At 32.5% G+C, this 70,312-nt stretch overlaps 9 protein-coding genes and 1 non-coding gene across 14 annotated transcripts; 5 read left to right on the top strand and 5 right to left on the bottom strand.

The window, feature by feature from the left end:
• Positions 1–2,307: 2,307 nt before the first annotated feature.
• On the bottom strand, positions 2,308–5,018 carry LOC123916486. The gene is made up of 3 exons (XM_045967955.1): positions 4,406–5,018; positions 3,702–3,933; positions 2,308–3,044 (listed from the first exon to the last, which is right to left on the bottom strand). Exons 1-3 carry the CDS (start codon positions 4,667–4,669, stop codon positions 2,611–2,613), a joined length of 930 nt encoding a protein of 309 aa, XP_045823911.1. The 5' UTR covers positions 4,670–5,018; the 3' UTR covers positions 2,308–2,610.
• A 5,872-nt stretch (positions 5,019–10,890) lies between these two features.
• On the bottom strand, positions 10,891–10,961 carry TRNAG-GCC. Its single transcript has one exon. It is a non-coding gene; the product is annotated as a tRNA-Gly (tRNA).
• Positions 10,962–16,888: 5,927 nt separating this feature from the next.
• On the top strand, positions 16,889–22,365 carry LOC123916266 (probable hexosyltransferase MUCI70). Of its 2 annotated transcripts, XM_045967686.1 has the most exons (9): positions 16,889–17,555; positions 18,609–18,824; positions 19,052–19,265; positions 19,431–19,540; positions 19,619–19,818; positions 20,123–20,226; positions 20,858–21,045; positions 21,132–21,331; positions 21,761–22,365. In XM_045967686.1, exons 1-9 carry the CDS (start codon positions 17,264–17,266, stop codon positions 21,971–21,973), a joined length of 1,737 nt encoding a protein of 578 aa, XP_045823642.1. In that variant the 5' UTR covers positions 16,889–17,263; the 3' UTR covers positions 21,974–22,365. The 2 variants fall into 2 exon arrangements, with proteins under 2 accessions (XP_045823642.1, XP_045823641.1); XM_045967685.1 differs by having other exon boundaries at positions 16,914–17,555; positions 19,431–19,818.
• Positions 22,366–23,478: 1,113 nt separating this feature from the next.
• On the top strand, positions 23,479–25,740 carry LOC123913828 (GTP-binding protein At2g22870). Its single transcript, XM_045964701.1, has 4 exons — positions 23,479–24,038; positions 24,145–24,214; positions 24,804–24,966; positions 25,056–25,740. Exons 1-4 carry the CDS (start codon positions 23,588–23,590, stop codon positions 25,263–25,265), a joined length of 894 nt encoding a protein of 297 aa, XP_045820657.1. The 5' UTR covers positions 23,479–23,587; the 3' UTR covers positions 25,266–25,740.
• Positions 25,741–25,940: 200 nt separating this feature from the next.
• LOC123913827 (linoleate 13S-lipoxygenase 3-1, chloroplastic-like) lies at positions 25,941–33,479 on the bottom strand. 2 transcript variants are annotated; one of them, XM_045964699.1, is made up of 8 exons: positions 32,940–33,479; positions 29,003–29,524; positions 28,562–28,846; positions 28,141–28,226; positions 27,937–28,044; positions 27,374–27,675; positions 26,988–27,254; positions 25,941–26,898 (listed from the first exon to the last, which is right to left on the bottom strand). In XM_045964699.1, the coding sequence occupies exons 1-8, from the start codon at positions 33,304–33,306 to the stop codon at positions 26,142–26,144; spliced, it is 2,694 nt and encodes an 897-aa protein (XP_045820655.1). In that variant the 5' UTR covers positions 33,307–33,479; the 3' UTR covers positions 25,941–26,141. The 2 variants fall into 2 exon arrangements, with proteins under 2 accessions (XP_045820655.1, XP_045820656.1); XM_045964700.1 differs by having other exon boundaries at positions 29,003–29,601; positions 32,940–33,057.
• A 14,470-nt stretch (positions 33,480–47,949) lies between these two features.
• LOC123918683 (probable ubiquitin-conjugating enzyme E2 24) lies at positions 47,950–54,474 on the top strand. Of its 3 annotated transcripts, none has more exons than XM_045970802.1 (10): positions 47,950–48,472; positions 48,879–49,735; positions 49,853–49,927; positions 50,032–51,468; positions 51,607–51,717; positions 52,160–52,591; positions 52,674–52,737; positions 53,326–53,465; positions 53,646–53,957; positions 54,048–54,474. In XM_045970802.1, the coding sequence occupies exons 4-10, from the start codon at positions 50,050–50,052 to the stop codon at positions 54,279–54,281; spliced, it is 2,712 nt and encodes a 903-aa protein (XP_045826758.1). In that variant the 5' UTR covers positions 47,950–48,472; positions 48,879–49,735; positions 49,853–49,927; positions 50,032–50,049; the 3' UTR covers positions 54,282–54,474. The 3 variants fall into 3 exon arrangements, with proteins under 3 accessions (XP_045826758.1, XP_045826756.1, XP_045826757.1); XM_045970801.1 differs by having other exon boundaries at positions 48,137–48,472; positions 49,889–49,927; XM_045970800.1 differs by lacking the exon at positions 49,853–49,927 and having other exon boundaries at positions 48,118–48,472.
• Positions 54,337–56,911, bottom strand: LOC123918684 (pentatricopeptide repeat-containing protein At2g33760). The gene has a single exon (XM_045970803.1). It carries the CDS (start codon positions 56,864–56,866, stop codon positions 55,094–55,096), a length of 1,773 nt encoding a protein of 590 aa, XP_045826759.1. The 5' UTR covers positions 56,867–56,911; the 3' UTR covers positions 54,337–55,093.
• Positions 56,912–59,475: 2,564 nt separating this feature from the next.
• LOC123916310 (protein LOL2) lies at positions 59,476–61,925 on the top strand. Its single transcript, XM_045967745.1, has 4 exons — positions 59,476–59,631; positions 60,430–60,537; positions 61,150–61,259; positions 61,697–61,925. The coding sequence occupies exons 1-4, from the start codon at positions 59,526–59,528 to the stop codon at positions 61,763–61,765; spliced, it is 393 nt and encodes a 130-aa protein (XP_045823701.1). The 5' UTR covers positions 59,476–59,525; the 3' UTR covers positions 61,766–61,925.
• Positions 61,926–62,444: 519 nt separating this feature from the next.
• LOC123916604 (DNA ligase 1) lies at positions 62,445–64,312 on the bottom strand. The gene is made up of 8 exons (XM_045968107.1): positions 64,131–64,312; positions 63,949–64,038; positions 63,667–63,726; positions 63,537–63,576; positions 63,326–63,419; positions 63,043–63,102; positions 62,866–62,957; positions 62,445–62,743 (listed from the first exon to the last, which is right to left on the bottom strand). The coding sequence occupies exons 1-8, from the start codon at positions 64,238–64,240 to the stop codon at positions 62,657–62,659; spliced, it is 633 nt and encodes a 210-aa protein (XP_045824063.1). The 5' UTR covers positions 64,241–64,312; the 3' UTR covers positions 62,445–62,656.
• Positions 64,313–66,209: 1,897 nt separating this feature from the next.
• LOC123919037 (E3 ubiquitin-protein ligase RMA1H1-like) lies at positions 66,210–68,134 on the top strand. The gene is made up of 2 exons (XM_045971260.1): positions 66,210–66,358; positions 67,304–68,134. Exon 2 carries the CDS (start codon positions 67,335–67,337, stop codon positions 68,013–68,015), a length of 681 nt encoding a protein of 226 aa, XP_045827216.1. The 5' UTR covers positions 66,210–66,358; positions 67,304–67,334; the 3' UTR covers positions 68,016–68,134.
• Positions 68,135–70,312: the final 2,178 nt, after the last annotated feature.

Here is a 70,312-nt window from a genome sequence, read left to right as displayed (position 1 = left end):
TCAAAATTCATATAATGCCCTGTATCCGTATCCCTTTTAACTACATCTCATTTTTAATTTCATTTTATTTCACCCATTTCTATCGTCTTCTTCGACCACATTTCTCTAATTTTATGGAATATAAATTACATTTCACAACACTAAAGTAAATGCTAACAAGTGCCTTCGGGACACTTTTTAAGCTTTTAAATAGTAAGTTTTTTATAAAAATAATTTGGGAATGCATAAAGTCAACGCATTGAAAATTGTAGTATTTAACTTTTTGAATCAAAAATTTCTTTAAATGAAATACTTAAAGAGTGTCCGGAGACACTCGTTAGCAAGATCCAAACTAAAATTATAGTTTTATAACCAATTTTATGTATTTATTTTCATTATATAGTGATGAGAATGAGATGACTTTTTGGCACAATGTTTCCTCGTCGTCCTAATATTAGCGTATCTCGTTTATTCTTTGAGGTAATAATACTATTACATATTTGCAAATGGTTGATTCTTCTTTATCCAATAGTTTTTTATATATATATATATATATATATATATATATATATATATATATATATATATAAAATAATTATATAAGAACAAAAGATATAGACAATAAACTGCACCGTTAAACTTTTATTTATAGCAAAATCCAATCTTTGAAAAATTACATTCATAGACCTAGACAACACAACATTACTATGCATGACCTTTTGAACTCTTTTCAAAAGGCTTACAGTCTCTGGTGCTAGAAAGTCAAAGATGTCGAATGCAAACAATATAAAAACGTGTTGATTGTCAGAGCACATTTTATCATGTTTGGCCATTTTACTTGAAACATCTTTGAGGACTGCCCGTCCGACAGTAAAATATGTGACCCCTATTCCCACAAGTGGGGAAACTCCAATCTACACAAGTATGTTTCTCACTTACCCATCCAAACACCAGAACATCTGTCGGGCGAAAGTCAATCTCCCTTCTTGTGGGTCAGTCAAAAAATTCACTAGTGTCTCTTTTTTTCACAGAAATACTCGCATGCCTAAAAATATCAAAAAACACATCTCTCATCAGGTCATGTCTGTATTTGAAGCCTAGAAGTTCCATACAATGAACTGCATGCTCCCCAAAAGTGTTGAGGCACGCTTTACGATAAACAGTGCAAGCCTCATCCTTAGGAAAACATAACCATGAGGTGATACCTAAGGATGATACGATACATGTGTTGGTCTAACCCATCAATGGGATAGTGAGGATAAAGTTTGAGCATGTGCCGCTTTCAAACACCCAAAAACTGCTTTTAGTCTTGACAAAATCAACTTTCATGTCCTGAACAATTTTACTAAAAAGAACACTCGCTAAAACATGTTGGACTTTAGGGGGACGGTGTCCTTGTTAGGAAAATTGCTAAAGTTAAAAGTTGAAATCGTATCCCGAATACCGTCCAAAACATTGTCAAAATTCAATTCCATACCACACACTCTCCTGTCTCTCAAGATATGATCTTGCAAAACTCAAGGTTGAGCCCTGAAAGCCACAAAGACATATGAGGTAGATTCTTCTGCTGAATACAAACCTAACCCCCCAAACTTAATGGGTAAAGAAAGCAAACCTCCAATATATTAAAATATTTCTTATACTCATGATTAACACATTTTAATAAGTCCACGTGAGCTTAGTTCAGTTGGTAGGGACATCAGCATTTTATATGCAAGAGCCGGGGTTCAAACCCTAGACACTCCATTTATCCATCTTTAAAGGTGGAATTTTAAGCCACTAGGCTACCTGACCAAAAAAAAAACACACACACACACACATTTTAATAAAACTGTTCCATTCGTAACACTTTATAAACAAAAATTTACTTTTTAAGTTCACTGTATATTTAATGTATCTGGTCTATATTATGGACCAAATACATTAAATATACAATGAACCTTGAAAGTGCATTTTTTCTTCATTGAAATTTATTTTATATTTTATTTTATTATTAAAAGACAAAACAAAATATGAATTTATAACACAAGAAAAGTAATTTTTTTTTTAATAGACAAAATAATAAGTCATTGAAAACTCACACATATATAAAGTGAAAAAAATAGAGTTCAAATTTCAATTATAACATCCGATCTAACAATTTCGACATTTCTATCGATTGACGAACTTTGTGGACAAAAACAATGTATATTAGTTTCACCTAAAAGGTAAAAATAAATAGAACTGCACAAAATAACACTGCTACATTGTATTATGTTCTCAAGTCAAATGCTTCCTTCTCATTCTCAATCAACAAAAATAGGTATATGTCTTATTTGGCCTTTGAAATTTATAAGTTCCTATATATATTGCTATAAATTTTTTACATGCTCATGAAATGATATTTGATTCACACCTTTCTCACTATAGAAATAAAGAAAAAAAAAACAAAATTCTATATTACAGAAATAATTTAGGAACACCCGACACCGTATTTTCATATGATCGTAACAAGTTTTGCCTTTCTTTTTTCCTCGGCCTTAGTTTCCGCGCTCATCATTCAAGGAGAAAAATACTTTATGTACGGTGTCCCGACCGCGTGTGTTCCAATATCAACTCTCATATCTTAACCAATACACCAAAAATAACAATTCACACAACTTCAAGTGCAGTATAATGCATATTAGGAACCTTCTCTAGTAAATCCACAGTTAACAATGAAGCCTTTGGCTTTTGTTTTGGACTAATCCTCTCAGAATAACCCATTGAAAGTGAATTTATTGAAGTGTTCCTTTTACATGGACCTAACCATTTAGCTTGCATGTATTTTTGTTTTCTCCATGGTCCCATGTGCATTTTATTTTCCTTTAAACATTTTTTAGCTGCCAAACACATAATCTTGATTATGTTAGTTAATCTCTCTGCTTTTCCAACATACACCTCAGGGAGTTTTCTTACAAGACAATTGTAGTTTTCACTTGCTTTTCCAATTTCAAATTGTGCTCTAAAGTTTAGTTCTATGATCACTCTAATATCTGCTTTTTCTTTGCTTGTATTATATACCACATCCAAAAATGTATGCTCCCCTGAAAAAGTGATTATGGTATAATTGTTAGCTTTGATCAGTGTATAATTATTTTGTGTTTGTTTAAAATAATAATAATAAAAAAAATTAACTATTGAATTATTTTTAAGACAGGCTACTCAAAATAAATTTTAAATTTTTATTTGAATCATTTTTAACAAATAAGCTACTCAAAATAAATTTTCATTTGAAACATTTTTAACAAACAAATGAAAATTTTAAAGTCATCATTTAAAAAAAAGTAAAAAAAAAAATAAAATTATAACAAATGGGCTCTAAATGTATTTGCAGGTGCAAAATTTTGATTTCAATAGGCTTGTACCTAACACCTTAATTTTTTAATAAGAGGTCCTATTGCTTTTGAAAAATATATACACCTAACCTAGTGGCTATTTATTATTAAGATTAAGATTAAGATAGCTAATGATGCTGATTAATAAATGAGAAAGGTAACAATGTAACATAGTTTAGTGATATGAAAGGGACTTTAAGGTTAAAATAGTTAATATATGAGACAAATCTGTTAATAGAAAAAAGTGTTGCAATTGGGTCAAAGAGAAAAAAATGCATGCATTTGTTGAAAATATTATTATATTGCTTGATTGTTTAAGCAAAAGTGTAAAAAATTACTCCTACTAACTCAATTAAATTAAATTACCTGATGGAATATTATGTGAACTTTTCCATTTAGTATTGCAAATGGCACTGTTGAAACCTGCATTTTGGAGGTATCTTGAGACTTGACTCATAAAACAATTTGGACATGAGCTGGCTACACCAATTTGTCTACTACAACTGCATTCTATTTTTGATCTATCTATTTCTTCAACACCTTCTTTTGTTGCATTTCTTATGCTTAATTCCATAGAACTTGTTCTGTATATATGAGTCTGCATCAAATAAAAACCAATTTAATTGGTCAACACATCACAAAATATATGATAGTTAATTCTGTGTCGGACGCTAAATATAAACATTTTTTGACTGAAATTCAAACATTGATTTCAGGAGATAGACTAATATTTAGTCTAATGGTCTAATGGCTAAATATACATACTTTAAACATGAAGAAATGAGAAATTTATAATTCAAACTTCGTTCCTTACATAATATCGCTGATAATTACTTATTGAATAAGTCATTATAGATTTCGAATTTTGTATAAATACTTAAAACTTTAATGTTTGATCTGGATTTTAATTTTCTAGATCTCAAGTTTTGAAACTTCAATCGTATATCATTGAGACATACTACATGAGATAAGAATGAAGAAGAAATTGTTGCAACTATATATCAAGATTTATAATTAATTAAGAACACAATTAATACATATACAAATCACATGAATAAATGATTAATTACCTGCAAAAGTTGAAGTTGATTATCCCAAAAATTTCTACTCTCCTCATCATTGAAACCATCATCATTAACCTTATCTTCACAATCATCTTCAAAATCCAATTCCATTTCATTATTTTGAAACTCATCACAATGATCAACTAGAAAATCAAATTCAACATCACCAAGATTTGTTTCACCATATTGTTGTAACTTTTGTCTAGACAATTCCCTTCGAAAACCAGCTGGCAAATACCTAGTAACATGAGCCATAGATGTTGCACCCATGATGATGATGATGATGATGATGATGATGTTACAATTATTAATATTTGACTCAAATGTTTTTGTATGTGGAAAATATAATGAACAATGAATGTGTTTATATAGGAAGAAAATTAAGGATAAGACAACAATCTCTAATCGCCGCGCAAATGTAAATAATAAGAGTTAATTTGGCACACATGTGTTAAGATAGGACCCAATTGTTGATTAAGATTTTAAATATGAGAATATACTCAAAATTTGGGTCATAAAATAGAGACTACAGCATGGATCCACGTCATTTGGTGTACAATTATTTCTTCCAACTAAAACCAACCTAATCTCCTTGTGGATTTGTAAGAAAGAACGTTGCAACCTCATTTTTGGTCTTATCCCGTTTAAATCGGTGGGGCTTATTAGTTTTGTCATTTTGTTATAATCCAGTATTAAAATGAATTAATATCTATAAATAAATTTTTACTAAATGTTTCTTAATATAAAAAAGAAAAGAAAATTTTTGTGTACCTAACACTTCATTCATTTCATCCGGAATATTCGAATATATATACACACTAGTACTAAAAGTGCTGGAATATTAATTAACCAAAATATTTATTTATTTATTTTTTGGTACAAAACCAAGATATTTAATTTGAGAAGGGATCCGTTAACTCCATGAGTAAGTCTCTATTGACTTAATCCGCTTAATAACTCGATATCAGGATTATATTTTTTTAATCCAACCGTTGAATTCAAAGATCTTATTGAGTAGATCAACTCCATAAATTTTTATAAAAATTCAAAAAATGTAGTTATGTATTCAGACTATTGAAATTCAACGTTTTTCTTTTAAAGTTTGTTGTACGTTCAATTGAAGTTATCAGAAAAAATCAAACGGTTCTGAACTCCACTAAAAATTAAATTGTTCGGAAAAATACACACATATTTGTTATGTTATTGATTGATCGATGACAAGGTGAGTCTAAGAATTCTAGTTCAAACTAAGACTAAAAATTTTAAAATTTTGGTTAAAAAAGGTCTCACAAAATTTGGACTTAACAAAACTTAACTTATTTAATTATTTTCTGTAAACTCTATTTGTTTTTTATAAACTCTATTTGTGTCAAAAAAATTATTTTCTGTAAACTCAATGTGTTTTTTATAAAATTTTTATTTTAAAATGCTTTAATATACAAATATTTTAGAGGTCATATGATTATTAACATGGTAGAATAGAGTTAGCTACCAATCAATATCACACTTAAAATTTGAGACATCTTCAACGTAGGTGTTAGTTTTGGTCCACAAAATGGCCACAGTCAACAAAAAAATCCATTAATTCTTTATTAATCAGGATGATCCACTTGTTATAGTCACATTAATTCCAACAACCAAATTCACTAAAAAAACAACCACCAGCGTGTGATAAGTGATAAACTTCTTTATTTATAAATGAAGTAGTAATTATTATTTAAAACTTACTCTCTCCGATTCTAAATTACAAGCAAATTAAAAAGTTATTTGTCAAATTCATTGAATAATGAATGAATCTGATCGTTCCATAAATTTAACTCAATTATGAAAAGTTTTGCGGTAATTAAATGACTTTAAAAAATAGCCACTAGAGGAGGAAGAGGAAGGGGTCAGTTTTTGTTTCTTTTCCTTGAAATAGAGTTAGCGTGTTTGTTCTTTTTTCTTGATCTTTTTCATTAATTTTTTTTTTTACTGGTTCACTGGTTCACTGGTTTTTTCCGGTTCGGCACCGGTTCATACGTTTTTTTTTTCAGTTTGTTTGCTCAGCGGTTTTAAGTGTTAATCGGACCGGATTTAGGTCTGGTTCGACCGGTCAGTCCGGTTTTGACAACCTTGCCTGCAGGTGTTCCAACGCTCAAGTTAGTAAGTGTGGAGCAAAAATTTTAAGTGAGTATAAGGATAATGTATCTGACTCCTCTGCATCAGAGGAATATATATAGCATCCGATCGATGTTGGGCCAAAGTCATTGATGACCACATTAGTGCCATCAACGATTGTCGGAATTTGGACAAGGAACCATGGTGAGAAGTAAATGCTTGTCATTTTGATGTCGGACATTACGATCGTCTGGTTAGGTTATTCGTTGACCTGGACATGTGTTGCTGGGTTGCTCCATAGTTTGACCTTGTTCGATAGTTCAAAAGGAGGATTTCTTCGGTTATTGAGCTTTAGGAAATGCTTAAGACAATCATTTAAAGTACTAAGTTATTTCTATATGGTGTTTTGAATTCAAACTCCTTAATTATTGTGTTTAATTATTGTGTTCGGTTTGGTTGTGAAAAGGAAGAAATTGACAATCATTTATTTTTTGAGTGTGGTTTTTTTATGTGTGAAAAGCTATAATCAAATGGCTTGTGTTACTTGTGTTTTTCTAGATAATACTTGTGATCATGCCGTCTGCTGCTCAAAATCTTAACGAACATCGTTGTAATGATCTCTTTTAGATATTCTTTGTGCTTAAAAAGCTTTTCAATATTATTTTATTGGCTTTTAAAAAAAAATCTGTTAAATAAAATTCATATATCCATTTAGGAGTATAAAAATAAGCATGTATTAAGCACTAGTACTATTTTTTTATGTTTTCTGATGGTAGGTAGAGTTGTAGTCGTAGACTAGACTCTAATTGTAAATAAACTTTGGAGTGAGTAGTATGCAATAATTGGATGGATATATTAGCATTGTTTTACTCATGTTTCATTTTAATTATTCATTCATTTTTAATTTCTTCCCCACCCATGTGGCTATTAATATATTCCTAATAATTCAGTGATGGTTGTCAAATTCAATATTTTTAGTCTTATTCTTAATCCTTTAGTCGTGTTAATTGAAGGTTGTATCGTGGTAGAGTAGAGTAGTACTCTCAAGAATCATCAAGTAGCTACATAGTTTTTGAAAAATGTTATTCAAAACACATTTTTTTAACAAAATTATACTTTTTATTTTTTTAATATTTTTTATACATCTCAATATACGTGCTGTAAGTGGAGAAAAAATAATATTGTATTTTTGTCAACTTTTTTGTGTTTATATAACACTCCTCGTAGTTTTTTGTTATAGGACCAATCTATAGTGAAGTATATGTATTTTGGATTTGATAACTTTTTAAAAATTAAATGATTTTGCATTTGTCTGAAATTTTACATAAATGATTTATATGATATAAACTTTCAATTTAACGGTGAATTTTATAAAATTTATATCGGTTAAAACGTTATTGAGAGGTGTAATATTTGGTGTCAAACTAGTTGGTGTCATTTGATCCTGATATATATATATATATATATATATATATATATATATATATATATATATATATATATATATATATATATATATATATATATATATATATATAGGGAGAGATCAAATTAGACCGGTGTAACATTTTAGTAATATTACACCTCTCAATAACGCTTTAACAAATACAAATTTTACAAAATCTACCGTTGGATTGAAAGTTTATATTGTATATATAACACACTAAAAGAACTATATATATATATATATATATATATAACACTAAAAGAACTCTAAAATACATATAATAGCATTTCCCGTATATTTTTCACCACATCGGTTCTGAACTTTCTATCGTTTGTCATGACTTCTAGTATACTATTCAAATATTTTATTACTGGATCAAATCTAGTGTTAATTAGTTTATAAGAATGAAAATATTATTTACTAAAATATAAATTTATGAACTAAAAATATGACCAATTGTTTGCATGCATGCACCCCCCCCCCCTTTTTTTTTTCTTCTTCTACTAACAATAAGACACTAGGAAGCTAAGAATTATTATGGGGTGTATGGGGAGGACCCCCTTTTCTTTCTGATCTAGAGGGATTAATAAGAAAGTAAAAAAAAAAAAACTTCAGTGGATTTTCAAATATATTTTCTACATAAAATCGCATGTTTTACCAATCGTTAGTTGGTTTAGTGGTGATTGGCGCAACTATGATTGGAATGGGGTTGAAATCACATGATGCCATAACTGACCCCCAAATCAGATTAAACTGGTGGTGAAAGCAAAAAAAAAAAAATCACAGATCTTGCATTATATGTAGAGAATTGGTATTCGAATCTCAAACACCTACTTATTTATTTTATTTTAAGGATAAATTTTTTAGTAATTAAACTATTTGATAATAAAAACCACAAGTTTTGCAAAAATAATAATGTCGTCAAAGCATCCACCACATAATTGAACTAAATAAATCAAAATCATTTTCTTTAGTTAAGATAATTTGTATACCAAAATTGAATTAAATTGCCCTATTCCTAATTCTTACATCATACCAAATCCATGGTGTGTCCATATTTCATTTCATATTTAAATTGTGCAAACAATTACCAGCTTTCATTAATGTTGAATATCCCTATTAATTTTTTAAGTCATTTTTTGCTTTCAAATTGTTTAACTATTTTGAACCTAGTTCTTTTCAGTGTCATTGATTTCCATTGACATGTGTCTCTTATTCAAAGTATCAAGGACCACTGTTTTAGAGGCTGAAAAATGGACAGAGTATTTAGATTAGAGATATGTTAACCCTCAAGTTATTTAAGATAAGATTACAAAATTGCTTTTATGAGGGATTTTGTTCTTTGTTTTTCTTAAAAATTGAACTAATATATAAACACATAATTTTTTATTTTTTTTCTCTTCTTCCATCTATATACCTCATCTGGAGGATTTAGAGAGATTTGAATGAAATATTAAATCCTCCTCACCTGTTTTAAAAATACTCTTTTAAATGATTGTCTTCTTTTTATTTCTCTTCCTCCCATCATCTCCAAAATCTCGCCGATTCATCTCATAACTCTCAAACACAACATTAATAAATATTTAGCAAAATAAATTAATAAATATGTAATGAGACTTAGACCAAGTGCAATGGACATGTTGAATCTCATTTCAACACTAATTTTGCAGTTGAAACCATTGCATCTATTGTGTTGAAACTGATGTGGATGAAAGAGGAGATGAATATATTCAACTGTGTTGAACACTGCCACGGGGGACAGCTGTCACGCAGAAATTGGCCTAGACAGGCGCGTGGGGAACAAGCGCAGACAGCACGCGTGAGTGCTTGTTCAACACGGAGAGAGAAGATTGTTTGGATAAAGCAGGCCACGTGGCTGCTTCTGATTGAGGCGGACGATTTTTTTGATTTTTATTCTTTGAACTCAATTATCTCATTGCAAATTAATTTTTTATTTTTTTATTTTTTTACCAAAATTCGTGATTTTTTTTCTCTACAAATAGAGACTTGGTTCATTTCATTTCGACACAGAAAAAAAAACCAAGTTTTTCACTCTCTTAATCTATTATTATCTTTCTAATTAGTCTTTCTTTTGAAGTTTTAATCTTTTTTTAGTGAAATGGATCCCAACATTATTTGTATCGCATTAATTATGTTGTTTGTGTGTTGTGTTGTATTGCATTTCAAAATATTTGTATCGTACTAATTACGTTACTTGTGTGTTGTATTTTAGATTAAGTTAAGATGATTTGTATCGTATAATTTCATTAAATAAATTTTGTTTTTATTACAAAAAACTAAAAAATAAATCGTTAAGTGTTAATTATTTTAATTTAATTTTAATCGATAATTATAATTTTATTTAATCATAAAAACAAAAATTTAAATTTAAATATGAATATGAAATAGAAAGTGGTGGGGTAGAGAAAGTGGTGGGGTAGGGTGTTGAATAGAAAAACCATTGGAGAGGGTAAAAGTTGAATGTGTGTTGAATGATTAGGTGGAAGAAAGAGAAAATGATGTGGAGTGAAAAAGTGGATGTTGAATGTATTTTGGTGTTGAAACCATTGTACATAATAATTTGGAATCTACTGTTAAATATTAATTTGGATTATGTGGATCTATTTTCCATAGTAATGAAAACAAATTAGGTTTTAGTGTTTTTTTTTACAAAGATTAATAAAATCAAAAGTTAGCAGAATTTTTTTAAAAAAAGATTAATAAATTTTTTTTTTTAAAAAAATACAAGAAGAAAAAACCATGCTAGATTTTAGGTATTTTTATCTTGTCAGCTGAATAATGCCATGCCACTGGGCCAGGCCTAAACTATACAAGCAAAATCTATAAATTTGGACCGGAGGCCCAATTAAAAGTTTAAATGAAATTAAGGGGGTGAAGAATAGCAAAAAGGTGTATAGGAAATTTTGAATGAAAAAATAAAAACAGATGCACCAGCCGGGAATCGAACCCGGGTCTGTACCGTGGCAGGGTACTATTCTACCACTAGACCACTGGTGCTTGTTGTGTAACATTTTGCACTTTATGTTTATTAAATAGTTGTCTGGCTTAATATTAGTTTTATGTTTTTACATTTAAGAACCAATTTTAAATTTACACTTAATTAAAGAAGAAATTACTATTTATTTTTGGAATACATAGGAAAATAAAACAAAAAAAGAATATTAACTTTTCATTTATGGGTAGAGCTGTAAAAAGGGCCTTAAGGGGCCGGCCCTTTAAGGGACGGACCCACTTATTCCTGATTATTAATTTTATTTAAATTTTAAACACAGTTTTTTTAGGGTGCCGATCGTGGACAGTGCTGAATGAAGAAAACGAGAATAAGTTCACGACACTAGAAAAATTGTTTAAAATTTAAATAAAATTAATAATCAGGAATAAGTGGGTCCGCCCCTTAAAGGGCCGGCCCCTTAAGGCCCTTTTTACAGCTCTATTTATGGGTATCAAATTAATCAGACTTTACATCCCATAGTGCTTTATAGAACCATGGATCCATTCATGCATTAATTTTGTTGATAAAAAGACAAAAAAAAGAAATCGAAAGAAAAAAAAATACTGGTCATTAACGAGTTATGATCATTTTCATTTTTTTTAAAAGATGGGGAGTTTAATTTGAAGAAATGAACACAAAAAATAGGTAACTTATTATTATTAAATAATTCAAAAATAATTCAAATTTATTCGTGTCTAATATCTCTCTATGAGAAATAGAGAGGATCATTATTCATTAACCGCATGAATGGATTAAAGGCAAGGTAATTTAAAACAAACCATGCACTTTGATAAAAAAAAAACAAAAAACAAACCATGCACAAATTTAAAGGTCCGTTTAGTTCAAGGTAGATGGATGGGAGAGGAGGGAAGAAGAGGGGAGAAATTTTAATAGAGTTGCTGTTCAACTTTTTTATTTTTCAACTAATAAATTACTATAATCTCAATTTCATTGCTCGACTAATTATAATCTCAACTAAAACTGAGAGAGTTAGCAACTAGTTAATTCATGTGTAACTTATTCTAAATTCATTATCTTTTAAATTTTAAAGATATATTTATCTTAATAATAACAAACTTTAGAAAAGGATAATAACAATTATAATACTGAAAATAAAACAAACTTAAAAAGATAATAACAACTAATCGAGATTCGAGTTCATCTTCTTGTGACGATGCGCAACTTCTTCCATAAGCACTGTCTGCCCTCCTATATCATATATTCACACAAACCGACAAGCTAGCAACATATATAAGGATAAACAAGGGATGAACAACAACATATATTGAAAAAAAGTGGCACACAACAACACATATATTTATATACGTACACACACGCATGAAGATTATAATTTTTTTTTTAGTTCTAACCAATCTGATTAAATTAAATGGAAATGATAAATAAGTGCAAACCATAACACCATTATCAAAATAACATGATTGCAGAGTGAGTTGTCTCGGGTTGCTCTCCAGAGAGTAAACCAACATGATAATTAAGGATAATTTAGGATTTTCACAAAATAATTAAGGATAATTCTGTCCATATAATAAATTATATTTTAGTTCCCCTCCCCTCTCCTCCAAATCCCCTCAATTTGAGAGAATAAAAAATTGCTCTATATTCCCTCCCCTCTCTCATAAAAAATTGAACCAAACACAAAAATTTAAAATATCACTTCATCTCCCCTCCTCTCCAAAACTCCCGAACCAAACGGACCCTAAAAGAATTTAATTGGTTTCATATACTTTTCGGTTTTAATTAATTCAGTAATTTAATTAATGACAATGTTTGCATATTCATATGAGTTTAGTTTAATTGGTAAATATATCGTATTATATAGTATCGTTTGGCCTGACTTTTTTATAACTTATTTTTTTATTTAAGGAGAAGTTTAGCCAAACACAAAATTTATAGAAGCTCTACTTTGTAGTGATTTATACGCTTGATTTTTTCCTGGTACTGCTTTCGAAACCCGACAGCAACACATTTAACAATTTTTTTAATATTTTTACATAAGGCACGCTATCTTTATATATATATATATATATATATATATATATATATATATTTATTTTTTTTTTTTTGACAAAACGCTATCTTTATATCTTTTGAAATTTGAAGTAAAGAAACACTGTGCTCTTTTCACTTTTTATGAATTAAAATTAAAGTACACTCATTTTTTTTGCAAGGAAGACTAGACCAAAGATTTTTTTTAGTTACGACTAAATTAAAATATACTTGTCTAGTGCTATTGTAATTATTTTTGTACAATGCTATTCTAACATACTATTAATTATCATAATTAATTTTGTTTTCTTTTAGGTAATTATAATTAAAATATAGAACACGATAATATAATATTAAAATCATACTAAGAGTAGTGGTAAAACATTTTACTAGATAATAATTATAATTTTATAATTTATATATTACTATTGATTTCTCTTATAAATACTCTTATAAATTTATTAAAAATAAATTCTCAAAATTAGTCATCTTTTATAAAAGATTCTGTATAAAATATTTCATTCATTTATTTTATTTTTTTCCATGATCAATGTTTTCAATAAAAAAATTTAACAAACATTATTAAAAAAGATAGCAAATTATTTAAACATAACTATAATCAAGTTAGAAAAAAAATATAAAATTGCCAAACAACTTTAACTTTAACTTAAAAGTTCTTATATATTATCTTAATCTTAAAGTAGCTTAAAATGTAAAAAAAAGTCGGGCCAAACGTGTTGGAAATTTTGGGTATATTTCAAAAGTTTATATTATATTGTGTCTAATAATTTTTAAATGAGAAAAGTAGAAATATATTTTATCAGGAAATTATTTTATTTGTGGTTATATTCATTTAGTCTTATTTATCTAAATGAAAAAACTTTGAATTAGTCTATACATAGGATACCCAGTTGTTCCTATTATTTCTCTCACGTTTTCCTTTCATATATTAACTCCAAATCAATTTTACTATTTATTTGAGATACACCTTTAGTTAATTGCTAATAAATAGGGACTACGGTTTTGTTTTAGACAAAAAGTTTTGTTGTGTAAAATCATAATGATTACTATTAAGTAACGGTTTTGATATAGATATTATATGAGAAGGTGTATCCAAGTATCATAAGATGCAATTGAGTTTTGTTTAGTTTTTCCATTTTTCTTTGTAATGCCTGAGTTACCTACCTTGTTGATATTCTCGTGTCTTGATAGCCTCGGTATGTTTATCACCGAGAAGAACCGGTTGTATTCTGGGGGAGTTGCGCAATATCTTGCGGATAATTCCTTAGTTCAGTGATTACACGCCTCCGGTTAATTGATTTCCAGCCATCCGCGACAACAAACGGACCCTATATGCAGCAGTTGAATTTTAAATTTTGGACACTCCACGTATTCACTTTTAAGTTTCTATTTAGATTATTTAAAAAAAAATACATTACTTGCAATAATTAGATAAAAGACCAACAAACAATTTAGAAATTTGTACTTTTTAAGCAAATGATTATGGGCTCTATCATTGATTTTTACTTTTATGTGTATAAAAAAAATTAATTAGGAGAAGAAAAATCACCAATCATACATAAATAATAGATTTAGATCCTTTCATGTTTTTTTTATGCTGTCCTCTCTTCTTTTCCTCATTTAAGGGTGATGATTCATAAAAATGGGGAAAATAATAATTTAGAAAAGAGAAAAAATAAATGGTTAAGATTGATGTTGAATGGAAGCATGAGAGAAAGAACATGAGATGAGATGATCCAAATCCATAGATAACGAGTTCCTTATATGTATGCATGGTGAATGAGCACAACCACTTCAAACACATCCTCGAAATATATCTCCGAAAGTTTTAATGGGTGGGTCTTGGGAAGGAAGAGTGAGTAGTATCTCACAAACAAATATGTGAGTCAATATTTTGGTTAATCTAGAATATTTTCAAGAAAGATAAATAATTGTTAATGAGCAGCCTTCGATTTCTTTTGCTAAGACATTACTAAGAAATCGTTTTAGCCATCACCACATCAACAAGTTCTTAAATTTGGTGCTTTTTGCTCAAATTTCTTTTTCCCTTAATTTTTTAATCTCTATTTCGTAAATCTTCATAAAGATCTATGATTGTGTTTCTCTCTCACTTTGTACACCCTCTACTTTAATGCACCTTCCTACCACGGTTAGTGCTTGTCCACTCATTATAATAAGATCTCTTCAAAATATAGTCAAAGATCGAGTATTAATTTCCATACTTTCTTCTTTGTTTCTTTGTCTATTTGGACCCTTCTTAATTGTAGGTTGGAAAAAAGTTGGCATTTCAATATCCTCCATGATTTATGAATTACAGATTAGAGATTTAGAAGAAGAAGAAGAAGATATTTGAGTGGTGAAATTTTTGGATGATTAGTGATTTCAGAAAGAAGATAAATAGAGCAAAAGATGTACTAATTGAATTTCACTTTTTTTATCGTGCCTTTTATACTCACTAAATGCTTGTTGTCATGATGTTACTTAACTTTATAGTCTTTAATTGTCGTACACTTACAATATTTCATCTATGATGTGAATTTTCACATAATTATTGATCATTTATGTTATGCTACTAAGTGCCCTAAAAATATTCTTCAATGAAAATATAAAACATACCATCCATTTTTAATTGGGCATGAACAATTGCGTGCGAGTCTCTAAAATTTCATCTCTTCATAATTAAAACCGACCGAATAACCATTAAGATGCAAATTAATTTTTTTTCCTTCTCTCCATCTCTCCATATACTCTTTGCTTTCTTGTTTTTAATCTTTTTTTTTTTTTTTGAGAAAGTGTTTTTAATCATATTTGATATATGAAAGAAATGTTATATTTTACAAGCTCATAATACGCTAATGAATGAAATGTAAAAGATATTCGAATATATATTTTAGGCTTAATTGCATATTTGGCCCCATATACTTATTTTAGGTTTCAATTTGGTCCCTTATGTTTAAAAATTTTCAAGTTGGACATTTTCGTCAAATTTTTGTTTAAATCGTCGACTTGTCTAACGAATTTGTATACGTGGACCACTTAGAAGAGTACTATGTGAAAGTTTTAGAAGAAATTAACTCAAAATTTTAAAAAAAAGTTAGAAAAAATTAACTCAAAATTCAACGAAAATGACCAACTTATGTTGAGATCAATAACATAAGAGATCAACTTGAAACTTTTTAAATATAAGAGACGAAATTAAAACCTAAAATAAACATAAGAGGCTAAATATGCAATTAAACCTATATTATATATATATATATATATATATATATATATATATATATATATATATTTTTTTTTTTTTTTTTTTTTTTAATTTCTACTTCTCTTCTACTTGATATATCATTGTCTTTATATCTATGGATTTGAAACAAAGTAACTGCATCTCACCCTCTTTGTTTTTTCATTTAGTTCTTCTATCATTTGTAGCATTACATACAAAATATTGAACTATTTCAAAATAAGGACTTTTTGATAATGGAGTTTTAGATGTAAACAAAGTTTCAATCTAACCCGTATTAACCAATCCGTTCTACCCGTCACTTGTACATCTTGACACCCGAAACTAACCGAAGATGTAATAAGTCGGAATTAAGTCCAAATTAAATAGTTGCGGTTTTTACCAATTTGATGATTTTCGGTCCAAAACCAGGCCTAGTTTCTGTTTTAATTTTTCCCTCCTAATAATTTTTCCATACTAAAAGATTTTTTTTTATACTACCTCTGATCTTATCGTAAATTTTCACTTTTCAAATTCATTAGATAACTAATGTATTTGACCTTAATTATAAATCAAATACATTAGTTATTTAATGAATTTAAATAATAAATATTTGTTTATAATTAAAAAGGGAGTAAATATACAATACTATAAATATATTTTTTGATAAAAAATCTAGTATTTATTACGTACAAAAATAAAATAAAATATTCAATGTTTTTTTGTTTCCCTCTCTCTCCAACATCATCATCATCATCATCATCATCATCACCACTTCCGGATCAGCGAAAAAATAAGTAGCAAAAAAAGAAACGAAACCACTTCTGTGATCCCACCCAGACCCAGCATTTCTTCCAATTCTCAGATTCCAGAAAACCCTAGACTATTCATCACCCAATTTAGGATCTTCCAATTCTGTTTCAGTCTAATATAACCGTAAAAAATTTCAGTTGATTTGTGATTCGGTTATGCTCTCTTCAATTTTCGAATACATTGTTGAGTTTGAACTGATAGTGAAATTGAATTGAGGATCGGAATGAGAGAGTTATCATATGTATAATGTCTGGAGGTGGAGGTTCAAAGGGTCTTGGTATTCGTTCTTTAAGTTATGGCTCTTTGGATTATAATTATAATAATAACAACAATAATAATAAACAGCTACAAAACTTTGTTCCTCTTTCTCCTATTCAATTATCATCAGCACGTAAGGGTTTAAAAATGATTAAGGAGAAAGAAAAGGAACAGTTGTTCCTTTGGATCTTCAAGTTTGCTGGTCGCAAGAAGGTTGGGATGCTTTTCCTATGTCTCATCTCTGTTGTCGTTTTCATCTGGGTTTTGTATGTTGGAAAAGGTTCTTCCATTTCTCAACTTCTTTTTCATTTTCAATTATTACCATATTGTATTAGTTTTCTGATTGCAATTTGATTAATTAATTAATTAATACCATTTTAAAGTATACTAGTCTTTGTATGTTGTTGTAACTATCATATTATAATAATCAAGTGATTGAGCTGTCCACAAATTCTAGCTCAACTGGCAGAAATGTTGAAATTGTTAGTGCTAGACGTCATGACTGGGATTCAAACCCGGGTCACTCCACTTTGTGTGTGTGAGTTTTCGATGGCTTTGCCATTTCGTCTATCGAACAAAAAAAAGAAAAATCAACTGGTTGAGCTTAACTAGTTAATCAGCTTCGGTTAATGTCAAATCGATAATATGCATCTGATCAGGAGGTTGTGGCCGGTATGAAACGCCGTGTCCGTTTGATTGTTTGAGGGGTGGGGGATGGTAGGGGGGTGTACCTGCAAGACACTCTGATGCTCAAGTAAGTAAGTGCATGAAGCGAGAAGTTAAGAATGATAGAGTAGATACCTGAGTCCTTTGCATGAAAGGGATATTTATAGGCCCCCGGCACGGAGTCACGACCATAAATGAGGGCAGACAACGTGGCCTCGACATTGATGGCTGTCGGAATTTTGGTCTTAATGCCATGATTGACATTGAAGATCAATCATTCCGATGTCGGCCGTTACAGAAGTGCTGCCTTCTGCGACTATTGAGAAGACAGCCGCGGTTTGGGATGATACGTGCATTGGGCTGAGCAGGCCGGATTGGGCCTTGGCACTGTCCAGAACAATACCTAAGTTCATTTCCTTGGTCAGACTTTACTTGCTCTGGATTACCAGGTCCTTGTACTGAGAATCGGAGGGTTATATATTATTATTGTTGCAATTTTAATTGTTTTGTTTTTCTAGTAGTATACTAATATTGAATGGAAGTAAGCGATTGTTATTTAGTTCAACTGGGATTGTTAGAATATATTGTGATTTGTGTTTGTGCTTGTTATTTGATTTCTGTTTTAATTAGGTGATAATGTGATTCATGTGATATGGTCTGATTTCAGGTGAAGATTCTCAGGAAGCAAACACTGTGCAGAGTATAAGTGTTAACGAAAGCGTGTCTGCAAGTGATTCTCCGTCTGAAATATCTACGGCGAAATTTGCATTAATTCCTTCTCCAACTAGCTACTTTTTGGGCTACCATCTTCCTCCAGAGCATCCGTGTAATAGTTTCACATTACCTCCCCCACCGGCTGATAAAAAGCGTATCGGGCCACGTCGTAAGTTTTTGTTTACTATCTTACTGCCTAAGGTTTCTTGTTGAAATTTAGACTATTTGATTTTTTATACCATGCATTGTTCCAATCATGCCTGCATATACAAATCATTTCTTCAAACTTTTGTGATCTGTGATGATATAGAAGATATAGGATAATTTTAGATTACTTAATGTGCATGGTGTTTCTTCAGTTCTCCTGAATACTCTGTCTTGTGTATTTTATTACAGCATGTCCAGTATGTTACCTTCCTGTGGAAGAAGCCATTGCACGGATGCCAACATTGCCCTCACCTTCTCCGGTTCTTCAGAATTTAAAATACGTCTATGAAGAAAATTTAAGTAGAGGTGCAGAATTTGGTGGTTCAGAGTTTGGTGGATATCCTACTTTGAAGCAGAGAAACGAGTCTTTTGATGTACAAGAGTCAATGAGCGTGTACTGTGGGTATGTTTTGCTTTTTCTAGGATTTCCCCCTTATTATATCTATACTCATTGAGGAAAGTTGTTTATGGAGACAATTGTGTGTGCTTGTAATAAAGCATTGCTGTGTACCTGTTACTGATATGAATCATTCCCCCATCTTCAATTATGCTTGTGTGCATCAATCAGATTCGTAAGAGGAACTAAACCTGGCCACAACACAGGATTTGACATCGATGAAGATGACCTTCTTGAAATGGATCACTGTAATGGCGTGGTTGTTGCATCAGCAGTATTTGGTCTGTATTGTGTGATTTCAGCATTTATTTACTTGTTTTTAAGCCAGTTATTGATGATCAATTATATACACCATTCAGGTAATTTTGACGAGATAAATGAGCCACAGAACATAAGCGATTATTCGAGGAAGACTATATGCTTCCTTATGTTTGTAGATGAAGTAACAGAAAAATATCTGAGGAGTTCTGGCAGGCTGGGAGTCAGCAAGAAGATTGGTTTGTGGAGAATTATAGTTGCTCGCAAACTTCCTTACACAGATGCAAGACGTACAGGAAAGGTTGGAATGACTTATTTGGCAAGACCCATCATGATTGAAATAAAATTATTCTATGGGTTGTTAGCCATTTTTGTTTCATGAAGTTTTAGTAGTCATGCTTTTCTGTATGGCCTGATTGTTGCTGCGTAAAATTGAATAATCATATTGTTGGCTGCATTTTTTTTCTTCTTTTTCTATAATCCATCCTGAAAGAATTGATCTTGTTGTACTGATGTATTTTTTTTAGAAGTACTGATGTATTTTCTAGTTCATAAAGTAGCACTACTATTTATTGCCTTGTAACTTTTACCACTTTTTTTCACAGATTCCAAAGCTTCTGCTGCATAGAATGGTTCCAAATGCTCGCTACTCTATCTGGCTTGATGGAAAGCTTGAGCTTGTTGTTGATCCATATCAAATTCTTGAAAGGTACATCTCAGAGAATCTCTTCGAGGCTATATGCAATTTTGTTCAATATACCTATTTATTTTATATGTGAAAGTGGTGTTAAACTTTTTGTTTCAGACCCTTTACCATTTGATTCATAGTTTGGCTGATTCAAAGTATGGCATGTGATTCACTGTACTGGGGCCCAGGCTCCTGCCTACTGTCAGATTATTTTTGTGAATGCCATATTATAAACATCTAATTTACCATAATGAAATTTACAAGAGTGGTTATTCACGCATTACCATAATTGTTCTATATTATATATGTATTATGTATATGCTATACCGCTTTTGACAATCTAGTATGTAATTAGTCTGCCAAGACATAAGTAGCAGATTTCACACTCATCCACATATTATGTGCTTGGTTAACCATAAATATCCCTGTGATTGTTATGGCCTAACACGGTGAAGTTTTGAAGCCCTAGTGTAGAATTTCTTTTCATCCAACGTGATCCATATAGACCATAAAGTCTCTACGTATTGTTTTATGGACACATATTTACTAGTTTTAAAGAAGACTACCCGATCTTTCCGAAGAGATTCTGCCTTACAGAATTGGCCACAATGCATGTTCTTTTGGCACCTAAACTGCTTGTGTTCACACGTAGGTTTCTGTGGAGGAAGAATGCAACTTTTTCAATATCAAAGCATTATAGACGCTTTGATGTATTTGTTGAGGCCGAAGCCAATAAAGCTGCTGCAAAGTATGATAATGCCTCTATTGACTCACAGATTGAGTTTTACAAGAAGGAGGGATTGACCCCATATACAGAAGCCAAGCTTCCTCTTATAAGTGGTAGGTGATATTTACTCCTATCTATCTGGTATGAGATGCAACAACTGATTTCTTTATTTTTCTCAAACTTAATGGTTGTGTTGCAGATGTTCCCGAAGGATGTGTAATAGTAAGAGAGCATGTTCCTATTAGCAATCTCTTTACATGTCTCTGGTTCAATGAAGTTGACCGATTTACTTCAAGGGACCAGCTAAGTTTTTCAACCGTCAGGGACAAAATTTTGTCACGGGTAGATTTTCATTTCAACATGTTCTTGGATTGTGAAAGGCGCAACTTTGTAGTTCAGGTAAACTGTTTTATCTTATCTGTATATCTGACTATAATAAACTTCTGATAGTATATATTTCCAGACACATTTGTTCTCAACAATTCAAAATTTTGGAGCGCTATAAAGATGCACACATTAACACACCATGCACAAACACTTTAGAAAGCGGAAACTAACTTAACAGTGAAACCAGTTTCCATATTAACAATTCCTGCATTATGTTAGAATTATATTTGTTTTAGTTTACAACTTCAATTGTGTTGTGAAAGTTGCACTGTGACCTATGTTGGTTGAGGTTTTTCTCGAAACTTCTTGTCTTAATGGTTATTGTTTCATTTTTCTGGAGGGATATTATTTATCTAAACCTTCTTCATTGCCATATAATTTCATGGTTACTTCTCTCTCTCATTTGCTCACTGGAGTTCATTTTTTTTGGGGTGTTTACAGAAATACCACAGAGATTTACTACTGCGTCGGGCTCCACCAGCAACCACTGCTCAAACTCCTCCACTATCCCCGCCACCTCCATTGGCTATGCTTGCAACGTCGCCTGAAAATATTGTAACTCCACCTGTTAGAAGAGGCCCTGGAAGGCGTGGAAAAGATAAAAAGCGCCACCGCAAAGTTGTTGCTGGAAGTACCGAGAATGAAGCAGGTTAATAAGTTTTGTTCGGGTGATTATATTGTTTCTTTAAAAAAATACTCCCACCGGCCTTAAATATAAGAAAAAATTAATACAAGTATTTAAGGCCGGATGGAGTATAAATTCCACCTACACAAGTCATTCATTGCAGAGCTGGAGGGAAAATGTGCAAGAAAAGTGTTGTATTATTTCCACATGGATGCTCCCATTCTTTTTTATTTTGTTCAATTGCCCATTTTTTTGCTGTATATAGGATAAAATTTTCAGTAATTACAATATGGGCTGCTGCTAAATTCCTCAAGCAGTAACCCACTTTCATATTCAATTATGATAGTGATAAAGAAAATATACTTCATCTCAATTACACTCCACGAAAGATTTCTTGTTAATAAAGCAACTGAGTTGTCTATTATTCATTGCCCAGTACTATTTCATCTTAATTATATTTGGGTCTAATCTTTCATCTTAATCTTAATTTAAACAATTAAGATGTCAAGGAAAGGCCACCAGCTAGTTTAATTCCCAAGCATTGCAATACAGACAAGTAACAACGTGACAACCTCAAACAATCCCCACCTTCCACAAGCATTAACTAAAGGGAAATAACACATTACACGTTTCAATTTCTCTTTTGCTAGTAATTTTAATGACTAATCTGACCAACAAAAAGAGAACTAATACATTGAGTGAGAGATATTATGGATGTGTTTGCAATTTAAACACATTTAGAGATTAACGTGACAATGAATTACACACCAAAATAGTAATTTGCTTAGTTGACTATTGACAACTTTGTTATGCATACACATCTAACATCAACTATTAATTTAACATATGTTTGAATAATAACTTAATAATGGATTATATTATCTTTAAAAAAAAGCTCTTATTATAAAGTTCACAAAATTAAGTTAGTTTTACAATTGTGTCAAAAAAGTTTAATTTTACGATTGAAGTTCTTATACCTAAATAAAAAACAATTGGTGATTTTATGGGGTAAAATCCATATAGGTTATATAGAAATTAATATTAACATCAAAATAAGAATGCAATAGAAAAATCACTTGCTTCTTGTTTTTCCTTTTACTTTGATGAGAAGCCCTTTTCTTTTCATATATTGCAATGTTTTGAAAATCATATCGTATATCAACTGGTTGAACCGATTAAACCGTGAACTAGGATTCTGTCTAGTCCAGATAGACCTTGAAAGCTGCTGGTCAGGTAAACCACAAAAACCGAAATGAGCCGTCCAAAATCGGACAAACCGTGGAATCAGACCCGGGTTCAGGAAACCACTCGGCCCAAAAAAATTCAAAATTTGTAGTATTTTTTCTAGAACAAAGTCTCTTTATTTTATTTTTATTGTTGTAAATCGGGTATCTTGTGCGTGCAATTGCATAGACTAATCCCTCGAGCCTTGTGGGACCAAAATGAATGGCAAACTCTTTCTAAAAAATTTAACACTTCCGCATGCCCAAACCAGGGATCGAACTGATGAACTTGGCTAAGGTAGACGCATAATGTAATCCGTTTTGTCTGTTTGCCACCACTACCACCGGATAACAACACGAGTACCTTGCTAAAACCCTACTACCATTTCTGTAACTGTACTCACCTAATCCACTATCACAATGGCGCTAAGAAGAGCAACACTAACACTCACCTTCTTCTTCCAAACCCCTCCTCCTTCTCTCTATCTCACTCACACTTCCACTCTCTCCATTCCCAAACCAACAACAACCACCCCTTCTCTTATATCCTTCCGACACTACTCTTCAATTTCCGCTTCCAAAACCCTAACCCCTTCCGAAAAACCCTTCTTATTCATCCCTCCCGGAGTTGAACCAACTGATATCAACGACTCCATGATTCTTCCATTCTCCAACATCGTCATCGGACCCTACGCTGGAGATTCCAAAATTAAGGATGTTGAATTTATTAAGAGTAGTCCTCGTGCTAAAGATTGCCCTAAAGATGATCGACCCGAATTCGCTGTTCTCGGTCGTTCTAATGTTGGCAAATCTTCTCTTATCAATTCACTTGTTCGTAAGAAAGAGCTCGCTCTCACCTCTAAGAAACCAGGTTCTTCTCATTTTTGCAACCTTTTTTTTTTTGAAATTCATTACTAGCTTCTTTGAGTTTGTTTGTTTGTTTGTGTAATGTAATTTGTTTTTGGTACTTGTTGCAGGGAAGACACAGCTTATTAATCACTTCTTGGTAAACAAAAAGTGGTACCTTGTTGACTTGCCTGGTTATGGGTGAGTTACAAACTTCCCAATGTTGTATTAGTGTATCTTTGGTTATGCGCCGAGAACAATTGATTTTGAATGAATTGATTATGTAAAATTGATGACAACTAAAATTGAATTGAATTGAGGTCTTGTATCATTGTATGGATAAACAACTGAATTAAGTGCTTATAGCATAAACACTTATTATGCGCTATAAGCACTAAGATAAAATTAAGTCAATTTGTTTTCATAAGTTATCCTGGAGAGTGGAGAGCTTATGGAAATAAATTGAAAATAGTTTATGCACATTTCATAATCTGTTTTCATGAGCTCTCTTAATCAGTCTTGCAAGTGCTTATGTTAGTCATTTGAATAAGCCAATCAAAACAGACCCATAGGATAAATCAACAATTTTACTAGCTCAGTTACAATGTTGCGTGCTTACATGTATTCCTAATTCGTAGGCCTCATCATTCATCAGTGGTTTCTTTGTTGATGTTATTTCCTGTGTTTTATTTGATTAGAGAGTATTCAAGCCGGTCTTTGGAGGTGTTACTGGTAACTGCTTGTCATGTGTAAAACTGTTTCTTATGTTTTCTTTTGTGCGTTTATGCAGCTTTGCTAAAGCATCTGAAGCTGCTAAAACCGACTGGTCCTCCTTTACGAAAGGTTACTTTTTAAATAGAGATACTCTTGTGTCTGTCTTGCTTCTCATTGATGCAAGTGTTCCACCTCAAAGGATTGACTTTGATTGTGCAAATTGGCTTGGACGCAATAATGTATGATTCTTTTTTTGTGTTTAGTTCGTAATATTATGTTGTTAGGGTACTGAATTAAGTCTGAACTCTTAGAATTTTGTGGATTGCAGATACCAGTTACCTTTGTTTTCACAAAATGTGATAAAATGAAGGTGGCAAAGGGGAAGCGACCTGATGAAAACATAAAGGAGTTTCAAGAGATAATAAAACAAAACTACAAACAACATCCCCCGTGGATTATGACTAGCAGTGTTACTGGATTAGGCAGAGACGATCTTCTCTTGCATGTATCTCAGCTAAGAAACTACTGGGATCAATAGGAGAACTGCTTAAAAGTAAGAAAGATACTATCTATAAGAGCATTCCATGCAGAAGCAAAGTTGAGATTACAAAAGATACAACCACATAGATGAGTCATGTGGAAAGGCTATGGGATGACTCATATTTCAGTTGGATCATTGTTCCCCCTCAAACCACAACGGTATCTATATCTTACATGTGGATTTGAGTTGTTTATGTATACTGGAATTTTATATGCTGTCATGCTATACACATATGGGAGTAACACAGTATAGGAAATATTGTATGCTTTCAATAGTGAAACTTATAATTTCTATCTTTTTTGTTTCCACTTTCCAGAATACATATTTCTGCAAACAATTTCCTTGGCTTTTGTTTGCCGGAGGAGAAGGAAACTTCTGCAGTACTTGAACATTTTGATACTCTGTTGTATTTAATAGATTGCTAACATTATTAATGCAGCCCGCGAGGATCTCATCTCCTTGCTTACCTCTATTGTTGTATGTATAAGTTGGGTATTATGATACTACAAGTCTCACACCTATATTGACAACTTTAATGGGTAGTACTAAAAAAAAAATCAGGCTTTTTTTAATTAGGTACGAAGCATTGTGGTATTTTGACTTAATCTTCTGTTTGTTTAATACACTCATCTTGAATATTTATGACAGTTCAGTAATAAATTTCTGCATGTGTAACACAGAAAGATTTAAACTTGTTAACTTCCAAATCTGCTACATAGTTGCAAATGACTTCAACCCTCTAGTGTTCTTTTATTTTATGTTATTATTAGGTTTTGTGTTTATAGGTGATGGACTTTGTATCCATTTTAATGCACCTAAGATGTGAATAATAATAGAACATATATTCAGTGCCTGGTCTGTCCACAACACATATTAAACTGTTGCACTATTTGGCACCCCTCGTCCGGTAGCCCCACTTCCTGAGCTTGGTATAAGCAGTTCATATGATGAAACTCCATGGCCACATCGATTCCTAAGTTTTGGATCAGCATTTCTTCTTTTAATCTCCTTCTCAATATTTTTCATGTCCGTTGAAAATTGGATGAGTGCATCAATGATCTCAGGTTCTCCCAACCAAGAAGACTTGTCATTTCTATCTCCTATATACTCCTCATCCGGTGAGTGTGCCGAACCTATGTTGATCACAGCCATGAACTTTGTTGCCTGAAATAAACTTGGCAGTGATGATAGAAAGTATCTCTCTGGATCCTTGACGAAATCTGCGTAGTCAGAATCCTCCTCATTTGGAATTAGTTTTCTCATTAATTGTGGCCGGATTGGGACATACCCAGCATAGGGGTATTGACTAAAGTTCAAGACAGCATGCTGCGCTGATACAATCCAGATTATGGTGGTAAGCAAGGATATGAGATCCTCAGGGTTGTGAAGTTGTGGCCACCAGGAAGCGTTTTTATGATCAGGGTGTCCCATGTTGATGAATTCTTTGTACCAGGATTGGAGTTCATAGTCAGAAGAAATGGCATTCAAATCTTTGTAGTAATGGTTCACATAGGTCCTGACCAACTTCTCTATACTGGACCATATGAGGAGTCCATCAGCTGCATAAGGATAATCTTCAATAAGTAGTCTAATACCATGTGGCTGGGTTGCATCTGGAACTGCCAAACCTCTGTATGAAAATAATATTATGAAATGTTTAGATCTTAATATTATTCACTTTGTGCAGGGAATTTTGATGAAGGGAAAAGTGTTGTTTACCTTCTTATAAGATCGGGAGGAAGGCCTTCCATGTCGAACCGCCACCAATCTTTATAGGCAGCACAGGTAATTTGCATACTGTATCTCCCGGGAGTGTAGTTTTTCTCTATGGAACCTTCAGCGTTGATGAGTACCTCACGGGCTGTTGCATTTGTCTTGAGTGTATAGCGCATATGGGGATGCAGAAGCTTGAATACAGGATGCATCACACTTAATTGCCGATGAGCTGCAATTATTAATGGTTCTATGCATGCATGTATTCTTAACCTGTTCGATTATCATAGGCGAAATGTCATCATTTATTTTCAAATGCAGAAGTTTTGGGCAAGTATTCTCTCAAATACTACTACTACTGATAATATTTGCATGGAAATAAAATTTCATACCAGTGGTGCACTAGTGTATGAACACCACCATCATTAGCACAAACATGGGCTTTGGCGAATTGCCAGAGCCATTTGGAGGTTTTATCTACCGAAGGGTTAAGAACCTGCTTGCATGCAGTATTTGGATCCCCTGTTGGCAGAGCAAGCTGAATAGCAATGGGTTTTAAAGTTCCCATTTTGGTGAGGAAGAAAATTGTGGTTGTCGCATAAGCTTTGCGCTCTTCAAGAGCATTAATCCGATCAAGGAATGGCAAGTAAACATCATGATAGTCCAGCACGAATAACTTATTCTCTTCCAATGCCTAAAAGTTGAAAGCAAAAAACATTTTATGGTTTGTCATTCCCATGGAACTTAGCCTAAGAAAAAGGACATGCATTGCATACTGATATCATTTCATGAAGTTGCAATCTCGACGAGATGTTGAAGATATTTTAAGATGTAATATAAATCAGATTTTAGAAGTTAAAACACAAGCCACCCAATCTCCATCTAACGGTTGATGTTCACCGACTGCGGTCAATCTTGATATAAGGAAAGAATGAAAGATGACCAACTTTTGTACCTGTTGGATAGACATCCCTTCAATGTGGTCTATAATGTGTTCTTCTTTCAATGCCGACTCTACTGAACCATATATAGAGGGATCCAGCTTACTTACTGGTGGGAAAACCTATTGGCAAAGAAAAATGACAAAGTGAAAGAACAGAATGCTGCATTAACTATAATACTCAATGGTAACATGATATTTTGTTATTGTTATGTTTACCTTTAGCCTTGCAATACTTAAAGGGTTTAACCCAGCGAGCACTTGACGTCCAAATTCATCATCACTTAAGAAATGTGATTTTCCACCTGAAAATTATTCCCCTTCATTTGAATATTTGTTTCAAAAATGAAACCACACACATACATATGTATGTACTTTGACATGGAAAAAATTCATTTGGTTTTGACAAACACACCCACGTAGATGAACACCAAATACAACACTGATAAGTCGACATCAATAATAATTTAAGGAAATAGAATCATTTTTTCAAAAAATAAATAAAACAGAATAATTGAATGTAATGTGTCGTATTGTATTATTGCCGAATATTGACACATGTCAGACACCAAACACAACTACAATGTGAAATGTTGGTGTTGGTGCTACATAAAGAAACGATATTTACATTTTCACTTACTTGAAAATAGCTTTGGAGGGTCAAATTTAAAAAATTGTCCCATGGCCACTCCTAAATTGAGCAGAGACTTGGGTACAGAGTGCTCTGTAGGCTCTTGAATGAAGCGATCAATGTTTGAAATTACTTCACTGCCCATGATTTTATACCTTAAACCAGGCACAATATTACGAAGCACTGCCTTCAATTTTCCTTGATTAATATATTGTTGCTTAATGTCCTCATATTCTTCATCTCTAGGCACATATATTAACTCTGATTCACTTGGTCGCGATTCTGCCTTCGCATCTGTCCACATTTGCATGTTAATGTGGAAAGTAAAGCGGTATATTGTAGTTCATAATTCACATGCACGTAATCCTAGCTATCACTTCAAAATTTAGGTCTAAGCTTAGATGCAATACATGATGTTTCTAAATTGGTATTTCTAAATTGAAAACTGACCAGACTTGGTAGGAGGACGACCGGTACGACAACGTGTGGGATGAGGGTTGTGTTGGCCACCAAGAGTTGGCCTTGCATAATCATTTCCTTTGTCTGGATCTCCCAAATCATTGTAAACATCATAGTCATAAATCCTGTTCCAAGGTCTCAGTTGTCCTTTCTCACTACCATCATCACCACCTCTCATTTGCTTTAGCTCCCTTCCTCTGAATTCTTTCAGCCCATTTGGTGTTTCACAAGGTAGATACACTTTGTTGATGAAGAAAATTCTCTTGTGTGGATCAAGCTTATTTGGTTGAATCCAAGACTCGCAAGAGAAACAAATATTTCCCTTTTCTTTAATGTTTATAGTTTCCAAGAAAAACTCATTGTCATAGTTGTTAACTGCAGTGACAGCTCCAGGGACACCAAAATCTGAGTCAACTATGAATTCCACTCTGTAGATGCTGCTTGTGCTTCCTTTATGTTCTAATTTGGAAAACTCCAACACTGTTTCATGGCTCAACTTTGGCTCCATACTCCCTTTCATTTTAACATATATACAACCAAAAAAGTTTAGCATCAAACAATAAGTGTGTATTTGCAGCAAAGCTACAAACCTGTCATCAAACATAGACTTAAGTCACAACAATGTCATTTAGCGTGACAATATAACACTCCTATCAGAGCTATTTAAAGAAGGAAATTTGCTATTCCGCAAGGTCCCAAATTGTGCGGCACTCACAATTTCGAGTCTTAATTCGGTAATTTACACATCTATAACAAAAATATTCTTCACCCGTCTTCAACATTTTATTATCTCAAGATCTCTCACAATTTCCTTTCTCATTTCTCCTACACTCATTTTTCTTTGTTAGGGAATGATGCATATGTAGGATAGGATCCTATTTGCTAAAAAATACTCCATCCGTCCCAAAATATAAGACATATTTGACTACTGCATGTATGCTAAATGCTAATGCACAATTTTGATCAATAATATCTTTAATTCTCTATTAGTAAAAATTATAAAAACTTGATATTTTGAAAATACTCATCGAAACAAATCAAACAATATCTTATAGGTTAATATTTACATCTATATTTTATTAAAAAAAAATATTGTCAAAGCAAGATAAATGAATGGTACATTTAGTCAAAGTAATTCTTATAATATGGGATAGATGGAGTATTCAATAATAAAAGGGTCATGTTAACTTGTGTCATAAGGGCACATGTTAAGCTACCCAAAAATATAAAATATAGCATTTTAAGGAAATTCTCATTTATGAATTAGTAATCATAGTTGTGCATCATGACATAGACTAGCTCCTGTATTAGAGGATTGGAACGAACAGATAGAAGAGAAACAAAGTCTCTTTAATTCAAACATTTTCAAGGCCATAGACAATATCAACACACATCTTCCTCGTCACTATTTTTCCCAAATCACTAAGAAAAATTATGTTACGGTGCTTTCCTTTTTTTCCTTTTGTGAGCCGCCACTCTAATGTGTTGTTATATTAATTAATTAGGGTTATTTCTTAAAAGATTTTAATACACCACAAATTCAATAATTTTTTTTCATATTTATCTTATTAACATGTGCCTCTTAGGGCACATGTTAACATTCTCCATGATAAAATACGAATGAGAGAGTGAGTCTTACTATGATCAAGTTATTGGATTTAAGATAAAGAAGAAAGGATAATCTTTATTACAAATTTTGTGCTTACTAGCTGCAGAACAACACAACCTTTGCTATGGTTTTGGGGAATGAAAATACTTAGGAAATTGTTCACAAATGCCGTATCATTATTACGATTTCTCACGGAAACCAGCTCCCTAAAATTGGTGCTAGTAGTAGTAATGTCCCCACTGTTGTTGCTGCGATTGTGGGCATTGCGCTTACCGCAACTTAGTGGTGTGAAATGAATTTAATTTTTTGTGAAAATATTTAAATGCATATGTTTGAGTTCATCCAATGTGGTTCCTGATGCGGTTACGCTGTAGTAATACATGTGATTAAAGATCACACCACAATTGCAGTATGATGCGGTTGTATATGCTACCAAATTAGCAATACTCGAGCCCCAATTACGATGCGGACCTCAATTTAAAACTATGTTTCCACTATCATAATAATGGGTACATGTCTTCCTACTATCTCTATGAATTGACGAAGTATAAAATACTCACTAACTATGAAACTAATAACAAGAGAACAAATCTCACAAAAAAAAAAAAAAAACGAGTATTCTAAACCTGACACAAATATTAGTCAAAACTACTGCAAAAATTATCAAAATAATTAACTCGGCCACAAAAATAGCATACTAAATTTTTAGCCGAAATGTAAAACGTTTGTTGAATACGCTTTTGTCACCGGTGAGTTCTTCTTCTCTTCTCTTTGTTGCCAGCCTCCTTCTCGAGAGACACTTTTCTTTGTTTCTGGATGGCGCTACTATTATGGGCCCATTTGTTTTATTTTTATTTTTTAAAATGATTTTTATAGTGTATTTTTTTATTAAAGCTTTCATTATAAAAGTTTCAAATAAAAAATGGGTTAAGTAGGTTCTCTTAAAATGGCGTTTTAAATATTTGATCACCGTTACAAGTTTTTTGTATCATAAAATTTCAAAAATCTAAAAAATAAATACGAAGCTATTTTAATTTTTTTTTGTTTTCACCATCAGTTTAATCTGGTTCGGGAGTCAGTTCTGACATCAAGTAGGGCCCTTTTTCTAACTTTAAAAGACATAAGTATTTTTTTTTTTGTATTGTTTAAATTAATTTTTATGATAGCTGATAAAAATAGTAAAAATTATTTTAAATTCATCTCTTTATAAATTAAAAGATTAATTTTGATATTTAGTAACTTAAATATTTATATTAGAGATTTTAAATTAATAAAAATCACATTTTTTTAAAAAAATATCTCAAAAACGATTTTCGTTAGTTTTTTTTTTGAACCAGGAATAACCGATTTTCGTTAGTTGACTCATGTTTCCATCATCAAAGAGCATTAATTGCCCGATACTTTTTCGATCGATACACGTATCGGAAAAGTATCCGACAAGTATTGATTATATTTTATTTTAAAAAATAATATTAATTGTCGATACTTCTCCGATACGTGTATCGAAAAGTATCGGACGAGTATCGGTATCGAATACATATCAGACACGATACTTTGTCATTTTTGGAGTATCGGAGCTTCACATACTCCCTCATGTTTCATATTTAAGTAAAATTTAGTTTCTTAGATTTATTGAAAAATTGATATATTTAATTAATAATATAGAGTTAGATACGGGCTAATTTATCACCAAAAAAATACAGAGCTAAATACACTATGTTTTTAATGAATTTTGAAAATCAATTTTTGCTTATATATAAAATCGGAGTAGTATTGTTTCTATTATTAGAATATAGAAATATCTTCTAGTTAATAATGTAGAGTTAGAAAAAGCCACTGGATTTTGTCTAGTGGCGAGGGCTTTGGATAATATGATGTATGAGGTCGGGGTTCGATCATCTACTCTTTCGTAAACCAAAAAATAAAATGTAGAGTTAGAAATACTATTTTTTAAGGGTTAAATATGTTTTTAGTCCTTATAAAATGTGGATCTTCTAAATTTAATTCTTACTTAATTTTTATTATATTTGTAGTCCCTATAAATTTTTTAGGTACTAAAAATATAATAAAAATTAAGTAAGAAATAAATTTAGAAGTTCACCGTTTTATACTGACCAAAAACATATTTAATGAATCTACAACAAATTTTCTCTCCATCCCTCTCCAACATTTTATTATCTCTATAGATCTGCCAAAAAGAATTATCTTTTCTCCTACACTCATTTCTCTTAATTTTTTGTCTTAATTAATTTGTTAAAGAATGATGCATATTGAGAGAGGGAGGGTGAGGGGGAGAGAGAGAGAGAGAGAGAGTCTTACTAGGATCAAGTTTTGTGCTTACTAACTGCAGAACAACACAACCTTTGGTATTGTTTTGAGGCATGAAAATACTTAGGAAATTATTCAGAAATGCCTTATTATTATTACTACTATTTCTCACGGAAACCAGCGCCATAAACTTGGTGCTAGTAATGTTCTCCTCAGTTTCCACTTGTGGTGCTATTTGTTTCCCCTTCTGATTCATTACTCTGAATTTGGTCTTACTCTTACCATTCATACTCCAATAATACACCAATTTTTGCTTCTTAATGGAATGGCTTAGACTAAGAGGTGTGCGTCCTTGAAACCCATGAACTTTGTTTTGTGGCATGCAATTCATGGCCGTGACAATTTTCGTCCCAGCCATTTCTTTGATTTGCCTACTTACCAAAACCAAATGAATGTCCCAATATATAGCCAAAAAATGTTAAATTATTATCGTTAAACACGTTTGGATCTCAACCAAAGTTAGCTCATAGGGTGAGGTTGTCTTGACATATTTATGTGATCAAAAGTTTGGAAACTTAAACAATGTGAGACTTCAAACAAACTCCAACAACACAACTACATATTCAACACTCACCCTTAACCCGACTCTGATACCATATTTGAATTGGATTTTGGACCTAACTCATCCTTACAAAACTAGCTTGTAAGGTGAAGATTGTCTTTACTTTTAATAATACGTAGTGTTTATAAAGTAGAGACAATCATCATCTTACAAGCCGATTTTATAAGGATGAGTTAGGCCCAAAACCGAATTCTAAAAATTATGATTTAATGTGCATACATAGTCAATTGTAACATGTGAAATATGTGTTGTACAAAAAAGCAAAATGTAAAATATGTCACACAGTACAATGGATCACGAGAGCACTCCTGAAATATTTTATGATAGTTCAATATTATTTTGTGGACAAATATTTTTATTAATTATAATTTTAGTTATATATTTGGTCCATGTTTATTTTAGGTTTTAAGTTGATCTCTTATGTTTTAAATGTTCAAAGTGGTCCTTATATTTTAAATGTCTTAAGTTGGTCTCTCAAATTTCTAACATTTGAATTAATTAAGGCTTAAATGAAGTTTTGGTCCTTTAAGTTTCAATTGCTTGATTTTAACCCTAAGGCTTAAAATTAATGTTTTTAAATATAAATAAAAAAGTTTTTAAAAACAACCCAACAACAACATCATGGAAAAGGGAATAAAAACTAGAAGGGGCTAGCAAAGGCAAAAGTTGACATATATTATTAAAAGTAAAAAATTTCTTTAAATTTCAAGACTTGATCGGGTTTTAAAATTTAATTTTTTTGTGAAATGATTTAAACGAATATAATATGTCAGAATTCGTCTTATGTGGTTCATGATGCGGTTACGTTATAGTAGTATATGTAATTAAAGATTACATGAATTATAATACGACGCGGTTGCTGAGACTACTGCATCCGCAATATCACAGCCGCAATCACGACTGCAGACTCTATTGGAATATTTTATGATATTCCAATAATACACTACTAGAAAATTCGCTTTTAGAGACAGATTTAGCGACCGAAATAATTCGGTCGCTATAGAGACCGAATTAAAGACCAAATTTTGAGCATCAAAGTATAATTATATTAGCTATTTATCAATTAGGAGCCTTAATTGATTAAGTGATCAAACAAAGTTAAAAGACTAATTAGATTTCTATTTAGAAATTAATTAATTAATTAATTAGATATGAGCTCAATATGAGTGGATGTCAGGATGAACCATTTCGGAATAATGGGAACCCTAATTGGCCATCACACTATATAAAGGCTATGATCCCCAATATACCGAACACAGAGCATATCGCCTCTTCTTCCCATCTGAAGTGCGCTTAGAGCATAAAGAGTCCTGATTGAGGAATAACCACAAGTCAACAGGTGCTTGTCATCCGATTCTGTTTCAGGTTATTGCATATATGGATTCGTCAATTCAGGTATTCCTATAATCTTGATATAGATCATCTTGTCGATCCTATGACTTTATACATGCTCTTGTGACTATTTGGTTTTCGCATTAAAGTTATGTTACAATATGATAAACATGTATATATATTATTGATTTAATTCCAACAACTAAATTTCAAACCATGCTTCCACACTATCAAAATAATGGATACCACCAATGTTTACCTGTGAGACTTTTCTTTGATGGCTGCTACTATTATATCACAGCACTCACAGTTGTACAATTACACCGATATAGAGAAGAAGACATTTGAAAACAACCCCACATCATGGAAGGAGACATTGTACCTTCTGTTATGCCAAAAATAAGGGTATTATTGTGTCAAAAAAGAAAGAAAGTATCAACATTAATAATCACGGCATCACTCAAATTGACAATGAATAGCTACAAGTTTTTTATAGAACAGTACTTAGCTACCGTAAGTTTTGTCCTTCTTTCAATTCACATGGGCTAAGGCCCAACAAAACATAAAATTCTTTTCTTTCTTTATTTGTCTTACTATTTTTTCTTTCATTTTTGTAAGCTCGCTTGAGGAGGAATCCACTCAATAGAATTGTCACATTAGATTAAGAGCAATCACATAAGTATGATTGAACATTGTATTTTTATCCAAAAAAAGTCTGATGACTTACTCCCTCCGTTCCAAAATATAAGAACTTGTTGATCATTGCACGTACTTCAATACATAATTTTGATTACGAATATTTTTAATTGTGTCTATTAGTAAAAATTATAAATTTTTGATATTTTGAAAATATTCATCGAAACAAATAAAACAATATCTTATATGAGAATATTTACATTTATATACTTTTAGAAAAATACGATCAAAACAAGACATATAAATAGTGTATTTAGTCAAATTAGGTCTTATAAGATGGGACGGAGAGAGTATATGTTGTACAACATACTTATTGAAAGAAAAAAAATGTTGGACAACTCTTTTATCAAATGTGAAATTTTAACTTACACTTAACATATCATAATAGTAGTATGATTAATTGAAGCGAAATATTTATTTATCAAAAGAAAAAATTAACGTGTGATATATAACATCAATATAGACGACTGTTATTGTACTCATAAAGTTTGTTAAGTGTGACAAAAAATCTAATATAACCGTGGCTAAATTTTACGATGCCAAATAGACAACCCTCAATTTTTGTGGCAAACGTTATTAGCCACAGCTTAATCTTTTTAAGTTTTTGTTTGTAAATTGCAAGGAGCATTTTTCTTAATCTTTTTAACTTTTGTAGGAGATGAGGTAACGTAGTATGAATTTGGAATCACGCCACCAATTATTAGAGGACTCGCATGCACATTCTCCACAAGTTGTTACTAACTTTCATATCATAGAGGACTAACACTTTTAAGAGAACTATCACCACCTCCAATAAGAGTTCTGTTATCATATAAAATATTAGGCAAATTTAATACTCCCTAAATTTCATACTTAATGGCAAAATGCTGATATGAATCAATTTCACCAAAGGTAACATCTCTTAGAATAAAAGTAGTTAGGATTTTTCATATTTTATGTAATTAGTATCATTTTGAGATAGTATTATTGTACACAGATACTAAGAATTTAGGAGTTACTCCCTCGGTCCCTAAATTTTGGGACGGAGAGGGTAGTTTGAATTAGGGGTGTGCATGGTTTGGAAACCACACCACACCTAATTGATGATTTTGGTTCTAAACCAAAACCATTTCAATAACAAACCGGTTATTTTTTAAAACTAATTTGGATTTGGTTATTAACCGGATCGAACCAATTTATAACCGGTTTGTAATAAAATTTAAGTTATTCACATGATCCAATTTTAAATAGGTTTTTTACTTAAACTAATTTTTTTTATTAGTTGATTTAAAAAAAATAGATTTATTAATTATTTTAAAAACATAATTTTTCATTAATTTTATGATTGAATTGGTTTATAATCAACCCATAAAATATTTTTTTTAAACCCAAATTATTTTTTACTTAGCCGAAAACTTATTTTTTATATTGTTTTAAAAATATTTTTTATTATTTAAAAAAAGAGTAATTTTTAAAATTAAAAAATCTGATTTTTAAATACAAAAAAAAACTAATAAATAGGAAAAAAATTAAAATACTAAATTTTTGAAAAACTAAAAACATTAAAAACTGATTTTTTAATTATTTTAAAAAAAACTGAATTTTTTAATTATTTTTAAAAATTAAAAACATTAAAAACTGATTTTTTTAATTATTTTTAAAATAATTATTAAAAATCTGATTTTTAAAATAAAATAATATTTAAATAGTATGGGTGGTTGGTGGTGGCCGGCCGTCGGAGCACCACCGTCGACCACCGGAGCACCACCGACGGCCGCCGTGAAAGTCGTCGGAGGTCCGCCGGAAACCGCAGTCCGCCGCCGTCCTGCCGGAGCGCCGCCGCACCGGCCGCCGGTGGTCCGGCTTTGACCACCGGTTGACCACCGGTCCTCCACCCCTCTTTTAATTAATTATTTTATTATATAATAAAGAATTTTAAAAAATTGAAGATTGGGCCTGAATTAGCTATTGAGCCTAAATTTTCAAACCAATTCCAAACCAAATTACAAAATGTGGTTATGGTTTATAATTGGTGTTTTTTTATTGGAGTGGTGTAGTTTTTTTTTTAAATGGATTTTGCAAACTAAAATTGGATATGGATTGATCAGTAATTTGGTTAAGGATAACCAAATTTTTTGCACACCCCTAGTTTGAATTCTAGTTCTATATAAAGATGCAGCAAGTAATGAGAAAAGTCAGAAAAATATTATATGAAGCTTTATTTCTTTTAGAAATGAATATTGAGTTTAACTCATCTCATAAAACCAGCTCATAAGATGAGGATTGTCACTTGCTTATAAACATTTGTCAAGTTCATCTTACAACCGATGTGAGACTTCTTAACACACTCCCCCATGCCCAGCACTAGTGCTATTGGGCTTGGTGCGTGGATATAAACGGTGGATGACCCGATAGCGAAAACCTGATAACAGGTGGCCCAACGGATCGGGGAGAGGCTCTTATACCATCTTAGAATTGAATATTGGGTCTAACCCATCATCACCATACAAGCCTGTTTTGTAAGGATGAGTTAGACCCAATATTTAATTCTAAGACCTTCTTTAACGCTAATTCTCCTCTTAATTTTGGAGTGTAACCATATTCAAATTGGGTTTATAACAAATATTTGTCTAACATGCACCACTTGATTAAGTGGTAAATGGTGCACAAGTCTTCGATATTTTTATAATGAATACGAATTTTACAAAATCCACCGTTGGATAGAAAGTTTATATCGTTTAGATCATACATAAATTTTTTAATTTTTTTGAAAATCATTTGATATGTTATTGAGACCCACCAAGATTAACGGTATTCAATAAAAATCCAAAAACCGTTAATGTTGATGGGTCTCAATAACATATCAAATGATTTTCAATTTTTTTAAGAAAATTTATGGCTGATCTATACCATATAAACTTTCAATCTAACAATAAATTTTGTAAAATTTGTATTCGTTATAGTATTTTCGATGACTTGTACATAATGCACAATTTGAGGAAGTTGTGCGCCATAAATTTTGCCTTATAACAAATGCTCCCCCCGTATGACATGTCATCAATATGGAGAAGTCACAATGAATGAAATATTTTAACTGACATAGTTCAGTTTGAGATCTCAAATTGTCCGACGCTCACAACATCGAGTCTCAATTCGGTAATTTATACTTCTACAACAAATTTTCTCTCCATCCCTCTCCAACATTTTATAAACTCTAGATATCTCCAAGATTAACCAATTTACGGATCCGGATTCTCTCCATCACCCACTGTCTCCATCTCTCTCCTTCTCCAATCCTGACCCGTTAGATCAATCTTGCGGTCAAAATCTATTTTGACAAAACAAGCTAGAAAACAAACTTTTGACTTCTCCTCCTTCCTCATATGCGTTTCTTCTTCTCCGAAGCAAACATGGAACACAACAACACAAACACTGTCACAAAACAAAAAACATTGATCAAATCAAACCATGGAGTTGATGAATCAATCTGGAAAACAACCAACAACACAAATACTGTCACTGTCCCAAAAAATCCATGAGAAGAAAAAATTCAAACTATTCAAGCTCCATCTAAAGCCTCAATAATCTCCAACTAAATCCATGAAGCAAATCAAATCTACAAATCCCACACTCACACACTCACACTTCATCATCCATAATCTCTACAAATCCCACCATCACCTTCAATCTTCATCAATCAAAAATCATCAACCACCACCATCTAAAAATCAAAATAACAAACCCAAAAAAAATAAGAAGCAAAAAGAAGAAACAGAAGCAAGAAGAAAGAAAAAGAGAAGAGGATGAAGTTTGAGAGAAGGGAGAAGACAGAAGAGAGAACGTGAGAGTGAGAAAAACGAAGAGAGAGAAAGAAAGTGGAGAAATGAGAGGGGGATTTGATATTGTGATCCTGTGTGCGCGCGCGTACGCGAGCTACGCTGCACCAACCCTTGATCTTTGATCAAGTGGCTGATATGGGGAAGGAGAGAGAAGGAGACAAGGGGTGAAGGAGAGGATCCAGGTCCCCAATTTACGGTCATTTTAATCAATTTGTTAGAGAATGATGCTTATGTTGGAGAGGATCCTATTTACTAAAGGAAAATGCTAAACAGTGTCCTGGGGGCACTGTTTAAGGAACTAAATATAGTAATATCATATTGAAGTTTGTGCAGTCAACGTCTCGAAAGTCTAAAAAGTGTTATTTTCAATTTTAAAATTTCCTTTTTTGGTTTCCTTAACCAGTGCCCCGGGGGCACCGGTTAGCATGACCCCTTTACTAAAATATATTCGATAATAAAATACGAATGAAAGAGTGAGTCTTACTAGATGCAGAACAATATACAACCTTTGCTATGGTTTTGAGGCGTGAAAATACTTAGGATATTGTTCACAAATGATCATTCCTATTCTCTCCGTTCCAAAATAAATGACTTAATTTTGACTTAGTATACTATTCATATAATCTACTTTGAACATATTTTTCTACTAATATATACATGCAAATATTAACATATGAGATGTTGTTTGATTTGTCTCTATGAGTATTTTCAAAATATACAATTTTTATAATTTTTAATAATACATAACTAAAGATATTAACGATCTAAGATGTGCATTGACAAACATAAACATGATCAAACATGTCATTTATTTTTGAACATGTCTAAGTTCTAACAGAAACAAACGCCTTCAAGTTGGTGCTAGTAATGTCATCAATTTCAGATCAGTCTAATGGTCAATCCAACGGTAAATTTTGTAAAATTTGTATTCGTTGAAGCGTTAGTGAGCGGTGTAACATTACTCAAATGTTATACCGGTGTAATTTGATCTCTCCCTTATATATATATATATATATATATATATATATATATATATATATATATATATATATATATATATATATAGAGTGTATCCGGTGAGAACTGATAATTATTGTGAGAAATGAGAACTATTAATAATAACCATCAGATTTAATTGACGCATTAGATTAAAATTCTCCCACTCACTTAAAACCTCATGTAATTCTATTTGTGCAAATTAAAATATCTTCCTATAGATATTATTTCTTAATCTATTAATGCACCTCCCACCAACAAAACCTACCAAACAGCTAATACTTTTTTTTTTCCCTTCACCGCTTGCCGCCATCTTCTTGTATCATCTTCTTTATATTTGTAAGGTTATCTCAACAATGTTATTTCTTTTTCGGTTGTTAGGGTTGGGAATAGGCCAGGAGGCCTACAGGTGCCTTCGGCCTGGCCTGTGTAAGCCTGGGCTGGGCTGACCTGTTTATTAAAAATGTCAGGCTTAGACTTTGAAAAAAGCTTGTTTACATATTGTTCTGGACTGGGCCAAGAGCTGGCCCAGTCACTTATGCCCGACATTTGGGGCATGGCCCAATAAGGGGATACTTCCCCGACACGTCAGCCAATGACGTGTCCTGCTCGACATAACAGATTAGCTCCGCGCTAATCACGTGCTCGGCTATCCGTGCACGACGACTCATTCAGCCTTAGCTTAACAGCTAAGCAGCATGTTTAACACGTGCTCCATTGACTAACCATATCCGTCACGGAGTCATCCATTACCCGCCAATAGCGGAACGACTCCAAACCAGGATAGAGGCAAATACCTGCCTTCCCCTACGATACAGGGGCTATCCTGGCAGTTGGGCCTATTGGGCCGGTTATCCAGGCCCAATAGACCAACCTTTGGCCCAGCGCTGGGGGCACCATATAAGCTCTCCTATACAGGAGAGCCAGGTATTCAGAACCATTCTACACTTTCTTTCTCTCTCTTCTTTTGTATCTCTCTGTTCACTTTGCTGACTTAGGCATCGGAGCACCTGCAGGTACAAACCCCCCCTTCGGTGTGGACGCTCGCTCGACGGACCGGCCATCAATCTATTCTGATCACCAGGTACGATCACATATATAGGCCAGACTCATGCTTCTAAAAAAGCCTATAAAGCCTGATAGGCCGGCCTGTTTATATTTAATTATTATTATTTATATAATATTATTATTTATATTTATTTTTTTGCCAAAGAAAAAATATATTATTATTTAATCATATTTGTTATTTTATTAACTTTTAATTATTGTGCTAATTATTTTATTAGTTTTTTCTTAATGTTGAAGAAATTATAAAAATTTAAATGTGAAATAGGCTTTTAAGGCATGTTTAGCCTATTTAAAAAGACTATATAGAGACATTTATATAACACAAACTTTTAAATAGGCTACAAGGTCAGACCAGACTTTAAAAAGGCTCAGGCCAGACCAAAATAAATAACATTTGATAGGCCGTAGGCCAGGCTCAGGCCTGAAGAAAAATCGTAGGCCAGACTCAGGCCTATCAAGGTCTGGCCTAACCTGTTCCCAACCCTCCGGTGAGAACTGATAATTATTGTGAGAAATGAGAACTATTAATAATAACCATCAGATTTAATTGACGCATTAGATTAAAATTCTCCCACTCACTTAAAATATCTTCCTATATATATTATTTCTTAATTTATTTCTATAATATTATCTTTCCTAATTTTTTAATGCACCTCCCACTTCAAAACCTACCAACAATAATATACTTCTCTAATTTACTCCATAACTTGCCGCTTGCCACCATCTTCTTCTTTTATCAATTTTTTTTGAAATTAAAATATAAAAAATTTCTACGTCAATTACTATAAAAAAAATTGACATAAATTTTTTTTTACAACCGATAGGGTTGGGAACAGGGCAGGCCAGACCTTGATAGGCCTGAGTCTGGCCTACGATTTTTCTTCAAGCCTGAGCCTGGCCTATGGCCTATCAAATGTTATTTATTTTGGTCTGGCCTGAGCCTTTTTAAAGTCTGGCCTGACCTTGTCGGCTATTTAAAATTCTGTGTTATATAAATGTCTCTATATAGTCTTTTTAAATAGGCTAAACAGACCTTAAAAGCCTATTTCACATTTAAATTTTTATAATTTCTTCAACATTAAGAAAAAACTAATAAAATAATTAGCACAATAATTAAAAGTTAATAAAATAACAAATATGATTAAATAATAATATCTTTTTTCTTTGGCAAAAAAATAAATATAAATAATAATATTATATAAATAATAATTAAATATAAACAGGCCGGCCTATCAGGCTTTATAGGCTTTTTTAGAAGCATGAGTCTGGCCTATTTATGTAAACAGACTTTTTTCAAAGCCTAAGCCTGACATTTTTAATAAACAGGCCAGCCCAGGCCAGGCCGAAGGCGCCTGTAGGCCGCCTGGCCTATTCCCAACCCTAACAACCGAAAAAGAAATAACATTGTTGAGATAACCTTACAAATATAAAGAAGATGATACAAGAAGATGGCGGCAAGCGATGAAGAAAAAAAAAAGGCAAAATTACACTACAGATCCTTTATCTTATTTTTTTGTAACACTTTGGTCCTTTATCTTTTTTTTTGTAACATTTTGGTCCTTTATCTTTTTTTTTCGTAACACTTTGATCCGTATCTTATTTATTTATAAAAAATAAAGCACCAAAGTGTTACAAATAAAACAAGATAAAGGATCAAACTGTTATAAAAACAGGGACTAAAATGTTACAAATAAAAAAAAATAAAGGACTAAAGTGTTACAAATAAAAGATAAAGGATCAAAGTGTTACAAAAAAAAAGATAAAGGACCAAAGTGTTACAAAAAAATAAGATAAAGGACCTGTAGTGTAATTTTGTCTTTTTTTTAAAAAAAAAAAAGAAGTATTAGCTGTTTGGTAGGTTTTGTTGGTGGGAGGTGCATTAATAGATTTGGAAATATTATATATAGCAAGATCTTTTAATTTGCACAAATAAAATCACATGAGGTTTTAAGTGAGTGAGAGAATTTTAATCTAATGCGTCAATTAAATCTGATGGTTATTATTAATAGTTCTCATTTTTCACAATAATTATCAGTTCTCACAAGAAAATTTATTTTTGTGACCCGTGCTTCTCAGGCGTTCTAGGAGAAATTTATGAAGACACTGTCATGTTAATTTCGGATGTGGATAAGGAAGGGTATATGATATGAAATATATGTCATGTTAATTTCTTTCTATCTCTCCTTCCTTCTAACTGAGTATAGAAGTTGTTCCTTCCAAATATTTGCATAAGACAATACAATTCCCATTTCTATTTTAAGATAAATTATAGTAAGCCCAAAATATCATACTTCAATTCATGATGAGTATGTTCTCCATGTCCAACACATCATCAGTTTGAATTGCCTGTTAGTGTTACCGAGTTCTCAAAAATAAAATATATGTGGGCACCAAACCAATATATATTCTTGAGGCGTTGTCAAATATACATTCAAGTTTGAACATGAAATTAAAAATAATATTACTTACCTCACGGTTGGACTTCGTAAAATCCCTTCCCCTAAGAACCGAAAAGTTATAATTGTTTTTTCAATCTTAAAAAGTCATAAAATCTAATGGATGTACACCTAATTAAGTAGCGGCGTAGCGCTTAGTTTATTGGAGAGAATCAATATTCAATCCTACATAACACATTTTGAAGAAGGGTAAAGAGCTTTAAATTATGACCTAAACATCCTAATAAAGATTAGTCTCATAATCGGTCCAACAATACTTAAGCTTGAAGATATGCCCTAACTAAGGTGGTTTTCTTAAAATATAAAAAACAAAAATGTCCTAATACCTATAACTTTTCTCTTCCTTCATATATATTTCCATCTGATGGGTAACCTTTCTGTGTGCTATATATTAATTGGTCATTCCAAGTGTTAAAGTGAATAATAAAATGGAAGAATATATCTCCTTCCATTCAAAGTGGTTCTAAGTGGATTCACTTTCTTTGTCCCATATCTGTCTCTTCTATATGTACATGTAATAAGGAGTTGGCAATTCGTAAAGAACTTCCTTAGCTCCCACTTTTGGTTTAATTAGTATAATTATGTTCATGAATATTGTTTCTTGCAACAGCTACTCCACTTATTGCCACTATATATATTTATATAATTATATAAAGTTTAAAAACTATATATGAAAATTAATTTGATGTTATCTGATTTACTGTTCTAATTGTTTGAGGTGGAGATTAACTTGCTGTTTCATGTGACCATTATTTTGATTTCACTTTGCACTACGTGGAGATATCTTTTGCGACTTTGTCAAATGTCCATAAATAAATAAGTTAATCTTGCATCATAGAGAAGTTTAATTTCCACAATTTGATCAACAAATTTTATCATATCTCAATTAAATGCAATACTCATTAATAACAAATTTATTCATAATATAAAATTTATCTCACTTGTACACCAATGACGCCTCTAAATTTCATGGTGCTTGGTGGATTTTGATTAGACTTGCATCACTATATAAGTGTCTGTGAGTCAAATATAATTGATTAAAACGTCGTGCTAATAAGTGCGAAAAAAAGATTAAAAAGATAAAAATTGACAAAATAAAAAAAAAAAGTGTTTTTTTAACTTTTTAAGTTATTGAATTCATTACTTCGAAGATTATTAATTTTTAGGGTTTGTCTAACATGTGCAATATTACACATGTTAAAGTAACCAAAAATAATAACTATTTAATGAAAAATAATAATTATTTATTAAAAAAATCAAACATTTAATATGAAATGTACAAGTTCCAATGCAAACTTACTATTTTGAATTTCTTAACATGTGCAAAGTTGCACATGATAGAAAAACACTTTTAACAAAGTACTCCCTCCGTCCCGAATTATAAGAGAAAATAAAAAAATCACACTTATTAAGAAAAAGTAAAACATGATAATTTGAAATATGTTTTTGTGGGTTTTCCTTAAAATAAGTTGCATAGAAAGATGTAAAAATAATTTTTATTGGTTGTTGTTTATTGAGAAAAGGGTAGAGAGAGAAAATTAAATGCAATTTGCATTTAATTTTATGAGAATAAGGAAAAAACATTCTTGAAAATGACTTTCTCCCTTATAATTTGGAACAAAAAAAATGAGCTTTTTTCCCTTATAATTTGGGACGGAGGGAGTACTCCACTACATTCCAAGTGAATGAGATCATAATTTTCATCCACGTATGACATACATAAAAATAAATTAATTAAATAGTAAAATTGTATATAGTATCACACTAAAAGCCCTTAATGTAGACCGTGACTTTTGTTTTCAACTATACTATTACACTGTTAATACAATATTTTTGTTGGCCACTCACTACCTTGCCTTTTCTCATTTATTTACTAATAAAATGAGTGGAGGTATTATTTACAAATTGTAAATGTAATGGTGCACGGGTGGCTCAAATTGTGAAAAGGAGCTTTCACCATATTTTTTTTTGACAGATGCTTTCACCAAATTAAATTCCATGAAAATTGAAATCATTTAACTATGCCAATTATAAATTGCATGACCTAAAAAAGTACGATAGAAGAAGGAATGAATATGTGAATATTCGAGCTTGTGCCCTTTAAGGGATTTCTTGTATTTTATTTTATTTTACTTTTGTGTGTATGCAATGCAAGTGATCCCACTATGTAAATAATTTCATAATACGCTAGAGCCAAATTCGGAAAGAAATGAATGAAGAGCATTAGCAATGACATATTCCATAGTAGATCCTTGAGCATTTATATAATTTTATTTTTTAAATGGCCAATAGCACATATGAACAAAAGTGGAGCAAATTAAAGTTGCATTGTGTCTCATATAAGCTTAATTCAGTTGGTAGGAACATCATATTTTATATATATGAGTCAGAGTTCGAATTTCGGACACTCAACTTATATATCTTAAGAGTAAAATTTTAGTTACTAACCGTCCCCATGAGCTTAGCTCAGTTGGTAGGGATATCGCACTATATGTGCAGGAGCCCGGGTTCGAACCCGGGACACTCCACTAATTCACCCTTAAGGTGAATTTTCTAGCCACTATACTACTTGACCAAAAAAAAAATTTAGTTACTAACCAGCATGGTAATATTTGATTAATGATCACCTTACTTTGACTAATACCGCATTTAGATAAAATAAAATTTAAAGAAGAACCTTCATATTCTCATAGCTTGGTCCCCTAGTAATAATCAAAGGTCAATGGAATTTTGAATAAAATCTTGGGCACATGCATAACATAACATAACAAAGTGCAAAAGCATTCTCAATATGGAATCCACCCAACAAAAAGAAATGGTTAAAAATTCTATATAGGTTATAAGAATTGAGAAAAAAGTTTTTAGGAGTTGGTCATTTTCAGCTAGTGGCATAATGTTCTATCTTTCCAACTAGACATTAGTGTCTTAGTGCTTAGGCACATTCTTCAAATTTGACAAATATGTAAAGAAAAAATTCTTCTAGTTTTGTGGTTAGTCCTAAAAATAAAACCAGTGAATCACTAACTTGTCTCCACAAACATTCTTAATATATAGTGTCCTTTTGTCTTTAGATCATAAACATTCCACTAAGTTTTGAAGCATCAAGGATATTCTTTGTATTGGCTAGAAACGTAACACATGTAAACAAGGATATTCATGAGAATAAACTTGAGAAAACCTTGCTTATTGAAAAGAAATTATCAATTATAATTGAAAAAATTAGTGCTTTTTATCACTAATAAAGCATAGAAAGAGATGGATTAATGAAGGTATTAAGACAATATGTGTTATTGGCTTTAAATTACTTTTTGGAAGATTTTTAACAAAGTTTCAACAAAAAGGAAATAAGTGATTAAACTTTCTTCTACTTTAAATTATTGATATTAATGCATATCATATGAAATAGACCTACTTAAAATGAGAGAGTATACAGAATGGCAAAGCTAGTAAGAAGTACAGTATAAATTATCCAATAGAATTTAAAGGGTATGACGCAAGTATGCAACAACAAAACATCTTTGGAATATGACACAAGTAGAGTTTATGACATCAAATTAACATTTCTTAGTTCAATTTGTTAATAATTATGTACTATATGTATTGGATTTAATTATATTCATCAAAATTATAAATAGTTTTTACATCGTCAACCAATCACAATCAGATTCATTTTCTCAGTTTCATATATACTTTGAAAGTCGTATAAAAGTGATTTATAATTGGTTGACCGTATAAAAAGTTTTATAACAACATATATGGTATTAAAATTAATCTCTCTTGTATGAGCTTAGCTCAGTTGGTAGGGACATCGCACTACATGTGCAGGAGTCCGGGTCCGAACTCGGACACTCCACTTATTCACCTTTAAGGTAGATTTTCTAGCCACTAGGCTACTTCACCAAAAAAAAAATTAATCTCTCTTTTTTTTGGGGGGATTAAATTAATCTCTTTTTGTTAACCATGTTTTTGATGCGTAGTATATATATCTTGTAGATTAGTTGATGATTAAAAAATCTAACTGACCATTTTTTTCTATCCCGGCTTAAATATGAAATCTTGCTTAAAATAATAATAATTTTTTGACAAGCTTAAAATAATAATCATGAAACCTTATTTTCCTTGTTTCATTTGAGTTTCAAAATCATGAATTTTTTGTGTGAAATAATAAGGAGGGCAAAAAGGTAATCAACTTCTAACTGTCTCCTAGTACTATGTAGTATATTCTTTTCTGTTGGTGGGTTTAAATAGTCACCCTATTTATGAGTAAGTGTAAGAAAAAGGTTTCATTCACTATACAAACCAACACTAAAGCCTTAGCATTTCACAAAGAGTGTCTCCTTGCAATGGTTCCAAAGCTTGGTGGTGATTTGGAAGATGGTGGAACTGGCCTTGGAACTAAACCTATTTGAACAACATCTACCTTTTCCTTTTGTCTAAGAAGAAGAGAGCAAGATCTTTCTGCTTTTTTTTTTATTTTTAAGTTGAAAGCAAATTTTGTGAAGTAGTAGTATACTTTCAATTTGTTGTGTTCTTCTTGGTGGAGTTCCTTTAGAGTAATGGAGTTTCTTGGCTTATGTGGATCCAACTATTTCAAAGGTGAATATGATGCTTGTTTTTCCTTGTTCTGCAAGTTTATCATTTTTCTGTATAATTTCATTTTAATGCTATGTAGTTTGGTATTTGATAGTACTGGATTCAGTAAAGTTGATTTCCATATAACATGATTATGTTAGAAGTGATTCCATATGAATTTCTAAAAGAGTGTTTTTTGTTTTTTATTAAGAAGTTTTAACACCTTGTTTTGTTTCCTTCTGTCCTTTTTCATATATCAACTAGAGACTCTGGAAATTTGTTTTTATCAATCTTTTTTCATGTAATTTGTGGAGAAAAATACCTATGAATTCTTCACAATGATTTCCTAATAAAGCTGGTTTCTAGAATATATTTTGTACTAAATTATGATTTTGATTTGCATGCATCTTAATTTGTTATTTTGTTGCAGGTTCAATAGAAATGATTTGGTTATTGAAGCCCTTTTGGCAATGGCAAATGTGGTTCTAATTTTCCCTCTTGCTGTGAATCAAGAAGCAGACCAAATTTCTGTTGAATGGTTAAAAATTCCTGATTAAAACTCTGAAATTTTCTTGGTTCTAGATTTTATTCCTTCTCCCTTGGTACCAAATAGACCTGATATAGTGTTTTAAGCTTTGTAGTTTGGGCAAATTTCCTTTGGCAATCTTGGAAAAGAAAATTCCATTCCTTTCAGCTTTTCATGTATGTTTGAAGATTCCTGTGTATTGGACAAATCTCCTTTGGCAAAAGTTACTGAACTTCCTATAGTTGGATTCAGGTAGTAAAAGTATATGAGAAACATTTTTCATTATAAAATATTATCATTCAGAAATAACTCTTGGAACTCCACCTATTCTGGAGGCAAATCTCCTTTGGCATCTCTTTATCATCTTATTCTGCTTCATCTAGCACTAGATATCTTCCCCGGAACCGAGTAAAAAAGAAGAAAGAAATCATCTGATAGTTGTGGCTGCAAGCTACTTAATATTTGTTGTTGGAAGAGTATCTTTCTGTGAAAAATTCAATTCCAAATTGGGCATATCTCCTTTGGCACTTTGGAGTCTTTGATTGATTCCTATTATCCTGTGGACAAATCTTCTTTGGCATCAGATCTCCGGTTTCAGTGGTCGAGTAATCTTTTGGAGATACCGACTATCTGTGGAAAAAAATTATCCATCAAAAATATATTTTTGTTAGTATACAACTATCTGTTGAAGCCATTATCAGCATACTTGCTGTGATCACAGTACAGACATTAGAGTTTGATGCTTCAATTCGCTTGAGAAGGTAAGCATGTTCTTGAATGAATCCCTGTTTTCTTTTAATGTTCATCTATGTATACGTTAAAATTGCCAACCATTCTAAAGTATCCATATTACTATTTTACTTGTTTTTCATGCATAGCTCTCATTCAAAGAAAAACCTCATTGCTGAGTGCAGATTAGTTCTGAATTCTGATTCCATCTATTTCAAAATCTGGTGAGAATTTGTGCGCACGGACTAACTTGTTTCTTCTCTATTGTTGAGTCATCATGTTATTTTATCGTATTTTAATTGATGTTACTATCAAAATATTGTGACAGGCATATAAACTATAATTGATGGATGCTATGACTAGTGATTCGGAATGGGAGACTTCCAGTTCCAGTGACAGCAGCAGCAGTGAGGATCAAGAGGAAATTGATTTCCAATACGGTGGTCAAGCTCAGAGCATATTATCAAGTTTAGAGGAAAGCATTGGGAAGATTGATGATTTTCTCTCATTTGAAAGAACTTTTGATAATGGGGATGTGGTATGCTCCTTGTCAGATCCAACTGGACAGATGGGAAGGGTCACAAGTTGTGATTTGTTTGTGGATTTGGAAAATGTGAAAGGAAAGATATTAAAAAATGTAAACTCCAAGGAACTTTCGAAGATTCGGTCCATATCAGAAGGTGATCATGTAATTAAGGGACCATGGCTCGGTCGTGTTCAAAGGGTTGTGGACAAAGTGACTGTATTGTTTGATGATGGAGCTAAATCTGATATCATTGCCTCAGAAAGAGAGAAGGTTTTACCATTGACTCGTAAATTTCCAGAAGATTCGCAGTGTCCATACTATCCTGGTCAGAGAGTAAAGGTTAAGTCCTCCGACGCTTCTAAATCAGCAGGATGGCTATGTGGAACTTGGAGAGACAATCAAGACGAAGGAACTATTTGTGCTGTGGATGCAGGTTTGGTGTATGTTAACTGGATCACTTCTGTTCTTGTCGGTAGCAATTTGAATGTGAATGCTCCACCATGTTGGCAAGATTCCAAGAACTTGACCGTGTTGTCAAGTTTTTCATCACACGCAAACTGGCAGCTTGGTGACTGGTGCATGCTCTCAGTTGCAGACGAAGAGGAACCGATTACTATGGAGCATAGTATGACAAGAAGTTGCAAGAGTGAGGGAAGAAACCTTACTATTGGGGAATTGTTTATAATTGGGAAGATAAAGGCCAAAGTTGACATTTTGTGGCAAAATGGTGAACATACTTTGGGATTAGATCCAGAGAATTTACTCCCAGTCAATGTTATAAACACACATGAATTTTGGCCTCATCAGTTTGTGCTGGAAAAAGGTGCTTCTTATGATCCTAGCAGTCAAAGATGGGGTGTTGTCCAATGTGTGGATGCAAAGGAGCATACTGTAAAGGTACAATGGAAAACTGTCTCCGTATCCAAACCGACTAATTTGGATCCAGACAGAATGGAGGAAACTGTGAGTGCCTATGAACTTGTAGAGCACCCAGACTACTCTTGTTTTTATGGTGATATTATGTTCAAGGCGGCTCAAAATCAGTTTGGTTACCAAGCTGATAAAGAAAAAGAAAAACCAGTGAGTGACTCGAATGCAGAGGCTGCTCTTAAAAATGGGAACCAAATGAGTTATCACGATGACTTCCCTGATGACTATTATCTGTCCTGTGTCGGCACTGTTATTGGTTTCAAAGATGGTGACGTGGAAATGAAATTGGCTACTGGTTTCACAACCAAGGTATGCCATAATTTTCTGTAAATATAATGCAGCTTTATAGAACTTATATTGTGTCTGATTTTCTATTCTATTAATTGATACATTAAATTGTATTGTTTCATGAGGTAATTTATGAATGATTTTTATTTTTCCCAACAGGTTGCGCCTTATGAAATTTTTCGGATTGATAAACATGAAGACTCAACTGTAACCCCTGCTCCTCAAGAGATGATTGAATGTGGAAGTCTACCTTCTGACAAGAAGGAAAAGGTAAGAGCAATGTCTTTTCTGTTTGTTCTGTGTCTCTGTGTGCATCCGTATGGGAAATGGATTCTCTCCGTTGAAATTATAAATTTTATCTCTCTTTTTCTCTCTCATGTTTGATGGTAGATATGCAACAATTGAGAAAATTACAATGGAGAGAATCCACTCTCATCCATGTAGCATGCATGTACTTGTATATTTTCTAACTGGTATATGTCAGACACAGACGTCTCAGATTAAAAACTATAATGAAAAGACAGATTAATATATAGAAAAATATATATACTACTAAAGCAACTTGCAACTTCATTTTCAATTTTTAATGTGGAAAATATAAGCATTGTAATTTGTAATAATCCTAAATCATGTTTTTCAATGATTAATGTTTTACTAGAGCTTACCAAATGCATCTACCTAAAATAGACTGAACGCGATGTTTAATTTGCAGGACTTGACAAATGGTGATGGTAGAAAAGAGAATTGTGAAAATAATCTTGAGTGCAGTTCCTTTTTCCTTCCTCGAGCTGCCTTTGAACTTTTCTCCAGTATTAAATCCAGTATATTCCAAACACTTGGTGGAAATTCAATTTCAGGAACATTTTCTTCAGTACCTACATTTGAAAAGGATAATGAATCTGATTTTCTTGATAAGAAAGATGCGGAAACTCGTAACCTCTGCATTGAACCACATCCAACAACTGAGTTTCATTCTACTGACGACAGAACTTCATATCCAGAAGTTATTAGGATCCACGAAAAAAATGATTTCCCATTTTCTTTAGACAGCAATAGTTCAAACTGGTTTAAGCAGTTTGATGTAATAGAAAGTTGCTCTGACCACCATTTTTCTGATGAGGGAAAAGGATTGTCAACATCACAGGTTAGAAATCGACCCTTACTATGAAATACTATACTATTACATTGATGATATATTAGGCTAAATTATTTTCTTTGCTTTGTAGGTAAAAAGAGGTTGGGTAAAAAAGGTTCAGCAAGAATGGAGCATCCTTGAGAAAAGCCTTCCGGGTACATACTTTATCTTCTTTTCTTTTTTTTTGAACCACAATGTTTTGCATAGTTAATTCTCCATGAGAAGTATTTCTGTTGCATTCATTATTGTTATATAATGATGATTAAACTCAATGCTTAAACTCAAATTAGAATCGCTGGAGTTACTGGTGTCTGCCACTGTATATGGACTGAGATTGATGATAGTCCTCGTAATTTCCTTAGCCATTATAATAAGGAAATCCAATTTGAGTGACAAAATATATATGGCAAGATGGCATGGTATAAGTTGTTACATTTTTTAACCAAAAATTGATTTTAGGGGTATCAGGATTTGTGAGTGCAATATATAAACGAATTTGGTTGTAGCTGTAAATAGAAAAGAAAATTTGTCAAAGTTCAATCTTTTTTAAAAGTGGGAGTCCATAATTTATGTATATTTGTATTGTGGGTCATTGAAGACTTTATCTAGAAACAATCTTTAAATAAGTAATCTGAAATGTTATTTGATTTACTAACTAATGAAAATAGAATTTGTTAAAGTGTGCAGTAAACATTCAAAACAAATTCTGTAAATGCACTTACAATCTTTATTGACCTAAACAGACTCTATTTATGTTCGTGCGTTTGAAGAAAGAATGGATCTCATGCGAGCAGCTATTGTTGGTGCATCTGGAACTCCGTATCATGACGGGCTGTTTTTCTTTGATATATGTTTCCCTCCAGAGTATCCCAACGAACCACCTGTAAGCTATTAAATGTAGTTTGCAGTGCTTGTATTTTTTATTTCAGCGTCATTGTTTATAAGGCCCTTCACTACACTGAACTGAGAAGTTCAGTTTATAACAGCCCATGTTCAAAGATCTCAAGAAAAAAACTCTAAATCTGAACAAACTCTCATGCTGTATTGCGGCCTTTGAATGCAGATGGTGCACTACAATTCTGGTGGGCTCCGCTTAAATCCTAATTTGTATGAGTCGGGGAGAATCTGTCTGAGTCTGCTAAATACTTGGACAGGCGCAGACAGTGAAGTGTGGAATCCTGGAACCTCCACTATTCTTCAAGTTCTTCTCTCTCTGCAGGCTCTTGTTCTTAATGAGAAGCCGTATTTTAATGAGGCTGGATATGACCAACAAATAGGCAGAGTTGAGGGAGAGAAAAACTCTGTGAGCTATAATGAGAATGCTTTCCTTGTCACAACCAAATCGATGTTGTATCTATTAAGAAAGCCACCCAAGGTAAATTTACTACATCTATACTTTGATTCCCCTCATGAAAATAAGGTTCATTTTGAATGAAATTGTAACTGATAATGATATCTGGTGCAGCATTTTGAGGCACTGGTGGAAGAGCACTTCAAAAAGCGCTCCAAACATATACTTTTTGCTTGTAAGGCATATCTTGAAGGAGCTTCCATTGGATGTGGAAAAAATGAACATGAAAACCAGAGGGGGACTTCTGCAGGATTTAAAATAATGCTTGCTAAGCTCTTCCCCAAGCTTGTAGAGGCTTTTTCTGATAAGGGAATTAATTCAAGTCAGTTTGTTGAGCTGCAAGAATAACTTACCTACTACTTTGAAAGTAATTTTCAAATTTCCCGACCAATATACTCCAAACTTTTGTGTAATATCAAAATGATTATACTATCTGTATCATAATGTATCAACACAACAGAGCTTGTGCATGTGTTAAGTATATGTATCATACAAAGGCTTGTCCATGTAACATATGAAATAAGAGATACATTGATTGGAATAATTTGCTTGATATATCTTTCCATCTGTTTGATGATGATGATGTATCTGTTTTATGACATTTAAAGTAATGTTGAAGAGTTTTGTGAAGCATCATTAGGTAACTATTCTCCTGCATCTGTGTATGTGTATGCAAATCAAATAAACCCAAGAGAAGTCTTTTAGTTTTCACTTTCTTTTGTTCTTTGCCCTCTTCTGTTGGCTTCTCCTTTGAAGTTAATTCATCCCTGTTGTTTCTCAAGTTCTCAACTATGGTTTCAGACCTGGTGATCAGATTTATTCAGAGGACATGCATCGATAGAAGAAGCCATATTATAGGTTGTTGCCTCTTTAGCTACTAAGGACTTTTCAGGCTTTCACTGCAAGCAAGAAACATATAGCTAATGTTACAAAAGTAAAAACTCCTTTAGCTGGTTGAAGCAGCACCAATTTGCAGCAAAATCAGAATCACGTATGGTGAACTCATAAGTTAACCACTCCTGTAACCTTTGTTTAGCGTGCCATATTGTATTATTGCCCACGCATGCTTGGTTTCATGTATTAAAACACTGTCATTCTCTTATGAGATTGTTCTCAAAATAATCACTGGTTAATCAGATTCACACAGGTTTAAAATCCCATCACCAATAATCTAAACAAGAACACGAGCCTTCTTTAAAATGATGGAATCGAAGTTTATCCCGAATAATTATCTCTCTATTTGTCACAACAGAGATGAACTTAATTGCCGAATGACAATCTTCACATATTCTAAGGTTCTTGACAATCTTGAGCGCCGTTCCATGACTAGTTTTCATCAGCCCGAATGCTACTGCAAGCTTCTCACTATGGTATCTAAGGGCATACTCCCTCTCTTCTTCTTCCAACTCGTGCATTGCTGATTCGGGAAGAGGTGCATAACCCGCTTCCTTGCACCGCCACATCAACCCATCCAAATACCGGTAAATATCTGTGGTCTCGGGATGGGACTTATCACCCATGCTAAAAAGATAAGTTTTATTGTTGACATCAATAGAGCTATAACCCACTTGCTTTTTAAGACCTCTTTGGATCATTACATTTCTAACAGATTCCACTCTATCCATTCTTCCAGCAAATGCATACATATTGGAAAGCAATACGTAATGGCTAGGATTCTCTGGCTCTAAAGAAATGAGATTCTGAGCAGCTTCCACCCCAAGATCAAAATTCTTATGCATCTTGCAAGCACCAAGCATTGCAGTCCACACCGCTGGAAAAAGCTCTTCGGGCCTAAGTTCCTTAATGAACATGTATGCTTCAGTTAGCAACCCAGCCTTCCCAAGCATATCAACCATACAAACATGGTGCTCCACTCCAGGAACTACGCCATACTCTTCTCTCATGCTTTCAAAAATTTGTCTCCCTTCCCGTATCAGCCCTGCATGAGCACATGCGGATAAAACAGCAATAAAAGTAACAGTATTAGGAACAAGCCCGCTTGCTTTTTTCATTTTATTGAAAAGCTCCACTGCTTCAACACCATAACCATGCATACCATACCCAGACATCATAGCTGTCCAAGCAATAACATTCTCTTCACTCATTGAATCAAAAACCGCACGTGCTCTGCTTACATCACCACACCGAGAAAACATGTTTATCAACGAGGTACCAAGTATCACATTAACAAGAATCCCGTTACTAATTATACTATCATGCACCCAACACCCCAATTCAAGAGACCCAATTTGAGAACAAGCCGATGACACAGAAACAAAAGTTGCAGAATCAGGAGAAACCCCCGATTCATTCATCTTACGAAACAATGTCATTGCTTCATTCGCAAGCCCGTTTTGGTCATAACCCGAAATCATGGTGTTCCAAGCAACAACACTCCGTTGTGGCATTTCATCAAACACCTTACGGGCAACACACAAGGCACTTGATTTAGCATAAAAAGCAACAATTGCAGCTTGGACGAATGGATTGGAAGCATACCCAGAAACGAAAACGTGGGAATGAAGAAGGGTCCCGATTTTGATAGCGGAAAGATGAGCACAGGCTTTGAAAACGGAAGTGAAGGTATAGGAGGAAGGTTTGTGAGGGGAAAAGAGCATGCGACGGTAGAAAAATATGGTGTCGAGGGAGAAACCGTATTGGGAGGAAGCTTTGATGAGGGAATTGAGGAGAAATGAATCGGGGTCGATGACGGAGATGAAGATACGGCGGGTGTAGGCGATGGAACCGGCGGCGCAAGAGAGAGTGAGGAGTTTGGTGAGGAGAGCTCGGCTATGGTGACGACCGGAGACAATGAGATGAGCGTGAGCTTGTTTGAGGGGTCGCACGTGTGGGCCTGCACGTATCACTGCTTCGTATTCTGCAGATTTTGGTTTTTGTCTTTGTTTTTCTTCCCGCTTTTTGTACCCTTCCATCGAAGAAGAAAAAGAAGAAGAATAGTAAAATTTTGGAGATAAATTATAAGGATACGGAGTTTTTTGGTATCCTCCCGCACTTTTTTTTTTGTGTTGATTAAATTAAACAAAAAAAACAGTTTACATGTACAACTAATAGGGTTGGGAATAGGTCAGGCGGTCTGCAGGCGCCTTTGGCCTGGCCTATTTAAGTCTGACATGACCTGGCCTGTTTATTAAAAATGCTAGGTTCGGGCTTTGAAAAAAGTCTATTTACATAAATAAGTCAGGCTCAGACTTTTAAAAAAGCCTACAAAGCCTGATAGGCCGCCTGTTTATATTTAATAATTATTATTTATGTAATATTATTTATATAATAATTTTATTATGGCATACTTAACTTTGTCGTAATCGTATTTGTTATTTTATTAGCTTTTAATTCTTGTGCTAATCATTTTATTAGCTTTTTCTTAATGTTGTAGAAATTATAAAAATTTAAATGCGAAATAGGCTTTAAGGCCTATTTAACTTTAAACAGGCTACAAGGCCAGGCCAGGCTTTAAAAAGGCTCAGGCCAGGCCAAAAAAAATTGCATTTGATAGGTCGTAGGCCATTCTTAGGCCTGTAGAAAAATTGTAGGCCAGGCTCAGGCCTGTCAAAGCCTAACCTGGCCTATTCCCAACCCTCAACTAATAAAAATCCACCCTGTTTGTTATTTTATTTTATTTTTTAGATTTTGAAAAAAATCAAAAGCTAGCCCCTTTTTTTTAGCATTAGCAAGAATTTGTTTCATTTGCATATCATAAGAAATTCGAACAACAGCTTCAAATCCAGTATCATGAAGTACCGCTTGTGGAACCTTAATATCTACTCGGTTATTAGCTAAATAAAAAATTTACAAAAAAAAATGAAGAAATTTATTAATCAAATTCATTTTATATTTAGTAATCAAATTTATGCTATAATAAGAGAAAAAAATATTTGAATAGAATAGCTTCAACCTTGTCAACCGAGAATAAGACAATGAAATCCGTTTACGGTCACAAAAATCTATTTTTTTAGAAAATGGTTTTCAAAAAAATAGACTTTGAAGAAAGCTATTGAAAATAGTTTTTCATTTTAAAGAAAAAATTATTTTTGAAAAAATCTGAAATAAACACAAATAAAAAATAAATAAAAAATGATTTTTTTTGAAAAAAAAAAATCTGAAACAAACGGGCCCATAAGCTACTCCAACAAATCACTTTTTAATTCATTGAAAAATTAATGTATCTAATCTACATTATAGACCAAATACATTAGTTTTAGAATAAACCTAAAAAGTAATTTGTTGCTTATAAATCCACTTGGGTTGGTCCGGTGGTATTGACTCGGGACCTGAGAGTGTGCTCCTCCTTAAGGTCTAAGGTTCGATTCTCTCTGCTGTTAATTTAGGGGAGCTAATTTAGCACTTCAAAAAATTTGTTTTTTATAGTATAAGGACCGGATGGAGTATTCGATCCTTATTGACAACATTGTAAACTAAAAAAAAATCACCTAATTTGTTACGGTATATCATTCCCCTCCTAATGATGACAACATTGTAAACTAAAAAAAAAAACACCTAATTTGTTACGGTATATCATTTCCCTCCTAATGATAACTTATTTTCGCAAGTAACATGTTTGACACAAAACAAGATGGATTCTTCCCTCTCAATGAATTCCTTCTGTATCACATGTTTAAGAAAAACAAAACAAGACTCTTACGAGTTACCATTTTGACAAATTCATTGTTACTTCTTTTAAGATCATCTTAACAAATATCCTTTGATAATTGTTAAGAATACAAAATAAATAGAAATAAATCATAACTTTTATGTAGAAAAAGTCAAATTTTAAAATTTCAAAGTTTTTTCTTATTACATAGAGGGCCCCCATAAAGAAAACTACATAGAAATTAAATGAGAGTTTGCAATCAGCTAACATGTTACTCTCCAAAAAGATTTTTAAATTGTTAAATGAATCATTTCTAAAACAACTTTCCTTGCCTTTTAATAATAAAAATAATAATAATAGTATAGTTTCTATTTTTTTTTTTTACTTAATTGCACTTTTCTTCTTGTTTTGACAACCAGCACTTTTTTTCTTCTATTTTCACTATTTTGTTGATTTAGTCCTCCTATTCAAAATATTTATTATCTCTGATTCTTGATATAAGAAAAATTTACTTTTTAGATTTATAGAATGGTTGATCTATTTTGCCTAAAAAATAAATCAAATAGATCAATCATTCTATTAATCCAAAAAATAAAAAATTTATTATATTAAGACGAATGTTGTTCAAATTGTTACATAATTGCCCTAATAATCTTATTTCTACCATTTTATCGGTTTTTGTTTTACGAACCACTTAATTAGTTATCACTAATTTTTTTTTTGGTATTATGTAGTCAGAGATGATCGAACTTAAGATCTCCTACATACTACCCAAACTTCAATTTTGCAAAGTGGTAAAAATAAAAAAAATAAAAAACTAAAATTATTAAATTTTAAAATAAAAAGATCAATTTTGCAAAATGGTAAAAATAAGAGACAAAATTGCAATTAAATTTTTCTTTATGAAAGGAAAAAGAAGTGTAGTGTAGTGTTTGAAGTAACGCGAGTGAGGAGTGTGTGCGGTGGCTTGGGACTAAGCAGCGATGATGCAAAGCCAACAAGTTATCAAAGAAGACGACGACGGTCCGCCACCCGGTTGGCAACCTATCCCCACTCCGCTACCCCCACCGCTACACCCACTTCCATCCGGTCAGTTACTATTCATTCATTCACTAAATAAATTTTTCGGAGAACTTATTTCAGTTTATTACAGATTATGAGACTGTTTAGACGATGACTGCTTTCAGCTTTATTTTCATAAGCTCCCCAACATATCTTTTGAAAACAACTTATAGCTTATACAAAAATAATTTAACATTATTTTATCTTTGGTAATAATAGAAATTGCTTATACATAAGCAGCTTATACTGCAAATTAAGTTGTTCAACCAAACAGGGCCTTATTCCATCTAGTGCTTTCATTATTTCGACCAATCCTTCAATTTAATCTTTGCTTCGAAGATCATAAATTTGACTTCAAATTGCTTCCTCGTATCTTAGCTGAAAGTCTCTTTTGACAAACTTTAAACACATTGTTCGAAATAACCCGAGTTCGATTCCTGGTGGAAATAATTCTTGATCAGACGTCGTGGCCGAACTCTGGATTACCGGGGCCCCTTCCCCCTGTGAAAATGGAGTATACTTTTCATTACCAACAATGTGATATCTGAATATGTATTTTATTTTCTCACAATGAAACTCAAGTTAAGTTAGGCTTAACTCTTTCTCAAGCTAATAGCTTCAAGATTTGGGTTCAATTGTTTCTAACAGAGGAACAAAAGCTACAAAAAAGGGAGTTTGGTTGCAAATTTGCTTGTTTATGGCTTGATTCCTTTTGATATATCACTGGATTGAGTCCTCGATTATTGTTTTTCGAATAATTACCATTGGCCACTCCCCAATTTTGGGTGTTAATTTGTTAGTCTGACTAGCAAGCTGCGTGAACAGGTTTTGCTCAAATGGTCTGTGGTTCTTGTCGCCGCCTGCTTTCATATCCACAAGGTGCCAAACATGTCAAATGTTCATGCTGTCAGACAGTCAACATTGTATTAGAAGGTCACTTCTTTTTCTCATGAACGAACATGTCTCTGATGTGAAAATGTGCATTTAAGTTCAGTTTTTTTATGCATCTGATTGCTAAGAGTCTCATATCGGTTGTGAGATGACCTGAAGCCGGTTTTGTAGGGCTGAGTTTGACTCAGCTCCCAATTCTAAGACTGATTGATTAAATACTTTCATATTTCTTAAACAGCCAACATTGTATTAGAGGGTCACTTCTCTTTATCTTTACTTATTTTTCTCATGAACATGTATTTGCTGTGAAAATTTGCATTTTAAGTTCTGCTTTTTATGCAACTGGTTGATTAAAATACTTTCATAAACAATTCCATGTTTGGTCCAACAATCTTGTGTGTTCATTAAATTTTGATAACAACAATTGTATTAAAAAAGAAAGAGGAACTTACTGATCTTTATAGAAGTTATAGAAGAGATGCTTTCATGCTCCAAATGCACATACACCATGTAGAATGTACTATTTGAAGTTTTTCACTTGTCTAACTATATTATAGTATTTCGAAGTTCACCGTACTTGTACAAAATATGACATATGGTATTACCCTTTTTAGTAGCAAGCTATTTACATCATAGTACATTCGTTCCTCGCAGCTGATCAGGTTGGGCAAGTGAAGTGTGGGAGTTGTGCAGTATTGCTAATGTACCCATATGGTGCTTCACAAGTTAGATGTTCATCATGCCAGTTCGTGACAGAAATTGGGGTATGTTAACCGTTGTCATTCACTATTTCTCTTTAGATGTATTATGCCGTCTAATTTTGAAGTCAATATAAACCATATAACCAAATACAACTTGATTTTTGTACATAGTGTTCTAAGGTTTACCTACCACATATCATTAAGCTTGACACTTGATGTAACGAATTTGACTTATACATATATTTAAACATACTATTACATTACATTGAACTATTTAAGCCTAGTTTTTATCTTTGTATGGTGGACTTAATGCACTCGGGACAAAACAACCCATTTCAGACATTTACATTATCCAAGTGAAAGGGGATGAACGGTTTTTTACTTTTTGAGGAATTTCATTCAATCTGAACTCAACCTACAATTGTTATATATTTTATTTTATTGCCTTAAATAATTGATATTTCCATTTAAACAATAATATCCTCATAATTTTTTTGCAGGAAAACAACAAGCGGCCTCCATGGTCTGTCCAACAAAATAAACCAACTCCTCCGAAAACTGGTTGTTAGTGGCCTGTTCATTGCTCCATTAACTAAGCCATCTTTGTATAACAAATTATGAATCCGGGTTCTTGTAAAACAAGTTGTACAGATCTTAAATTTGCTATGTGTATGGAATTATTTATTGATATCAAGTTTTGGAAGTAATTTAATGAGTTTTTTTGACAGACTTCTATTCCTGCTGGGATCCCTTTTCTTTTCATACTCCATTGAATGTTGTCAAATCGTTCAGATAGAACAACATCGTACGCTCTATTTTTCGACCAAAAATAGCTGGGGTTAAATAACCTACTATTTATGCTTCTGTTGACAACTGTAATGATCAACCGACTTTCTGTAAAAAAAAAAATCCTAGTTCTATGTGGGTGGCAATGAAGCCATTTGCAGATATGTTTAATGCTTTCATTAAAGGTTTTAGTTCCCTAGCATGTTGACATTTTTTACTACTGAGAGGTTTGAAGAGATCAAAATTGTATTGCTTTGAGAAATGATGGTCTTGTATGACAGCTATGCAGTATAGAGTTTAGGCATGTGGATGAATTTCATCAAAATCAGCAACCGCTGGTACAGTAAGCGGTGTTCAAATAGCGGATCTTCTCCGCTGCTAGCTCTTCTTCTTACTACCATGCAAGCAAAAAAGAAATAAATAGGCGAAACAGCAGCAGGTGAAGCAAAGCATTAAAATTATAGAAATGTATTTCCTAATATAACCACATATGGCAACCAATTTGTATTGTATAGTCTCAAAGCTGATTATAATAAATGATTAAAATATAAGTGGAACTATGCAGAGAGAGTCATTGATCTCAAATTTATCAATGATAAATTGATAACAGTTTCAGTAAAATGATTAGAACCAGTAATTGTAACCGAGTCAAAAGATCTCTGTATATTGCATCTTCAATCATCAGGTGGGAACTCCTCATCTGAGGCACCCTCCAAGAATGAACCAAGAGTTTTCCTCAGAATGCTGAAAGTTTTATCATCCTGTGACAAAATAATAATTAATGAGAAAAGCACTAGTGCATAAGTGAGTGTATGAATATGAGACAAACAGAATGCTGCTGAAAATCTAGACCATGCCGCTTAATCAATAGTTACTAATATACCTTCTTCTTCTTTTTCAATGACCCTTCAAGTTGGGTAATTTTATCATTGCAGGCCTTCTCTTGTTCAGACATCATCGATTTTTCCTTCTTCCCTGAAATACTCAAAAAGTTGTAATCACAAAATTCAGGATATGTTGTCTATTTATTCATAAACAATGATAAAAATACAAAGCTTACTCAGTTGCTCATATTTCATGAATAGCTTTTCCTTTTCCTCTTCATACTTGGATATAATATCTATCAATGGGCAACAACAATTAGCATTTAACCAGCAAAGAATGTGATTATACCAAATAATCACAAATGAATTACCATTAAATATTTCAAATTTAGCACCTAATTTCATAGTAAGCCTCATAGTAATTAGTAATTACCACTACACATTTCAGCTGCTGTCAAAATATCCTAACACTACTAATAATTTCAGTCTTTAAGAAATTCAACTCTCAAACAGATGTACCTTGCAAAGCCTGAAGAGAAGTAGCTTTCTCTTTGTAAAAATTCTCATGAAGTGCTTGAAACTTGGTAGTTTCATTCTTCAAAGAACTTTCAAACTGCATGCTTGTAATAAAAAAACACGAATTAAACAAGTTTTCGGCAATGCACATTTCTCTTCCTGCTAATTACTTGATTATCAACATCATTCATAAACCAATTTGTCATTTACCAACCTCTTTGGAACTCTTTGAAAGCGCCTTAGCAAAAGTTTGTCTAACAATGAAACAACAACAACAACAAAAAAAATCAATTATAAATAAGCGCTTAAATGCTAGCAAATTCTAAACTGATTTTCAAATCTACCTTTCCTTCTCAAATTTTGTCCTCAATCCCTCAATCGTAGACTTGATCTCAGATGCAACACTATCAGAAAACAAAAAATCACCAATTACAAACCAATTTTACAAATATCTCATCAGATTTCAATTTTACAATTCTAATCTAGAAACGCAATTGCATAACAAAGCTCAAATAATCCAAAATAGTAACAAAAAATGTTCGGATCTGAAAGAATTTCGAAAATCGAAACAGAAACAAGCAACATATGCATCGATTTCAGGTGAGATCTGAAGGAAAACGCAGTACCTGGAAATAGTTTCTTCGTTCTTCTTCTGACCGTCCTTCTGTGCTTTATCTCTTATCAGATGCAGCGCCGAAACGATTCCTTTGAGATCACTGCAAATTAAAATTAGATCAGAAACTTCAATTACGGTTACAACCAAAAACAGAAGAAATTGAAAGGAGAATCAAAAGTATTGAAGACGAACTCGGAGAGATCGAAATCCAAATCGAGATCAAAATTCTGTTTCTTCTTGTTGGATTTTGTGCGTTCCAGTTCAGATTCTCGCTTCTTGGATCCGGATTTGATAGCAGACATTGCGAATTGTTTGAAATTTTGTGAAGAGAGGTTTTCTGAATTGTGGTGTTTGCGCGCGCGCGGTGAATACAAATATGAAAACTGAAAGTCTGAAACGTTTATAAATTTAAATGTTCTACCAAAATAAATAAATAAAATTTAAATATGCATTTTTAAATTGATTTTTTTAGAGATTTTTTTGTTAGTAAAAATAACATTATAGAGGAGTCGTCTAAATTTATATGCTTAAAGATGGTGTAGAAGGCAGACTTTAGTTGTTGTGAGAAAAATGAGAGATTTAATTTTTGTCTGATAAAAATAAAATAAATTTTTAGTCATTTAGAAAAGGAAACTTAATTCTTATTTAAACTACTATTGGAAAATTAGTTCTTTTTAATGATATATTTTTTGAAATGGACAATTAAATCTTGATTGTAATTAAAAAATGATAATTTGATTACTATAAGTTTAATCTCGTTTATTGATTTTGTTTCATTGTTAAGAGTCCTACATTAGAAGTAAAATGATCTGAATATGAATTTATAAATATAAATAATCATTACCTTGCTAATTGGTATTGTAGTGTTAAAGCTAAACTCACAATTCTTATATTAAAGATATAATTAGTTGATAAATAGAGGTATGTATTAGTAGTTAGTGGAATAGATAGGGGATCCTCTCCAGTAAAATTATCTTCTAGTAGAATCCTGACCATTCAATTCATTTGTGAACAGTAATTATATAATAAAATAATTAAATCAAAGGATGAATCAATGAACTGCACTCCCTGCAGTTATTTTTGGACCGGAGGGGATCTGTTCTCGTGGATGCCTATAAATAAACTTTGATGTATTTTACTTTTACTTTTATTTTTCTTATTTGTAATTTTTTTTTCTTTCATCAATATAATACATTTTTAAATTTTTCTCTCTATTTCATTTATGGATGTTATGTTTAACGATCTACACTATTTATATACTATATATATTTTAAGGTGTTTCTTAACATTTTTTAATGTTTCTCTCTACTTCATCTATGGATTGATTTCATCTCCTTTTATTTTTATAAACAAATTACTTCTTTTTCTATGAAAAAAATGTTAAGGTGTTTTGGCCTTTTTAAATATATAATAACTATAGTATATTTTTGGGATCTCTAATTTTTCTTTTCTTTCTTAATAATAACATGTCTAACATCTCCTTTCTTCTCCTCTTCTAATCCTAGCCATTACGATCTTTTTTTCCTTCTTGATCTATCGAAGATGGATGATTTAGAGTCAATCTATATTTTATCCCCTCCAAATTATTTTTCTATTTATTTTAATTAAATAAGTGTGATTTCCATATTTATTTACTATTTCTTTCGTATTTTTCTGGGATTTCGTTGTCTTAATGCGACATTGTTTGTTTTGATTTTCCGTCTTAGTACAGTGTATTTTGTTTTCTCGTATATGTGTGGAGTATTGTTGTTCTCTCTTGTTGCGGTGTTTATTTGTTTCAGGTTGAAAGATTAAGTTTGATCAAGTGCAAATCCAATTAATGATTTTTGTATCAACGCTACAAATCCGAATGCATGAATATTTCGGACACTTCGACATAGTCAAATGTGTAAGCTTATGCAATTTGTCGTTTTACGTTATTAACGTGGATGATGTAAGTTTGTTCGCATATTTATCGCTTAAATGGATCTCAGTTACCTCGAGTAGATTAGTCTCTGCATTTGTGTGCGGAGGATACTTTTGGTTTACCAAAAAAAATCAAACTCACTAATCACCTTATCACTTCACTTTCTATTTCATCACCGAGTGATTCTTATAACTCGCTATTTAATTATGAATAATCAATAGTTAGTTAGTTCAATAATACGAGAACGTACTCCGAACTTGATTAATATATGAACGTGGTGGACCTTCCTCTGCTCTAATAAGGATACCTCGACAGAAAAAAGAAAGGTATGTTCCTCAATTATTATATAAATATAAGTCTACAACGAAAGTGATACTCCACTTGTCTCATGAACCGTGAACCCACCCACATCACATCTTTTTCATTTACTCTCTCTACTTCAACTCCAACTTTCTCTGCTTAGGATCATACACTACTCCCCTGCTTACTCACTCACTCTCCTCCTTTTCTCTCGGTATGTTTCTCACACTCAAACCTTATGAATTTTTTTCTATTTTTTCTTATGATTTTTTAATATTCATTTTTTGTTGCTTATGATCATGTATTTTTTATTTTTGTATGTGAATATGTGAGCACTAATTAGTTAGATCTGATTTCTATTTTTCTATTACTAACATTAATCAAGACTCTAGTTCAGACGTTACTTGTAAGCAAGTGATTATTTTGTTTAAACAACTCCATTTAAATTTAATCCAAATTTCTAAATAATGCAGTAACCATTTAGTTTTTAGATTAGATCCTTCACTTGATTCTCTCTATGTTTCTATTTAGTGATGACAATGTCTTGCCCCTCATTGCTTTTATGCTTACTTTGTGTGTTGATGAACGAATGAAATTAATGTTGAGAATGGAACTTTAAAAATAAGTCACTGTGATGAAGGGATGATAAAAGTTTAGATATGGATGATGCATTTCAAACCACTTGGGTTGGCCTAATAATGTTGGCTTGGGACCTTTGTTTGTGCTCCTCTCAAGGTCTCGTGGTCGATTCTCCCTGGTGTCAATTTCGGTGGGCTAGTCCATCTAGAGGAAAAAACTTTGGCTTTAAATGGGCCAACGCAAATGGGCGGTGGGATTAGCCCCCTCGGATTAGTCGGTCCTTGGACCAGATACCAAGTTTAAAAAAAATTTGATGATGCATTTCAGAAAATAATGAAAATACCTCTTGATATTTTCAGTGTTTTCCGAAATGCAAGATAGTTGCTTATGTCGAGAGTCTATTCTCTCCTTGTAAAACAAATAAAACTGACACAAATTTTAGAATATGTTTTCACAAAGTAAACGAGTTTTAGGTTTCAATATTGATTTATTTTCTTGTTTAATTGCATCTATGAACTTAATGCCCCCAAACATTTCTTTGATTTAGTCTATGAAGCTAGTTTTCTCTTATATATTCAGGGACTAAAGAAAAACTAATTAATAACCAATTAATGGCCTTTGAGCATGAAGACTTCATTTCACAAGATTGGAAAGCCACTAAAAATTCTGTCACAGAACCAGAGAAGAATTGTGACAGTTGTTTTGATTGCAACATCTGTTTAGATTTTGCACATGAACCAGTTGTAACACTATGTGGTCACCTTTACTGCTGGTCCTGCATCTACAAATGGCTCTTTGTGCAAAGTGCATCACTTGCACCTGATGAGCCCCCACAATGTCCAGTTTGCAAGGATGGTATATCTCACACCAAAATGGTCCCTCTTTATGGTAGGGGCCAGAGTACCTTATCTCTCCGTGATCGCGACAGGAACGGTAAAACTACCGTTCAAGATATTTCTACACCACCGAGACCATCTGCATCAGGGATTCAATCTCTATTCGCAATGGCAACATTGCCGCAAAATCAAAGTGGTCAACAACTTCCATATCGTAATCCTTATCAGAATCCGCATATTAACTCTCCTCCATACCAAGAGAATGATCATGAAACTTCTCAAATGCTCAATCTTGGTAGCTTTATGACACCAGTATTCCCTTACTATGTCTTTGGTAACTCGGAAAATTCAGGTAGCTCTAGGTGGAGAAGGCAAGAAATGCTGGCAAACAAATCATTGAACAGAATATCATTTTTTCTGTTTTTATGCTTTGTCCTTTGTTTAATCCTCTTCTGAGTTAGCAATTCAGTTTATTCTATATTTCCCTTATTATTTGTAAAGAGATTGTGTTTGTTGTATGCTAGTCTAAAGATGTTCTTTAGGCATTAACTTAATATTAAACATTATTTGAGCTTCATAAGATTTTAAATGGCTGGCGATGTCGCGTTAAGGATTTCACAATTTCAGCTATTGCATATATTGTGTTATAGATTTCGGTCATGGCAGTGTAAAATAATCACATACTCGCACAAATCTTATTGAAGTTATTTGTACTATCATGCAGTGTATAATAACTTAATTTTTTAGTTTCTTTATAATTTCATATCTGTAATTCTTTTCATTATATTTTAATGAATTTGTTTCTTATTAAAAAAACAAATTAAGCACTAATTCATGTCGCAGCAGTAATGGAATTCGTCACGGCTCTGTCATAGTTGTTTTCGTGATTTTTGTTCACTCTGTCAAAACAGGAAGAAAAAACCATAATACATACTACCAATCTATGAAGCACGAACACTTCTCATATTAGGTGGGTCCCGGTGTCAGTCTGCCGGACACGAGTCTAGGGTACGTCGGACACCGACACTTATGATTACAGTGAATTATGTCGTTTTATCATATTATTATCGGTGTCGACATATCAGTATTCTCCGTATTGTATCCAGTATTTGTGTTCGTGCTTCATAGCTATCCATACCGTTTTATCGCACTATTTTTGCGGTAACAGACAGTTTTTTAAAACATGGCTTGTGGAATGTTATACTTTACTGCATAACACGTTGTGGTTCAAAACAATATGGTAGCATATCCAGTTTGTAAGTTTGTTTTTATGAGATCTTGGCAGTATTGTATTTGTAGTAATGGGTTTATCCAATCTAAGGAATAAAAAATGCAAACGATAGTATTCATTAGTTTCGTAAAGGATAAGATTCACCTCACGTCTCCAAGCAAGCAACTAGCTGTCCAGGGTCCCCTAATCAACAACCAACAGTACAACGATACATGTGCTATTTGAATTGTACTTTCTATTTTAAAAGTCAGAGTCATAGACTTTTACAATCATAGAATATTTGTATTCAACTTACACAAATTAACCTGGTCCAATTTTTTTATAATGCTAACTTTGTTTAAGTGGCTTAAAATATAGCATTCATATAGCATGAAGCAACATCTGCATCTGCGAGCACGTTACATGCCATAACTGATCTACTTGATTCTATAATTACAAAATTGTTCAAGAGGAACCACAAGATTTTGCAGTAAAAAACTCATAGTCACTCTTAATATTAATTTTCTAATGAACTAGAAAACAAATCCATAGTTTATGCCTTTGACAGTGCCGGTGGACACCATGTAGAAAAAATCAATATCGTTGGAGTGGGAAAAATCGTTGCAGTTAAAAAAAGAGAAAAACAAATTGGGGATTTTATACACGCAACTACTGGACACGATTTGAAGAAATCGGAGGAATAGAACGATTTGAGATCCTTTCCATTTTTTTTTTCTCTTCCCATTTTTCCTTTTCATAGTTTTGAATAATTTTCATAATTGATATGTACTGATGGTGTAAAATAGTTTCACACGATCGGCCAATAAATAACCATCATTTTAACATGTCATGTCAAGAAAGTGGAATGAAGTGGGGTGATGTGGCGAAAAACATGGTTGGTATTGGTTGATAGTGTAAAACTATTTTACACCGTCGGTATATATCAATTAAATCCTTTCAAATATGAATTTAATTTATATGCACCGTCGGTGTAAAGATATTTTGCACATGCGTCCAATAATATACAGACACATCATGTATGGTCATTAAAAACACATGATGTGTCACATTCATTAAATGATGTGGCAACGCGTCATTGGATGTATGTGTAAAAAAAAATTACACCGACGGTGCACAGCAATTAAACTCTTCAAATATATACTAAATAGTTAGACCCACCAAATATCACATTATTTTGTATTATATTTCCAAATTATTAGTAATAATGAAAACGGATATGATGTAAAAAAAAAAAAAAGAGGATCTTGACTCGAATGAAGCATCGGGTGGGTGAAGGAAGGAGAGAGACGGAACAGTTGGAAAACAATGGACGGGACTGGACAACTTTTCTTGTACCTATTTGATTTGAACCTGGTTATGGGACTGGACAAATTAGGTAGTAAGAAACACAACAAAAACAAGATTTTTGTCCCTCGCTAAACCACATGACAACTATAAAAAATATGAAAATACCAATTTTATTTTGGAATATAAAAATATTATCGTCATATATCTCTTTGATACAGTTTTGTTTTGTCCTGTA

This window comes from Trifolium pratense, linkage group LG3 (assembly GCF_020283565.1).
Source record: "Trifolium pratense cultivar HEN17-A07 linkage group LG3, ARS_RC_1.1, whole genome shotgun sequence".
NCBI classification, from domain to species: Eukaryota; Viridiplantae; Streptophyta; class Magnoliopsida; order Fabales; family Fabaceae; genus Trifolium; species Trifolium pratense.
The sequence above is the reverse complement of the archived record's forward strand: the minus strand, read 5'-3'. Positions and strand labels throughout refer to the sequence as shown.

Coding starts and splice junctions, on each gene's coding strand:
- LOC123916486 (XM_045967955.1), bottom strand. CDS start 4,669: ATGGGTGCAACATCTATGGCTCATGTTACTAGGTATTTGCCAGCTGGT. Junction 3,934..4,405: donor ATCAACTTCAACTTTTGCAG/GTAATTAATCAT, acceptor TATTTGATGCAG/ACTCATATATACAGAACAAG. Junction 3,045..3,701: donor TTCACATAATATTCCATCAG/GTAATTTAATTT, acceptor TCACTTTTTCAG/GGGAGCATACATTTTTGGAT.
- LOC123913827 (XM_045964699.1), bottom strand. CDS start 33,306: ATGGCTGGGACGAAAATTGTCACGGCCATGAATTGCATGCCACAAAAC. Junction 28,227..28,561: donor CCCTCCAAAGCTATTTTCAA/GTAAGTGAAAAT, acceptor AATAATTTTCAG/GTGGAAAATCACATTTCTTA. Junction 27,255..27,373: donor CATACACTAGTGCACCACTG/GTATGAAATTTT, acceptor ATAATCGAACAG/GTTAAGAATACATGCATGCA.
- LOC123916266 (XM_045967685.1), top strand. CDS start 17,264: ATGTCTGGAGGTGGAGGTTCAAAGGGTCTTGGTATTCGTTCTTTAAGT. Junction 17,556..18,608: donor GGTTTTGTATGTTGGAAAAG/GTTCTTCCATTT, acceptor GTCTGATTTCAG/GTGAAGATTCTCAGGAAGCA. Junction 21,046..21,131: donor CAAGCTTCCTCTTATAAGTG/GTAGGTGATATT, acceptor GTTGTGTTGCAG/ATGTTCCCGAAGGATGTGTA.
- LOC123916310 (XM_045967745.1), top strand. CDS start 59,526: ATGATGCAAAGCCAACAAGTTATCAAAGAAGACGACGACGGTCCGCCA. Junction 59,632..60,429: donor GCTACACCCACTTCCATCCG/GTCAGTTACTAT, acceptor CTGCGTGAACAG/GTTTTGCTCAAATGGTCTGT. Junction 60,538..61,149: donor AGTCAACATTGTATTAGAAG/GTCACTTCTTTT, acceptor CGTTCCTCGCAG/CTGATCAGGTTGGGCAAGTG.
- LOC123918684 (XM_045970803.1), bottom strand. CDS start 56,866: ATGGAAGGGTACAAAAAGCGGGAAGAAAAACAAAGACAAAAACCAAAA.
- LOC123916604 (XM_045968107.1), bottom strand. CDS start 64,240: ATGTCTGCTATCAAATCCGGATCCAAGAAGCGAGAATCTGAACTGGAA. Junction 63,727..63,948: donor AACGAAGAAACTATTTCCAG/GTACTGCGTTTT, acceptor GTTTTCTGATAG/TGTTGCATCTGAGATCAAGT. Junction 63,577..63,666: donor ACAAAATTTGAGAAGGAAAG/GTAGATTTGAAA, acceptor TTTCATTGTTAG/ACAAACTTTTGCTAAGGCGC.
- LOC123918683 (XM_045970802.1), top strand. CDS start 50,050: ATGGATGCTATGACTAGTGATTCGGAATGGGAGACTTCCAGTTCCAGT. Junction 51,718..52,159: donor CTTCTGACAAGAAGGAAAAG/GTAAGAGCAATG, acceptor TTTAATTTGCAG/GACTTGACAAATGGTGATGG. Junction 53,958..54,047: donor TATTAAGAAAGCCACCCAAG/GTAAATTTACTA, acceptor TATCTGGTGCAG/CATTTTGAGGCACTGGTGGA.
- LOC123919037 (XM_045971260.1), top strand. CDS start 67,335: ATGGCCTTTGAGCATGAAGACTTCATTTCACAAGATTGGAAAGCCACT.
- LOC123913828 (XM_045964701.1), top strand. CDS start 23,588: ATGGCGCTAAGAAGAGCAACACTAACACTCACCTTCTTCTTCCAAACC. Junction 24,039..24,144: donor TCTCACCTCTAAGAAACCAG/GTTCTTCTCATT, acceptor TACTTGTTGCAG/GGAAGACACAGCTTATTAAT. Junction 24,967..25,055: donor ATTGGCTTGGACGCAATAAT/GTATGATTCTTT, acceptor TGTGGATTGCAG/ATACCAGTTACCTTTGTTTT.